The 72,089-nt window shown below is 30.6% G+C and overlaps 4 protein-coding genes across 11 annotated transcripts; 2 read left to right on the top strand and 2 right to left on the bottom strand.

Annotated features, from left to right (window-relative positions):
• Positions 1–20,110: 20,110 nt before the first annotated feature.
• On the bottom strand, positions 20,111–24,052 carry LOC107421283 (uncharacterized). Of its 3 annotated transcripts, none has more exons than XR_003056264.3 (5): positions 23,479–24,052; positions 22,883–23,194; positions 21,994–22,172; positions 21,742–21,817; positions 20,111–20,792 (listed from the first exon to the last, which is right to left on the bottom strand). XR_003056264.3 is itself a non-coding variant. In XM_016030501.4 (5 exons), the coding sequence occupies exons 2-4, from the start codon at positions 23,551–23,553 to the stop codon at positions 21,996–21,998; spliced, it is 564 nt and encodes a 187-aa protein (XP_015885987.3). In that variant the 5' UTR covers positions 23,554–23,681; positions 23,785–24,052; the 3' UTR covers positions 20,111–21,817; positions 21,994–21,995. The 3 variants fall into 3 exon arrangements, 2 of the variants coding, with proteins under 2 accessions (XP_015885987.3, XP_048332468.2); XM_016030501.4 differs by having other exon boundaries at positions 20,111–21,817; positions 23,479–23,681; positions 23,785–24,052; XM_048476511.2 differs by having other exon boundaries at positions 20,111–21,817.
• A 23,484-nt stretch (positions 24,053–47,536) lies between these two features.
• LOC107421285 (PHD finger protein Alfin1) lies at positions 47,537–49,792 on the bottom strand. Its single transcript, XM_016030502.4, has 3 exons — positions 49,171–49,792; positions 48,700–48,767; positions 47,537–48,541 (listed from the first exon to the last, which is right to left on the bottom strand). Exons 1-3 carry the CDS (start codon positions 49,175–49,177, stop codon positions 48,302–48,304), a joined length of 315 nt encoding a protein of 104 aa, XP_015885988.3. The 5' UTR covers positions 49,178–49,792; the 3' UTR covers positions 47,537–48,301.
• Positions 49,793–49,953: 161 nt separating this feature from the next.
• Positions 49,954–54,285, top strand: LOC107421278 (uncharacterized). Of its 6 annotated transcripts, XM_048475469.2 has the most exons (8): positions 49,954–50,119; positions 50,380–50,620; positions 50,717–51,164; positions 51,554–51,645; positions 51,724–51,766; positions 51,880–51,936; positions 53,292–53,828; positions 53,935–54,285. In XM_048475469.2, the coding sequence occupies exons 3-8, from the start codon at positions 51,018–51,020 to the stop codon at positions 54,064–54,066; spliced, it is 1,008 nt and encodes a 335-aa protein (XP_048331426.2). In that variant the 5' UTR covers positions 49,954–50,119; positions 50,380–50,620; positions 50,717–51,017; the 3' UTR covers positions 54,067–54,285. The 6 variants fall into 6 exon arrangements, with proteins under 6 accessions (XP_048331426.2, XP_015885974.3, XP_048331427.2 ...); XM_016030488.4 differs by lacking the exon at positions 50,380–50,620 and having other exon boundaries at positions 51,026–51,164; XM_048475470.2 differs by lacking the exon at positions 50,380–50,620 and having other exon boundaries at positions 51,015–51,164.
• An 8,626-nt stretch (positions 54,286–62,911) lies between these two features.
• On the top strand, positions 62,912–64,591 carry LOC107421281 (transcription factor bHLH30). Its single transcript, XM_048475134.2, has 2 exons — positions 62,912–63,743; positions 63,857–64,591. The coding sequence occupies exons 1-2, from the start codon at positions 63,501–63,503 to the stop codon at positions 64,355–64,357; spliced, it is 744 nt and encodes a 247-aa protein (XP_048331091.2). The 5' UTR covers positions 62,912–63,500; the 3' UTR covers positions 64,358–64,591.
• Positions 64,592–72,089: the final 7,498 nt, after the last annotated feature.

Genomic DNA, 72,089 nt, shown 5'->3' with positions numbered 1-72,089 from the left:
ATATACTTTTTTAGGGAAGTGTTTGTACATAATTATCGTTTGATAGATGCTGTTACATGTGGGGTAAATAAAATATTAATTGGATATATAAACTATTTTATGTGGACGATCGCTTTCCGTACGTAGTAGCAATGCCGCCAGCAATTCACCGCGATCATTACCCCTACTAGTCTACTTTGTTCCCCACCACCCTCTTCTCAATTTATCGCGACAAGTGAGCAATTTATCGATTAGCACGATATTTTTTTTTTTTAATTACTTTGTACTGTTTATATTTTTGTTTGCAATTTTTTGTGTAGGCACATCGATGGCAATGTCCAGTGGGTTTAGTTCCATAAAGCGAGTCTTTCCCGTAGGATTGAAATTAACCTTATTGATAAAAAAAAAAAAAAAAAAATCGCTTTAAAGTTTAGTAAAAATTAATCACAACAAGCAAGTTTGAATAAATATCGTTTAAACCTCCAAGATTTGAAAAATAATCTTATTTTGATTTTCGATAGCTATATAGATTGTTAAAATATTTTATCACATTTTATTAAAAAAAAAAATCTAATAAAACTGTCCGAGAACTTTGTGGAGCTCATATGATTAAAAATAATAATAATAATAATAATAATAGAGCTTACGAGAGTAGCCATATATTTTAAAAAGGTTGACCTGATTAAATATAAATATAAAAATATTTTTTGTCAACAATAAAATAAGTCTTATAAAAATATAAGTTTTTTAAAATATACAAAATAAATATTACAAAGCTGTTATAGATTGACTTTCCAATTGATTGACTCAAAATGCTTGTAGACATCTAAATAAATAAAAGAATTAGAAAAGTTTATTATTTTTTACTAAGGTTTTTTTTTTTTTTTAGTATTTTTTATCTAGTTGATTTGTATGAAAAGCTTGTTGTACTCTTATATATTAAAGAGTCTTATTATTTATCATTATTAATAATTATTATTAATTTATATAGTAAATTTTAATTTAAAAATTAATTTTTTTATTTTTATATTAAAATATTTAATAAATTTTTTAATAGTAACTATTTAAATTATCGTATAATATATAAATTTCACTTATAAGCATTTATCAATGATCATATCAAAATAATAATCAAAACATATTCTAGCATTTATTTATATAATAATAGATATTAGAAAAATGGCAATGGCCTACATAGAAAAGCTAATAAATAATATTTACAATAATAATTTAATGTTAATTGATATATAGGGATAAAATATATTTGTCATAAGTTAGTTTAGACAAAAAAAAAAGGTATTAGTTTTTAGTTATAATTACTTTCATAATAATGTTATAAATATCAAAATATTTACTAAATTTATTTATCAAATAATATATATTAAAATATTATTGATTAACATATTCATATAACTTAAATATCTATTCAGAAAACCATACAAAAACCAACGCTTCGAAAGTGTCTGCTAATATTCAGAAAAAGCCGACAGTTTTAATAAAAAAAGCATCACTAAATATTTATAGAAAACCAACACTTTTCAATGAAAAGAGTCATTAAATATTGAAGAATATCCGAAGTTTTTGCATATAAGTGTCACTAAAAATATAGAAAAACCGGGGAAAAGCCAACGCTTTTTAGAAAAGCATCAGCTATTGTTTGAGCTTTTAGCGACGCTTTCTTCTAAAAGAGGTTAAATGTTTATATAATACCCCACGCTTTTAAAAAGCGTCGTAAAAAGTTTACATAACAGTCGATGCTTTCCAATAAACATCACTAAAAGTGTAAGGCCTTTTGTTTTACTTTTTAGTGATGTTTTTTTAAAAGCGTCGCTAAATGTTTACACAAAAGCCGATGTTTTTGGGAAATCATCCCTAAAACGCCAACAAAAATATAAAAGACGACGCTTTTTCTAAAAGAGTCGCTAAAAGTATAAAATAAAAGTTGATGCTTTTGTTAAAAGAGTCGCTAAAAACTTAATCAAAGTCTACATTTTTGCTTAAAAATGTTGGTTTTTCTCACCTTTAGGGACGTTTTTGCATAAAAATGTCACCTTTTATTTATTTATTTATTTATTTATTTTTGGTTGAATTGATGTTTTAATTTTATCAAAACTGGATTAAAAGCTCGCTTCATCCAAAATAATTAAAATACAACAAAATTAAAATAAATATTTGCATAACAAAATAATATTTCAAATAAATTCAATATTAACTCATGTAATATTTTGATAATTTGGTCAACTATTTTATATGTACAAACAAAAGTAATTAAACTTCCATGCATACATACTCATTGAGATAAAAGGTATGAGATTATAATTGATACCCATTCAGCTCTAAATTGGTTGACATCCTCTTGTTGATCAAGTTACATCCTTATACTACACATGGAAAAATTATGTTAAAAAATTATTAACACATAGAAAATAAATAAAAATTAATTATTATAAAGTAATTTAGTAAATCAAAATGTTAAAATTATCATTGTTCTTAAGTTTTGACAAGGTACATTTCTCCTAAGAATGGAAAACACATAATAAAAAAGGAACAAAAAATTAATTAAAACAATAATAACAAATGTAATTATTTAAACGTAATGAATCTACTTACCAATTTATTTAGTAGATGGTATGTTTTTTGTCCGTATTCCCTCGCAATCATTATGAGCATAACCATTCTCACAATCATCCTCCTTATCATTTTCAACCACACTTGGCAACTGTATCACAAATGGCAATTGTAGTACCGCCAAGAACATCTTCTTCAACAAAAGTACCATGTTGTAGTGGAGTTAAAACTACAGACCATCTCAAATCAAGTTAATCATCAACATAAATACTTGTTGAAGTTGTGAAACTATAATAAAATTGTCAGATTTGTATCCTATTTTATTTAAATTAACATATGTAAACTCTATCTCTTCAACTTTCACACCACTAGTATCAACCCAATTACACTTTAATATGGGGATTCAAAACACAAAGTAATTGACATCACAGATTTCTCTTATTACCCCATAGTATGTCATCTCAGCTAAAATAGGATTATTATCCTTAGCACTAGCAAAATGCTCACGTTTGGTAATTACTTTCACACCACTATTCTAGGTGACCCACTTATTATCCATATTATAGTGTTGAATCGAGCCCCTCTAATCTCATATCCTTCATGCTTCGTTTGTAATATCCCGTATCAAAAATACACATATTTTAACAAGTTTGACCAAGTGAACAATATATAGTCCAAGTTGACTTTTTCAATGATCAATATTTTTTGTTTGATTGAGGTACCATTATGTAGATCTCGTCGATATGAGTTCATAGACTGAAGGCACACCAAATGTTGAGTTACGAATAAAAAGTTATGGTTCTGTAAAATTTGAAATAATAGTTTTATATCAGTGTCTAAACCAGTTTCAGATTTTCATCTGTTAGTGACCTAAAGCTTTATATAAATGTGGGAAAGCATGTCCAGTAGGAAACAAGTTCCAAAACACCCATTTTGTCACCCAAACCCAAGAAATTTCTCTTCAAACCCAAGGACCCGAACTAGGTCATTTCGAACCCGTTTTACGCCTAATTAGGTTATCGCCGTTTTACCCGATTTCGACAACACTCCTTATGTATGCACTAGACACCCTCCTTACCCACCTTGAGACGACCTTGCCGGCCAAATTTCAGGCCAAACTGATGGCGGACATGCTGGGATCAGCTGTTTGAAGTCGGCGGCTGTTGTTTGATGTTTTCTGACCATTTGGCCATTTTTCGGCAGTTTCATTTGCATGGTTATTTTACCCAAATTCCTCACCATTTGAGAGATACAACAACAGGAAATTCGATCGAAGATTCAACCGAGTTTTTCAGCCATTGGAGGAATCTTTGGATCGAGGTGAGCATACTGGTAGGCTCCTTGTCTCTTGGGCTTTCCATGGATATAAAGTTTGTGAATTTTATGGTCGTTTGATAATTTATCTATTTTTGGGTCAATTAGTTAATTTTTGGATAAATTCAGACTGTGTTTAGACAAAATTGGTCAAATTGGTTAAAATTGGAGTTGGATTAATGAAGTTGGATATTATTAGGACCCATTTGGAGATTCAATTTCAAAAGATTAGGCTTCGGGTGAAAATCTCCAATTTTGAATACTGGATCCTAAGGGTACACAGTATAATTGGACTGTTCGGTGTCCAATTTATGTAATTTTATAGTATTATAAATTATTTGAAGACATTTGGGTCATACAAGTATCTTTGGTTTAGTTATTTGGAGCATGAAGAATATTTTATTATATTACAAACAATCGAGTTGAGCTTGGAGGCAATCCTATAGAGGAGTAGGAGTGAGCATCTGTAGTGCTGTGAGTGGTTATATCATTTTTAAATGTTTTAGGTATATAATATAATATATATGTGGTTTAAATATTTTATGTATATATCGTTTGATTGAAATTTTGTTTTATGCATATATAAATATCTGCTTTCACATATATGTATTATCATTTTATGTGAATTTTGACAATATTTTAAATGATTTTCAGTTCTAATAAGTTCATAAATGGACTGGTGGTATTTAAATATCATGGAAATCAAATTGAGATTTCAAATCATTTTGGAAATTATTTGGTTGAGAAAGCAGATTGAAAATCACATGATTTTAAGCATGTTCAAATATTTTAAAATTTTATATGCTTAAAATTGGTTCATGGTGAATATATTTCACTGTGATATTTCTGGTTTTAGCATGAACTGCTGTTTTGAAATTTTTGGAATATTTAAATAAGCGGTGGAATTTAAATATTAAATTATAATTTATGATACAGTATCGTTTGGAAAAGTATATATATGATCTTACAAGATTGTTTTAAGAATACTGTGTTGGTTATTTTTAATTGATGTACCATATAGTACTAGAGTTTCAGTTTAGTATTATATTACAGCGTGCTCGGTTTGCCATGGTACCGTGAGGTTGGTTTCATCCAACGGTTTATTATTGCCATGGACCATGAGGTCAAAGTTATCCAATAGTTTATTATTACCACGGTGCTATGAGGTTGGTTTCATCCAACAGTTTATTATTGCCATGGACCATGAGGTCGGGTTTATCTGATGGTTTATTATTGCCAAGGTACCGTGAGGTTGGATTCAACCCACATGATATTTATTGCCATAGACCGTGAGGTTGAGTACGTCCCAACAGTTTACTATTTCCACCATATCTTTTGGATATTAAGAATTGTGAGGTGGGTGTATCCTATGGTTTACAGTTGGTACATCGAATGTTACATTGCATGTATTTTAAGTGCATTATTGGTTTTCAAATATTGTGATTTAATTACTGCATGTTTATAAATATTTTATGGAACTGTGTTTATAATAATTTATTCTCAATTTTTTTTCATCTTGATCAAGTTATTTTATAATATTATATTGATCATTCATGTTACACTTTTGACCATCAGTTTTATGATATTAAATTGGGATACAAGTTCGGATTTTTTGAAATGATTTTTAAACGGGAAACTTTTCAAACAAGTGAAATGAGAGGTCTGGAGAGAAAAATTTTTATGCAAATAAATTGATATTTTTCTATTATACTATTCCACTCATTGAGATCTCTTTATCTCACATTTTATTTGTTTTAAATTCATTTCCCTAGGCTTAAGCAGCTAGTAGCAGTCTATCTCGTGCACAGTTTATTACTTTGTTCCTTCCACGACAGCAACCGTATTTATCCTTTCTTTATTTATCATTATCTTCTGAACTTATGTGTTTTTTATTTGTACTCTGAGACTTCATTGACACTCTTAGAATGCTCTGATTTAGATATTGGACTCAGTAGAGCTCCTACTATATATATATGTGTAGTTATGGCCTGTGGTACAATAGGCCGGTTGTGGACTTGTGCTGTTGTAGATTTATTTTATATTCTTATATCAAGGTATTATTGATATTGCTGGTGTTCGTTGTCCACGTTTTAATATGAGATTCTATTGGATATTCTCAAGGATTGTCCAGTGGAACTTACTAAGCGGGACCACCCAGGAGATCCTAGGAGGGTTCCCGGGATAGGTTCCATCATCGTTACTACCCATTGCAGACCATGTGCTATCCATTTCAATGTTTCTGAAACTGTGTGATTTGGTTGACTAAGCTCTTGTTCAATATAGTCAATGGAAAAAAAGTATAAAAAATATTTATTCACTAAAACTAAAGCTAGAACAATGATATTGAATGTTTATTTTTTTCATACTTTATCACGTAACCAATACATAAATGTACATTTATATTTATCTTGAAGCCATTTTGCTTTTTTTTTTTTTGCTTGATTTTTTTTTTTTTTTTTTGCTTGACTTCAAGGCTTCCAAATGAAGTTAACAAAGAAAGGTTTTCTTATTTAATAAATATATATAAAATATCAACTAATCTATACTTTAACATGTATATACGTACGCATCTATGGACTTCTCCCAAAGTTGTTGATCAATTGATTGACTTTTCCACCTTCAATGGGGGCACCAACATCATCGTCATCATTTAACTTTTGATATCTACCAATGGGGCTTCCAATTGCATCTAACCCTCTTTGAAATTCACTAAAAAACTCAATCGTTTTTTCACAAATATAGCTCTCGGCAATACAACCTTCTAGGTAATAAATAAACCTTATGAGAGTAATCATATACTTAAGAAGGTTGACTTGACAACGTGATTAAGTATAAATATAAAAATACTTTTTATCAATGATAAAATAAGTCTTAAAAAAAATATATTTTTTTAAAATAAACAAAATAAATATACATATTAATATTAGACAAAATTATTGTAGATTGAATTTTCAAATGGTTGTTAAATATTTATGTATTTTTCTTTTTTAAATTACAAATCATTTCAACTCATACTCAAAATGCTTGTAGACACCTAAATAAATAAATAAATGAAAATTGGAAAAGTTTATTATTTTTTACTAAGTTTTTTTTTTTTTTATTTGGGTAGTATCTTTTATTGAGTTGATTGGTATGAAAAGTCTATTTATTCTTATATATCGAAAGAGTGTTTATTCTTATATATCGAAAGAGTTTTATTATTTATCATTGTTGATTATCACTATTAATTTATATAGTAAATTTTAATTTAGAAAATTAATTTTATTATTATTTTTTATATTAAAACACTAAATGAATATTTTAATAATAACAATTTAAATTATCATATGATATATAAATTTCACTAATAAGCAGTTATCAATGGTCATACTAAAATGATAATCAAAACATATTCTAGCATTTATTTGTATAACAATAGATATTAGAAAAATGGCGATGGCCAACATAGAAAAGCTAATAAATGATATTTATGATAATAATTTATATATTTGTCATAAGTTAGTTTAGAAAAAAAAAAGTATTATAATTACTTTTACAATAATAAAATATTGTCAAAAGTCACATAAAATGATAATACATATATGTAAAAGCAAATATTTATTTATGTATAAAATAACATTTCAATCAAATGGTATATACGTATAATATTCAAACCCCATATATATTATACTATATATCCAAAAAATTTTAAAATGATATAACCATTCATAATACTGTAGATGTTAACTCCTGCTACCTTCTAGGACTGCCTCCAGACTCAATACGAGTGTCTCGGTCCAAAAGTGTCACAGGTGGTTGGAAAATTTGTCATAATACTCGGCCAAACACTATGTTGATGTATCTCTCAAACGACGAGGAATCTTGGCAAATGAGCACGGAAATGAGTTCAAAGGATCTAAAAATGGGGGGAGGGGCATATGGGTCAGCTTGGAATGGCCAAATGGCTAGAAAAGTCCAAACAATCACCGCCAGCTTCAAACAATCGATCCCGGTGCTTCAGTCGGTGATTTGGCTTGAAATTTGGCCGGCGTGGTCGTCTCTAGGTGGGTAACAAGGGTGCCTAGAGCTAGATGGTGGCTGGAATTGGTAAAACGATGATGACCCGGTTGAGCATTAAAAGGGTTCGTGGCAGCGTAGCTCGGCCATGTGGGTTTGGAGAGAAATTTCTGGGGTTTGGGGGACAAAGTGGGTATTCCAGGGTTTGTTTCCTATTGGACATGCTTCCTAAGGTTTATATAGAGCTTTGGATCACTAACAGACAAAAACTTGAGACTAGTTTGGACAATGATATAAAACTTATATTTAAACCTTCTCAGATCCATAACTTTTTATCCGTAACTCAGAATTTGATATGCTGTCAGTCTATGAACTCGTATCAACAAGCCCTACACAATGATGCATCAGTCAAAACAAAAATCTTAATCATAGAATAAGTCAATTTGGGACCCATATACAGTTCACTTAGTCAAGCATTGTCAAACTTGTACAATAGAGGTATATTGGTATGAGTTGTTACAATCATATTATGTATTATCATTTATTATTATATGCAAGAATATTGAATGGCAAAGAAAAGAGTTTATGTTTTGTTTAAAAGTAGACAACTAGGGATATATAATTCTTGACCTGAATGTCATCAGCAAGTGCAAAGATTTAAAATAATTTATATCAAACATATAATACAACTGAAGAAGCTTAAATTGCTTATGTTGAGTATGTAGAATGAATGATAAGGAATTGTAATAAGGCAAATCCAATACAAAATACCACCGCACATATAAGTGTTCACTTGAACAACAAGTGGAAGAATGGTTTTATATTAGGTTATTTATTTGAATTATTATCACTGGGTGTATTTACTTTTTTGTTATATAAGCATATTATCCTTGTAAAATCCAATATATATTATGTATCTTGCACTTGTTAAAACTAAAACTACATGTGAAATATATACATGTATGAAGTAGAGATGGATATTCTTATATCATCAACAAATTCTTAATTCAATATAATGTTAACTTCTTTTTTTTATGATTTTTAATTAATTGTTATTTGTGATTTACTATATCATAATTTTATTTTAATTGGTTTTTAAAACAATATATTAACGTAATTTATGGGTGTAAGAAAAATTACAATTGTTTTATAATAAAAATATATAATATTTATAACTCTAGTTATAAATACCATTGAATTATTTTTATTTTTAGTTAATTGTTATTTATAAGATATTATGTTATAATTTATTTTAATTTATTTCTAAAATTATATATTAATATAATTTGTGGGTGTAAAAAAATATTAAAATTTTGTATGTAAATATAAATTTATAAATTTACAACTTTAATTATATATATATATATATATATATATTTTGTAAATATAAATATATCATTCAAATTTTTCACTTTTAAAAATAATTATTTTAAATAATTACAAAATAGTCTAATCCAGTTCAATCCTCTACCAAACATGAGACAACTAATCCATCATTCAAGCTATGCCAAACACAGGACTGCATTATTCTATCATGTCCAATCCTATCCGATGTAGACTTGTCCTGTCCAATCTAGTCATGTCCGAACCTATCCTATGTACCAATTTCACCCTTTAATTTTACATAATCTTTTATAAAAGGGTGTAAATTTTTTTTGACAGATAATGCCTTTATTTACAAAATTTGACAAATCTATTAAAATTTAACAGTCTGTTAAATATAAATCACAAAGTCCATTAAACATAAATCACATGCTGCTCACGTTCCACAGTTTACTGCTTTTTTTTTTTTTTTGTCATTACTAAACTAGATTCGAATTTTAAAAAAAAAAAAAAAAAAAAAAAAAAACACATGTTTTGCTGCAACTGGACAACGTCGATGGATACTTACACCTGTCAAGTCTAACGATGACCATTTTTTCCGACGACTTTACTCCGATCACACCTCCCTACACCAATGGCATCAATCTCTTCATATTTCAAAAATGTATCCAATTGTTCATATCCGCCGGCTAAATTCTTCTACAGCAAACTCACGTGCTGCCTAAAGTATCCTAGTCAAGACCATTTTTGTTTGGTCATCAATCCAGTGTACTATCCTAACCAGCTAATTTTAATTCAAATTTGTTATTCATACTGGCTTTTCTGCTGCAATTTAGAAGAAAAAGGAAATCCAAAACACAAGTATAAAATGATTTTTTAAATTGCTCAATATTTTTGGTTTCTCAAAAAATGCACAAAACTAATGGAAAAAAGTGAATAAATTTGAACTATTAGTAAACAAGGACAAATTATACCAAATAACTATATCTATCTATAATATATTTAATCAAACCTAGATTTCCTTTATCTTATATTTAATTTATCTTCTTTTTTTTTTTTCTTTTGACTTTGTTTAATAATCTAATCCATGACAAATCTTCTTTACCCGTTAATCCAACCTGAGAGAAAAGAAGTATATGGGAGGTGATGATTTTAGACCTATTATCATCTAGGGTTGATGAGGTTGAAGAAGATGACTGCCTAAACCACTTGAAGTTTCAACGCTAGAGTTGTCACTGCTAGGATAAAGGTCAAGGTTAATACAGTGCATTTTAATTTTTTGGGTTTGATAATTAATTTTCTCTCACAAAATAATTAAAGATATTGTAAAAAAAAAAGATCTAAAAAACCTTTTTCTTTTTTTAATTACGTGAGTATCACATAATCACTAATTCATGTATGTGTTAATTTTTAATAGAAATGGATAGATTTATCATTTCTTGGAAGTATGGAATATCATCTATCAAAATATTTTTTAGAGCCCCTTAGAGCATTCTTAAGGGGTTCTTTATCCATTATGTACTTTTTATTTTGAAGAGCTAATCTTTAAAAACAAGTTTCAATCCACTCTATAATCTGATTTTTTTAAATATGGAGTGAATTTGGCTTTCCAAATTTGAAAAGTTACAAACACTGTTTATATTTAATATTATAGTGATATAATTTAACGCTTATCAAATTCCAAAATCACTATATTATATTAATATATTTTAATTACATTTATTACTTCTTCCTATTGGCTTGACTACTCAAATAGTTGAGTATATTTGAAAAATCTTCCAGATGCATTTGCTATCTTTGGTTCTAGAAATTTCTGTATATTTTTTTTCCTTCTCATCCAACATATATGTTAGTTTATTAACGTTAAAAAAACTGGTTTCTCACATTTATTTTTGCTATTTGCTATTTTTATTCCTAAAAATCATCCAAATCCATGACAATCTCTTACTCCAAGCTCTATAAATAGGAGCTTAATTTCCCATTTGAAAAACATACAGCAATAGAAAATCAATTATTCTCTTTTCTTCTCTCCAAATACTCCTTTCAAATCCTCCATTTTTTTTATTATTATTATAAAAATTATTTTACTACTACCAAATATATTTTAGTGTGTGTATATATATATATATATATTGAGCATTACAGGTGTTCTAGGAGCTCGTGAGAATTCTAAAGGATCGTTGTATCTTAGGAGATGAACGTTAGACAACCAAGTGCAAAAGGGGGCATATCTTCTCTAAGAATAGCGCATTTGCGTGCCTTGATCCAACTAAATAGGTCATTCTAAGCTCTGAATAATTGTTTATTATTTTATTATTGTTGTTTGGTGCTTGGTACTTGTAATTATGATTCGGTTTTATTACTTGTTTTATTTTTAAACATTCTTAGAGAAGATATTCTATTATGATTTTTGTTTTCATAGCATTTTATTTTACTATGGCCTCTGTTGATTCTATTTCTTGTAGACCTAAAAACTTTTCTGGTCAAAATTTCAAATGTTGGCAACAACAAATGAAATTTTGGTTCACTACTTTGAGTCTTCATTATGTTATTCTTAAGTCTTCAAATGCAAAAGAAAATGTTTCTAAAACTATTGGTTCTTCTAAATCTGTTATATCTTTAGATTCTGATAAGGATTCTAGTAAGGATTCTTAAACTGTTTCTACTACTAATGATTTTGATGAAAAAGATATGCTATGGCATGATATAATTTTGAGTGCTTTGTCTGAAGATATGTATTGTATTTTTTATTCTACCAAATATGCTTTTGAATTGTGAGATGCTTTAAAAACAGAAATATGGGGCTAAGAAACTTGGTTTTAAAAGATATTATGCTGAAAATTGACTTGATTTTCATATGGTTGACGGTAAATCGATTTCTGATCAAATTCATGATTTTATATTATTTTTGGTATGAAAATGAAAGGTATTACTTTAAAAAATACTTTACTTGTTGCTTCTTTGATTAAAAAATTGCCTCCTTCTTGGTCTAGTTTTCAACGAATTCTGAAACAAAAACTTAAAAAATTTGCTTTTTGATAAATTGCTTGTTTGGCTTAGGATAGAAAACAAACACTGTGAGATTTTAAAATCTTCTAAAAATGACTTTCAAGCCAAACCCTATATTGTTGAAAATTTGCATAAACCAAAAACCAAAAGTTTTAAGAAAATTAGTTCTAACAAAAACCAAAATGCCAACAATTCTGATAAAAAGATAAACCTATTATTCAGAAAAAGAAGGGCTCTTTTTGGGTTTGTGGTAAAACAAATCATAAAGCCAAAGATTGTTTTTTTTTTTTTTTTCAAAAAGGGAGTTACACAAAATAGTATACCCATGGATCTTTTGGCACAAAACCATAAGCAAATGTCCTGGCGACAATTTCTTCTGCTCATGCTAACATGTATTTTATTTCTAGCCCACAAACAAATTTTATTTTTGAATCAAATAATTGATGGATTGATTCAGGGGCTAATGTTCTGATAGAATTATTTTTTTCATATATGGAATCAAACACAAAAACTATAAGCATAGGAAATGGGGCTTGAATAATAGGCGAAGGACGAGTGAAATTAAACTTTTCTTTTGGCAACTCTATTGTTTTAGATGGTGTTCAGCATGTCCCAGATATTAGGAAAAATTTGGTCAGTACTTCTTTATCGATTCAAAATAGTTACAAAGTTGTATTTGAGTCAAATAGAGTTGTACTTATGAATAATGGTTGTTTTATTGGCAAAGGTTATCTGTATGATGGTTTGTTTAAACTTAATATTATTAATTATCATATCCATGATTTGTCTACTTCTTATACTACCGTTACGAATATTGAATGTTCTAATTTTTGGCATGGTATGCTTAGGCATGTTAATTTCAATTCTATTAAGAGAATAATGAATTTAGATCTTATTCCAAAATCTTATTTTATTTCTGAAAAATGTGATGTTTATGTTCAAGCAAAATAGCCTAGAAAATCTTTTAAATTTGTCAAAAAAGAAACTACTTTGTTACAATTAATTTATAATGATATGTGTGATTGCAACAATATTTTGACTCGTGGTGGTAAACATTATTTTATTACTTTTATTAATGATTTTTCTAAATTTTGTTACATTTATTTAATTCATTCTAAAAGTGAATTATTTGATATGTTCAAGGTTTATAAGGCTAAAGTAGGAAATCAGCTTGAAAAGAAAATAAAGATTTTGAGATCTGACAAAGGTGAGTGAGTATACTTCTAATGAGATAAATGAGTTTTGTGAATCACATGACATTGTTCATCAGGTAACTACACCTTATTCACCACAATCAAATGGGTGTAGTTGAAATGAAAAATAGAACACGACTTGATATGGTAAATTCTATGCTTATTAGTTCTGGTTTGCATAATAATCTATGGGATAAAACTTTATATTCAGCATGTTTAATACTTAATAGAATTCCCTATAAAAATTTTGATAACATTCCTTTTGAGCTTTGGAAAAATAGGAAACCTAATTTGAAATTTCGCAAAGTGTGGGGGTGTTTTGCAAAGGTAGGTATTCATGTAAACAAAAAGAGAAAATTGGATTCTAAAACCATCGACTGTGTTTTTATTAGTTATTCCTTAAATAGTATTACTTATAGATTTTTGACATTAAAATCTGATATTTCTGATTTTTCTGTAAATACTATTATAAAATCTCGTGATGCTACTTTCTTTGAAAATATTTTTCCAATGAAAGATAAAATTTCAAAACAAATGAGTGAAAACTCAACTTCTAATTTTATTCCTTTCGAAGATCAAATTGCACTTAGAAGGAGTAAAAGAAATAAAGTTGAGAAAAATTTTGAAAATAATTTTTTAACCTTTTTGATAAAAAATGACCCTAAACCTTTAATGAAGCCATGAGTTCTCTACATGCTCATTTTTAGAAAGAGAGTATTAATAGTGAGATGAATTCAATAATGAGTAATAATATATAGATTTTAACTGACCTTCCTCCTGATTGTAAAACAATTGGGTGCAAATGGATTTTTAGAAAAAAAATTGAGAACTGATGGCTCCATTGAAAAATTTAAAGCTAGACTTGTTGCAAAAAGTTTTAAACAAAAAGAAGGTATTGATTTCTTTGATACTTATTCTCCTGTTACTAAAATCACTACTATTAAAGATTTAATTGCTTTGGCTGCCATTTATAAATTAGAAATTCACCAAATGGATAGGAAAATTGCCTTTTTGAATGGTGAATTAGACGAAGAGATTTACATGGACCAGCTTGAAGGTTTTATTAGTCCGGGTCAAGAAAAGAAAGTTTGTAAATTAGTTAAACTCTTTATGGTTTAAAACAAGCACTAAAGCAATGGTATGAAAAGTTTGATAGTGCAATTCTTTCTAATGGTTTTGTTATTAATGATGCTGATAAATGTGTTTATATTAAATTGTTAGAAAATACATGTGTAATTCTTTGTTAACATATAGATGATATTCTTATTTTCGGTACAAGTTTGATGTCATTAATAGTACAAATTGTTTTTGTTTAAGAATTTTGATATGAAGGATCTTGACATTGCTAATGTTATTTTAGGTATGAAACTAATAAAGTGTGATGCATGTATTACTTTGACACAAGGACATTATATTGAAAATTTATTAAAAAAGTTTAACTTTAGTTTAACTTTTCTGATGTGATGCCTATGTCTACACCTTTTGATCCCAATTCAAAGTTAACAAAAAATAAAGGTGAAGCAGTATTGCAACTTTTATATTATCAAATTATTGGTTTCTTTATGTATTTATCTAACTACACTAGACCTGATATATCTTATGTTGTTAATAGATTAAGCAAGTATACTAGTAATCCTAGTATTAATCATTGGATTGCTATAGAAAGGATCACTAAATATCTTAAAGGTATAATTGATTATGGTATTAACTATACTGGTTTTCCTGCAGTCTTGGAAGGTATTTGTGATTCTAACTGGATTTCAGATTTAGGTGAAACTAAAGCCACCAGTGATTATGTTTTTACTTTGGATCGTGGTGCAATAGCATGGAAGTCAACAAAGCAGACTATAATTTTTAGGTCAACCATGGAAGCTAAATTCATTGCTCTAGATCTTGCCAGTAATGAAGCTGAATGATTGAGAAGTTTTTTGGCAAACATACCAATTCTGCCTCATCCAACTTCTGCTGTACCTTTGCATTGTGATAGTCAAGTGACTATTGCAAAGGCAAATAATAATGAGAAGAGGAGACATATAATTATTAGAATTAAAACTATTAAATAATAACTAACACATGGTGTTATCTTTCTTGATTTTGTCAGATCTAAAAAGAATATTGCGAACCCACTTACAAATGGCTTAGTGCGCGGGTGAGTTATTGAATCATCGAGGGAATGGGGCTGAATACCTTTGTGATTGAAGATCCCATGAAGAAGGCTCAATGGGTAAGAATGAAACAGGAGTGTGATTTATGAAGTACTATTTTATAATTGAGGAGAATTTCCTAGTTCCATTCTTATGGTGATAGTGCTTAGAAATTATGATGGTATAGAAAGAGTATAACTCTGAATGAAACTAAGGCATGTGCATTTGCAGGGAGTTTATCACAGACTTCCCTTGGAAGTTTCACCTAAGTGAGTATCGTATTGTGGTCGCTACCGTGGGAAATCAGGGTACTTCCTAAAAATACGCATCATACAAGATACATGTGTATGGCTGTTTAAGCGCAAACCATAATAGAACTCAAGAAGAATTACCTATAATATGTGTATTGTAGTGAAAATTTGGTTCAAATAGCCTAGTTCAAGACTTAGTTTACTATGGTTCTTTCAAAAGAAAACTTATAAATACTAAGTGTTGGTTCAAACCCAGAAGGTACCTACACCCAGTGCGCAGTAAAAAATGCTCAATAATATATTTATTTTTTAAAGTTATATTTTTATAATTTTTAAATCATGTGGGGGATTATTATAATTGATTTAAAAAAAATTATTAATATTATTTTATATGAAGAAGAATTTTACTGAAAGACTAAGTCTACTTATTTTTTAACATTGTAATTCAGTTTTTCAATTGAATTGGACTTTTGTTAGTATTTTAGCTCTTACAGAATAGTATTTTTTTAATGTATATATATTTAGTTATTTAGTAAAAGTCAGTTTCCTATTTTAATGTATATGCTAGTTTATTAATGTTAAGAAAATTGGTTTCTAACGTTTATTTTTGTTATTAAGTTACATTTTTATTTATAAAAATCATCCAAATCCATAATAATCTCTTACTCCAAGTTCTATTAATAAAAAGGTTTTTTTTCCCATTTGAAAAACACAGTAATAGAAAGTCAATTATTCTTTCCTTTTCTCTCTAAATACTCCTCTCAAATCCTCCTTATTTTCTTATTATTATTATAAAAATTATGTTACTACTACCAAATATACATGTGATCTAGGAGTTCCTGGGAATTCTTAGCTGCACATAAGATTTTTGAAGGATCGTTGTATCTTAGGAGAGGAACACTAGACAACCCACTATAAAAGGAGGCATATCTTCTTGAAGGACAGCACATTTGTGTGCCTCGATCCAACTAAACAACCCATCTTAAATTTTGAATAATGATTTATTATTTTATTATTGTTGTTTGGTGTTTGGTACTTGTAATTATGATTCAGGTTTACTACTTGTTTTATTTTCCAATACTATATATTCATGCTCATAGTTTTTTATTTCTAAAAATCTTGGATTTTCATAGCCATGGAAATCTACATCTAGATTCTAATGAGACCCCCCAGTTTTCAACCCAACCTTCCAACTCTGATGATCAATATTCTTTGTTCAATACTCCAAATTTTAGTGTGTACTCCATCAAAATCCAATTCTAAAAAATCATGAGGTGGTAACTTTACAGTGGAAAAAGATCTTCTCATTGTGTTAGCATAGCTCAATGTCAGTTTGGATGCAATACAAGGAAATGAATAGAAGCACAAGTCTTATTGGATACGGGTGCAAGAATATTTTCACAAGCACAGGACCTTTGCTTTAAAGTGTACACAAATTTCTTTATTAAACCATTGGTCAACAATTCAGTTGGTTACAAATAAATTTTGTGGATGCTATGCCTAGATAGAATCTAGACATCATAGTAGTGTCAATGGGTAAGATAAGATATTTATGGTTTACATATTAAAAATATTTATTATTATTTTGTTGCATAAATATTGCTTAAGTTCTTTTTTTTCTTTTACTTTTTTCAGATGCTAATGCAAAACTACTTTACCAGAATTGAATAAAGGTAAATCTCCATTCTAGTTTGAACATTGTTGGAACATATTAAGATACCAACCAAAATGGTTGGAGGATTGCCCAAAAAAAAAAAAAAAAAGAAAAATAAATCCAAAATCTCTTCCCCTACTGCCTCCTTTTGTCCAACTCCAAAGACTACTCGATTGATTCATGAATATGATAACATTCAAAATCCTAGCTCTATGAATATAGAAAGACCACTGGGAAGGAACTCTATAAAAGAAAGGGAAAAAAAGGAATAGCAAAGACTTTGGAAATGATTCTTCAAGTTCACACATAAATATCTTACAAGATATAAAGGAAGAGAAGAAACAATGCAATGAGAAGAAGTTAGATATGTTTGAAAAAATATATAACCAAGAAACAAGAAAGGTTTGTTTATGAGCAAGAAAAGCTTAAATTGGAAAAAAATGAAGGAGGATGAAAGGATAATGATGATGGATACAAGTGGAATGTCTAAAATGCAAGCAAATTTTATCTACGTTGTCAAAGTGAAATTATTATGAGAAAATATAAAACCAATCCTTGAGTTTGTTTTTCTTAAGCAATTGTTAGTTAAAGTTACATATTATAAGTCTCATGTATTTTTCATATCTTACATGTAACTGTAATTGATTATTGTTTAATCATTTTTTTTTTTTGTATTTGTACTTCATATGAATGTTATTGTGCATCCTTTTGTGCTAAACATTGTTCTCTATATGAATGCTATGCATTAATCTATTTGTGCTAAATGTATTTTCGATATTCTATTTTTTTATTATAAATTCAATTGGAAATGGAAGTGACAGAGTTTGAAGCAATATAAGACAGCATAAAATAGGTAACTGGCAATGAAATTAGGAGTGAAATATTAGTGAGAGTGAAATAGATGACACTGAAATTTGTAGTACCATAGTTTAATTCCAAAGAACAAATAGAATTAACTCTTACAAGTATGCAGACCATAACATAGAAAGACAATAAATGAATGTATGGCCTCATTTTGTAGGCCCATGGAAAGTACATGGATGATTCACTATGTTGTTTAGCCTCAAATTTGATAAGTCTATAAATGTACTTTGTGGTATATTCATGTAAAAACTAACTTTATTACAAAGTTAAGAACATTTCTTTAGAATTTTGCATGAGACAATTTCAACATCTTGTGGGTTATGATAATACGTCCTATGGCCACTGGTGATTGGCCTTCTATAGTTAGGTATAAAATGCTCAATCATCTCTGCCAAACCAACTGAGTACATACCTTAATCCTTTGCAAAAAAACTCCACAATCTTTGGAGGAAAATTTTTTGTTCTTTGTTCAATAAAACTCGGACTGACTTTACTCTTCTTTTGTTGATTCTAGCTCCTCAAATAATACTTTGGATGTATATATTCGAACATAAAGGGATCACAAAGATTAAGATAACAAAGGAAAAAAAGATTTCCATATAAATGAAACATAAAGCCTCAGTAAGTCATATACATTTTAGTTTTTTATGACAGAACTTATTAACAAAAATTGTCATTTACAACCTTTAAATAGTTTTATAAGTTAATTTTTTATTTAATAAAATTTTTAGTCCTTATACATTTTGTTCAATTTCCTTCAATTGTAATTAGTATAGATTAGAAAAAAAAACAAAGAACTACTAATTAGTAAAGTAATGTACATCCAAATTAGCAAATGTCATGCATGTAAAGCATGATAATAACATTCCAAAAAGCGATGACATCTATCTTTTTAAATGTTCTTAACTCCGACAATAACAAAAATAGAGCTCAATCACCATAGATATGGAAAAGTAGAGTTAAATAGGACAGCTACAAGCAATCAAACAATGAGTTCAGTCAAACAAATGCGGAAAGAAGCTCAACAAACACATCAACTCTATATAATCTTTTAGAAGATGAATGCAAAAGCCTAAGAGAACAACAAACTCTAGCTTCTAATGACAATGTAAGTTTCATCTTATAAGCTTAAATAATTATAAGGTGAGCCATGTTTTTAGATATCATCCAAAATACAAATGAAAGTTACTGCTTCGTGTACAAAAAGTTTCAAGTATTCTATAAGTGAATTTGAACTTAAGCTCTATTCGCTCTTATGTAACTCCAAAGCATCATATCTAATGTCAATTAAAATTACATATTATGAGTTTCATGCAATTTCCATATGTGCTCAATAGGATCTTGTTGCAGTTAAAAATGAATATTTCTATCCCTAATCTAACAATGAAATTGAATAAAATTTCAAAGTTCTATTGTAGGCTCATGTAAATTAGATATAATTGGAGTGGCATCAAGTGCATCATAATTATAATCCAAATATTTATCATGTTGTTCATCTTCAACAATCATATTATGTAGTATGATGCAAGCTGTCATGATATCCTTTAGAGTTCCATGATGCCAAAAATGAGTTGGCCCATGAACAATTGCAAATCACAATTGCAACACTTCAAAAGCTCATTCCACATCCTTTTTTGCCGACTCTTGAACTGTTGCAAATTGTTTGTGTTTGTTATCTTTTAAAAATGGAATTGTTTTCACAAATGTTGATCATGGAGGATATATACCACCTGCAAGGTAGTTGCCCATTGCATAATCATGACCATTAATGAAGTAATTAGCTAGAGAAGCACGTTCTTCAGCAAGATCTGTAAATAAGAAAAACCTCTCTAGAACATTTATATCATTATGTGATCCTAGTAGCCGAAAAATGCATGCCATATAGACCATGAGAAGCTGTAGCTTTAAGAATTATAGTTGGTTTATGAACATGCCCAACATACATACCTTTTCGTGGTGCTAAACAATTTTTCCAATTCTAGTGCATACAGTCAATGCTCCCTAACATTCCAGGAAATCCACACCCTTTATTTTCTTTTAGCAATCCAGCAATGTCATCTTTGTTTGGTGATCTGATATACCTCTCTGAGAAAATTGAAATGATTGCCTTAACAAATCTTTTTAAGCTTGTAATTGTAGTGCTTTCACCAATTCTTACATATTCATCAACAAATCTGATGTAACTCTATAGGCAAGCATCCTTATGGTAATAATGATCTTTTGGAAAGAAGACAAACCAAGGATTTCAATAGCATCGCTTTTTTGGACAAGGTATGTATCACAGGTTTCCACGGCATATAGAATGCAAATAAAAAGGAATTGACTCATTGGAAACCTCTTTCGAAAAGAACTTGGAGAATACACCGAATTTCTTCCAAAATAATCATGACAAGCTTGTAGTGACCTTGAATTCTATCACGCCATATGTATGCATGACCTAGAATTGAATCTTGATGTTGTACAGTCCTTCCTTTAGTAAGCAACTCACCTATCAAAGCTATTGCCATCTCTTACTCATCATCAGAGTCATCAAGAATTAGTTTGAATAATTTATTAGATGATATATTTGAAAATAATATGATTGAAATATAGTAAATGAACTTGACCTTAACAAACAAACAAAAAAAAGAAGCAAATGAACCTGATGTTAAATTGAAAGAAGAAATGGCACCAATCTGACTAGTTTAGTAAAAACCATATATGATTGAAATAAAGCCAATGAACTTGACCTTTTCCAAAAAAAAGTAAATAGACTCGATAAAATTGAAAGAAGATTTGGCTAGATCTATGAAGAAAAATGAAGAGAAATAACAAAATAATTAAGAGGAAATTTAGGTAAAAAAAAAAAAAAGAAAAAAAAAGCAAAATAAATATAACAATAAATGTTTATTAAAAAAAAATGTAATATAAAGAGCATCATTGGAAGATGTTTTAAAATTCAACTCTTTATCTTTAAAGATACTCTTTATTATACAAAATATGCTCTTATTTTTAAAAGTCCCTTAGAGATCACTAATAAAAAAAGGCCTTTCAGTGACCACTGATTTTGGTTGCAGAAAGCTATATATTGGTCGTTAAAAGATTTTAGCAATCTAAAAAACATGGTCACTGCATGGTCACTTAAACATTGTAATTAATTGTTTTTAGTTATCAACAAATATTTGGTCGTTAAAACTGAAAAATTTTAGTGATCAGATTTTATTGTTTTGATGACCAAATTTTAGTCTCTGAATATCTCTAAGAAAGTAACATTTTAAGCAAGTTTGGTAATATAAAACTATATAAGTGACCAATTTGATAACTATGTTATTTATTGCAGCAAAAGACAACTCAAAAGAAAAAAAAAACACAGCAACAGAATTCTTATCCTTAGCTGAAGCACGAAAACCCAAAGAGAAAAACTTTTCAGGCTCTGATTTTGCATATTAGACAATTGAGAAAACTACCAAAGATAGTATAGAGGATGCAAGTAGAAAATTTGGTAGCTGCTTTAACTGGAAGTACCGCAAGAAACCCACTCCCCTGGCATTCAAAAGAAAATTCCCATCAATGAGTAGCACATCCTGCATTTGTGCTATGATACGACAGGAAAGGTATGTCCCTTACTTATCAAAAAAGAAGAAGAAGAAAGAGAGTGGAGGAAAAAGGAAAAACAAGAATGACTTCTTAACAACCAAATGTAGTTAAAGAAAGAATACCATTAATAACTCTGAATATAATTATACAACAAAGGTACTCTTGCTTTGCACCATGGCCTCATTTCTTTTGGAGGATGTCCAAGACAGATATTACAGTATCCATATGCTTGAAAAGCAACAAATGGAGCAAAAATACATATAGAACGCAGAGCTCCACCACAAATAACCTGCATTGCCAACTGCCATAGAGCATAAAGATTATTAAGAAACCATATTGCCTGGTGAGAATACGAAAATAACAAACTGCTTCACACAATATATTATACATCTTTCAGCTTCTCTCTTTATTTTTTTATTTTTTAATTATTCTTTTGGGGCATAGACAACTATATGAACAGGTGGGAATAACCCTCAGAAGAGTTGTTATTAAATCCTATAAAGCTATTAAGGTCTATGCTATAAAGGCTTGGGAGAGGCATGCAGTTACATATTAAGGGGGAGAGACTTCTAATCTTAACATTCCTTTAACTTTTAAGATATGAGAAGTAGCCAAAAAAAGGGCTAAATATTTCAAATTGGATACATACAAAAATACCAGTACTAGAGAAGTCCTATCAACAACTATGTTATTCATTGCTAACAACTTATAATTTTCAGCTAATATGCATGTATTTAATGATAAAAAAACAAGGTTGGCACATATATGTACGACACTTAAATAGACATTTTAAGTGCATTAAATGGACTGGTTGCACTTTTCTTTTTAAATGATTGAATGTCATGTGTTTGATTTATTCTTTCTTAGCTTAGTGTTGTTGGAATACATAAACCTTTTTTTCTGTATTTATGCATTCTTCTAAGAATCCAATACAAGTATAATACTAATACTTCAAACCAAATGAAGAGTCCAAGCACACAGGTCAAGATCCAAGAGAAGTAGAATATATACCTTTCCAAGCTTTGCAAGTGATGATGGGAGTGAAGCCCATGAAACACTTCCCTCTGTCAGTTTTTTATTATTTAAAGGAACTTTGACCAAGTTTCCAGGGATTCCAGAATTGACTAGGTCACCAGATGATTTCTTTCCAACAGATATTCTTTGCTTATTGGACCTGTCTTGATCATCCATGCTTCCATTTGCAGTAACTTTCTTCCAAGATATCTGAACCTTATTCTCCTCTTTAGATGGCTTAGCAGATATCTGGATCTTGTTTTCTTCTTTAGATGGTAACCTCTCACTTGATGTACTTTTTCTAGGAGTCTGCAAAATGCATGTTTATTTAGATAATAACTATAACTCTTTGACTACAATAACAGAAAGGGAAAAAGAATTAGCAATAAGCAATTGCAGTGAAACGATGATTAAGTTGCTAGCCCATATTTCCGGAAATGCAATCCTAGACCCGTTATTAGAACAAAAAGTTTAAAAACAAGATAACCCATAAAAAGGAACCGAAATCAATTCAAACAAGCCCTACAGACTGTGAAAATATAACAACAATAATTCAGAAAAAATCTCTACAAATCAGAAGTGCTAGAACTTACAGAAGCGCGAAGATCAGGCTTGGGATCATGTTTGGCGGTCCTCAATTTCGATGTTTCTTTACTCTTGACATCCATATTTCATTCCCAGCTCTTCCTCAAAGCCTTAGCCCCCATCTCGATCCCCTGAAACAAATTCCTAATTGGGTTTGCAGTTGCTTTCTTCGAACCGGGACTAGCCGAGAGAACAGAACTCCCAATCTCCTCTAAGAATGAGATCGTCATGTTCATCAGGGAGAGAAACATAGGTGGCATGAGAGGAATCTGAAACCTTGAGGTAAAAACCTTGGGTTGGGAAAAGCTCACCACCTGCAAGTGCTGGAACGATGCTCACAACTTGCAATAGAGAAGACCTACGCTCGCCTGCAACTTTGACATCAGTGTTCATGTGCTGTAGAAGCTTCAGAAGGACACCCTGGACAAGATTCGCCATTGTTTGACACCTTCAGCAGGCATCAGTCTACACACCATGTTGGAAGCACTGCAGAGTCTCAAAAAGGGATAGGGCAAAATGTTGTTTCGACGTAAGGGAAGGAGGGGAAGGGTGGGAAATTTCCCACAAAACCAAAATGAAATTTTGATTTATTTGGCAAAACCCAAATTAAAAGTAAAAATTTTATATTTTATATGATAATAAATTAATATAATTTTTTTATATATAATATTGACATTCAACAAATATATTAATTGACTTTGTTAATTTATTGATATAGTATTAATGCTACAGAAGTGGTTAATCCAATTAATTAAATACAAATTTTAACCAGTATTTTTTTATATATAAAATTATTATTAAATATATAGTATGGAATAAACCCAATGCTATGGTTTCGGATCTATTGGTCTTCGATTTCTGTTACTACCACAGAGCTTTAAAAAATCTCACAAAATAAATTTCACTAAATAGATCAAACCACAAGCTTTTTGGATTGAACTAATTAGAATTCGGATCACCAATTCTAATATGTATATATTTGTGATTAAATATATATTACTAATATATGTGTCTGTATATATATACGTGTATTGGCTATAATAATGACATGTTAAGTACTATTTTAAAAGGATTTTAATTTTTAATCATATATTAAGTAAGACCACTTGAATAAGTTCACTCTTTCATAAAAGAAAAATGCATTATATTTTAAGGTAAAATATTCCCTCCCTTTCTCTCTTTCTATATATATAGTTTTTCATTATATAGGTTAGAGAAATCAAATTAAAATATTTATATAAGAAGATAATGACTATGCCATCAACTATATAAACCTGAAATTTATATAGTTTGCTCTCCTGACAAATATCTTATTTTATAATAAAAATTATAATAATATGAAAAATACTATTTATAATCAATGATGACCATCATTAGGAATGTTCGTTATAAGCTGGAAAAAATAAAAAAATAAAAAACCAATTAAACCAATACCAATTGAAAATTGAAAAAACTGAATGCCATCAATTGTTTAGCTAAACCGATCAAAATGTAGGCGGTTATTGTCCGTATTGATTTTTCAAAGCCAATAATTAACTGAACCAATAAAAAAAATAATAGAATAACCAAAATTGACAACCAATAGTTGGATGCTTTTCAAAATGCCAAAATTGATTTTCTATCGAATAATCTACTAATTAAAATTTTCTATTAAAAAACTAAACCGTTTAAATGTGATTGTTAAATTTACTCTTATACATCATTAGTGACATATTGACATGAAAACTTAATAGTCTACCATTAAAAGTTCACTTTCCTATAATATAAGAAAAATAATAAATATAATCAATTAATGTTTGCCAACTCAGCACAGGTCCCACTAATTACTAGTGATGGCATATAGTGTATCTTTATCTGTATGGGTATATTATGACGACATCATTTTTTTTTCTTTTATAAACTAAGAAAGGGGACATTTTAATATTAAATGTAGTTGAATTTAAGCATTTAAGAAAATGATTAAAGACTAAGCTACATGGTTAATTGGTAACTTATAGCTCCCACATATCAAATATGGCTTCTATTACAAAGTGGAGGAGAGTTCCTATTTATCAAAGTTCTATATAATATTGTTTATATTTGTAGCTATATTTAAAGTATAAATAAATCTATGTATGTATATATGTACGATAATATATACATGTCCACACATACATATATATATATATGAATTCAAATAAACAAGTACCAATTACAAATATGTGTATATATATATATGTAGAAAGAGAGAAATAGTTATATTTTTTTATATTATATTCTAAATAATAAAAGAAAAATCTCAAATGATCAATTTTTTATCACTAAAAGGTATTATCTTTTATTTTTAGTGTATTTTTTAATTATTTATGCTATCACTTGGTTGCTCATGTTTAGTCGTCAAAGGTGTACTATATCATCATTTTTTTTTAATTTCAAAAAATTTCAACTATTAACCTTTTGTTCACTCATGCAATATTTTAACAATAAAAGCTTTAAGATTGCCTAAGGTGTTATATTCATATTCTATCCAAAAAAAAAAAAAGTCTTATATTAATATTTTTGTTACATTATTTTAATTACCACAACTATATATAACAATTATGTGCTCACCAAAAATTGCATCTCATAAACAATTTATTTATGCTCTTTTTAAGCAATCAACCCATTATTAGTATTAGTGACTAATCTATTGGCCACTAATACAAAATTTTAGGTGAGCAAAGAATGGTCACCAATCTCATTCATTTATATTTATTTTCATTTTCAATTACTTAGACTAGTAATAACCAAACTATTGCTTAGTGGGAAGAAGAATTTCAATGACCAAATATGTATTGATCACTAAAAATCTTCTTCCTGCTCTCACATTGAGTAACCAAAATTTAATTGGTTACTAAATCTAAGATTTAGTGACCAATCCTTGGTTGCCAAAAATGGTACCTTACCATTTTTCCAATATGAGATACCAAAATTTTTAACGACCATCATATGAACACTAATGTTCACCTTTAATGACCAAAAAATTTTGGTTGCAAAAAATTCGATCACTAATTCTTATTTTTTTTGTAGTGGACGTTCTAATAAGATATTATGTGAAACTAAAAGATACTAAAATGCATTTTGACCCTATTTCAATGTGCAAAAAGTGAAGAAGAAAAAGAGAAAAAGAAATACTATAAACCTAGGTCGGCTTGCTCCTAAACCCGTATTATATTAGCCCGGATCACAATTAAGTTTAGATTCTAATGATCACCTTAACCCTTAATCAACTTGTGATTAAAAACCTTGGTATATGACGAAGATGTCACAATAGGTGATGGATGTCCTATTGATAAGTCAAACTAAGACACTTGATTTCTATTAAATGTTTTAGGTGTTCAAAGAGAATAAAGAGAATTTTTTCTCACAAATAAATTTTGGAATAATAACTAAGCTGATTTCTCATTGAAAAATAAGTTATTAAATAGACTAAAATCACAAAACAAAAATCATAAATAATTAGGTCAAAAACCGGCCACCATAGTGGTTTCCTTAATGTGGCCGAATTTCACCTCCTTTCCTATCCTAATTTAGATTAATTAATTCCTTTATCTTGAATTTGGAATTAATTAATTTACAATTGAAATAATAAACTATCTACCTTCCTAAAGTGATTTGTCCAGAAAATAAATAAATAAATAAAAATCAAAATAAAAGACTACTTTTCTAAAACAAAAGTCAAATTACAAATTAGGAAACTAGGTGACTAGTTTTCAAACTAAGCTGTCTTTGACCAATCACCAGCTAGTTTAGGCTCCAAATCAGCTTCAATATGACATGTAGGATGCCAAATAGGATTAATATTCATTCCCATATGTTACCTCTTGATTGGACTAAGTCAAACTTGCTTGATCAACTAAAGAAGTCAAAGTGAGCACTAAAACAAGCATTTTCGGCCAACATGAAGCTTCATGCGCAAATGTGCTATTTGAATGCTTTTACTTCTATCTTGGCATGATTTCATGGTCCCTTAGAGTGCTCAATCACATTCATAAACCAAAAAATTCACTCCTTGCTATCCGGAGTCCAAAGAAGCACCAAAACAGCTTACCGGATCCATTTCGGCCTTCATAACTTGGATGCATAAGACGGGCTTCGGAACTTCTGGTATTGTCATGCCCTCTTGAGATTGAATCACTCTTTAGATGAATCTAACTAGATTGTCCTTGAATTTCCTAGCTTATGCCTTAGTAATTGGTCTCATCCTTATTTGTACAGGATCAGCATCCTAGAAGTTAGTTGGTTGTACAAGTACAGGCGAATTCTCATCATTCCCCTCCTCTTAAAAAGGATTTGCCCTCAAATCAAAGTCATCACCTGTAGAAAAATAAGATAAATCAGCAACATTAAATGTAGCACTCACATTATACTCATCTGGTAAGTCAAGCTTATAGGTGTTTTCATTAACTCTCTCTAAAACTTGAAAAGGTTCATCCCTTCGCGGCATAAGCTTTGACTTTCACTGCTCTGGAAATCTTTCTTTTCTTAAGTGTAACCAAATCCAATCTCGAGGTTCAAATACAACCTTTATTCAGCCTTGGTTAGCATTCTTGGCATATTGTTCTGTCTTCCTCTCTAAGTTTGCTTTTATCTTTTCATGAATTTGCTTAACAAAATCAGCTTTTTGCTTTGCATCTAGATTAGCACATTCACTTAGAGGCAAAGAAATTAAATCTAATGGAGTCAAAAGATTAAAACCATAAACAATTTCAAATGGAGAATGTATGGAGGCAAACATTCCTCCCATGTTCTTGAATTTCTACTTATTAATGCTCTCAACAATGCAGACAAAGTTCTATTTACTACTTCAATTTGTCCATCAGTTTGTGGATGATAGGTAGTTGAAAAAAAAAAGTTTAGTCCCTAACTTAGCCGAAAAAGTTTTCTAAAAGTAACTTAAGAACTTAGCATTTCTATCCGAAACAATTGTTCTAGGCATTCCATATAACCTTACTACTTCCCTAAAAAATAGATTAGCTACATTAAATGCATCACCAGTTTTATTACATGCCATAAAATGTGCCATCTTAGAAAACCGATCCACAACAACAAAAATTGACACCAAAATGACCCATTAAACCCCCACCATGACCTTTCCTAACTAGTAATTCTCTAACACTATAATTCCCTCAAAGATATAAAATTTGTTATAACCATGTTTAGCATAATTTCTAAATATTTTACCAAAGTCACTATGATGCTCATAAAGTTCTTTCAATTGTTCAAAACCAAGTAATTTAGCATCTAAGGTTGAAAATAATACATACCTGTGGGATAATGCATTGGCAATTACATTTTCCTTCAATTTCTTGTAGTGGATAATACAAGGAAAAGTTTCAATGAATTCAATTCACTTCCCATGCCTTTGGTTGAGCTTCCCTTATGATACGAACCTAGTTCAACTTTTTCCCAAACCGTATTATATTAGCCCGGATCACGATTAAGTTCAGATTCCTATGGAAATCTCAACCCCTAATCAACTTGTGACTAGAAACCTTGGTATAGAATGAAGATTCCACAATAGATGATGAATGTCCTATTGATAAGTCAAAACTAAAACACTCACTCTTTAATGGTGTTTTAGGTGGTCAAAAGGAACAAAGAGAATTATTTCTCACAAGTTATTTTCTGAATAATATCAAAAGTATATTCTCATTGAAAAATAAGCCCTTAAATAGGCTAAAGTCACAAAACAATAAACCATAACTTGCTAGGTAAAATTCGGCCCAAAGGAATTAGGAAACAAGCTCGGCCGAATTTACAATGCTTTCCTAAACTAATTTGGATTAATTAATTCCTTTATTTTGAATTAGGAATTAATTAATTTACAACTGAAATATAAGAAATTTTCTAAGTTGATTTGTCCAGCAAATAAATAAATAAAAACCAAATAAAAGACTAATTTCCTAAAACAAAAGTCAAATTACAAATTAGGAAACTAGTTGACTATCGTTCAAACTAAACTGTCATTGACCAATCAATGACTAATTTAAGCTCCAACTCAGCTCCCATATGCCATGTAGGATTCCAAATAAGATTAATATTGGTTCTCATACGTTACCCTTGATTGGAATAAGTCAAACTTGCTTGATAATCAAATGTAGTCAAAGCCAGCGGCAAAACATGACATTTTCGGCCAAATATTGGCGTTGTGCGAAAAAGCTAGTTTTAGGTCCTTTTGCTTCTGCCTTGACATGATTCCATGGCCTCTTGATGATATCAATTGAATTCAAAAAGTGTTGAACTATTCCTTGCTGCCCAGAGTCCACAGATGCACTAAAACATCTACCCGGGTCCAACTCGACCTCCACCACTTGGATACATAAAATACGTTTTGGATTTTCGGGTATGGATAAATCCTTTTGAGAATTGCTATATGAATCCAGCTAGGTTATCTTTAAATCTCTTAGCTTGTGGTCTAGTGACTGGTTCGGCCTTCATCTGTATTGGATAACCTTTCCTTCCTAAGAATATTTAATACTTGCCTAAAATGCCCTACATGTTCATCAATACTTCGGCTATACCCTAAAATATTATCAAAATATACAATCACAAATTTACCAATAAATGGATGCATGACATGATTCATTAATCTCATGGAGGTGCTAGGTGCACTAGGTAATCCAAAAGGCATCACTAACCATTCATACAATCCATATGTAGTCTTAAATGCGGTTTTCCATTCATCACCCTTTTTCATCCTAATTTGATGATATCCACTCCTAAGATCTTTTTGAAAACATGCAAGCACCATGCAATTCATCAAGCATATCATCTAATCTAGGAATTGGATGTCTATACTTAATGGTAATATTATTTATGGCTCTACAATCAACACACATGCGCCATGATCCATCTTTTTTTGGAATTACTCATACTTTCCCTAATACAACCTTTGTCTAACAACTCACTTACCTGTCTTTGTAGCTCTTTTGTCTCCTCGGGATTACTGCGATATGTAGGTCTATTAGGAATTGAAGCTCTCTTGCACAATATCAATTTGATGTTCAATCCTTCGAATATGTGGTAAACTAATAGGAATTTCATCCGGAAAGACATCTTCGAAATCCTATAAAAGAGAAGAGATAGAATTTGGCAAATCAAGTTCTTCAAGGTTAGCTTGATCATTTAAATAAGCATCTTTATATATCATGACCAACAAGGTGTTTCACTTAAAAATGCCTTTTTAATCACACTCAAGCTAAGATAACTTTTTTTCTTTTTCTTCTCTTTTCTTTCTTTTCCTTTCTCTCTCACGGACTTCATTTTTTTAACCTCACTCTCGGCTTTTCTTGGATTTTCCTCGCTCTTGGCTTTATCGTTGTTTTTTCCCTCACAATTGAGTTTAGAATACTTACCTTGGACATCAAGCTCGGCCTTGACCTCATGGATAGGTGGTGAAGTCGTGGGTCCTATACTAGCCTTTTCTTTAAGTCTTTCGGCCTCCTTCCTTTACTTTATTTGAAGTTGGTCTCTAAACACTTCCTTTGGAGTTAATGACTCCAGCTTAACCTTTTTTCCTTTAGATTTAAAAGCAATAGAATTCTCTCTCCCATAATGTATGGCATTCTTATCAAATTGTCATGGCATCCCCAACAAAATATGACCAGCATGCATGAAAACAACATCACACAATACAACATGCACATATTTATCAATGTTGAATTTTACTTTGGCTTGTTTGTTTACTTTCGTCTCACCACTATCATTAAGCCATTGTAATCTATATGGTTCGGGATGTTTAATAGTTGTTAACCCTAACTTTTCAACCACAACATTATTAATTACCTTTGCACAACTTCCACTATCAACTATCATACTACATATGTTACCTTGAATTTCACATCGGGTGTGGAAGATGTTCTCTTTTTGAATTTAATCCTCATCTTTGTGTATGGTTAGAACCGTTCTTGCTACCAAGCTCAATTTAGCCTTTGAAGCTTTGAGTGTTTTGGATTCTTCTTGTTCTTCATCTCCATGTTCTTTATCATCAAATTTGGCTTTAGCTTCACTTTCTTCACTTTCGGATTCCAAGTCTCTATTACCTTTCAACACCATAATTCTCTTATTCGGGCATTAACTAACAATGTGTCCTCGTCCTTGACACTTAAAACACACAATGTCACGAGTTCTAGAAGGTTTAGGATCAGATTTACCTTCAATTCTTGGTGCTTGGACATATTTACTTTTGACTTCTCGTTTTGACCGATTTGAACTTTCTTTCCCAAGTTTTGATTTTTATCTTGAATCAAAGGTGGGATTGTTTCTCCAAGCACTTGGATTATCCCTTCTACTATTGGGAACACCTCCTAACCATGAGCTTGCACCCTTCCTCTTGAATTAATTCTCAAGTTTGATAGCCACATGCAACATCTCTTCCAATTCCACATATTGTTGTAATTCCACTTGATTGGCTATCTCTAGATTCAATCCACCTAGAAAACGTGCTATGGTTGCTTTTCTATCTTCATTTATGCTCAATCTCATCATGAGCATCTCCATCTCCTTGTAGCAATCCTCCACAGTCCTATTTCCTTAAGTTAAAGATTTGAGTCTTTGATGCAGCAACCTATGATAGTGTGTCAGCACAAATCTCTTCATCATAGCTCCTTTCATTTGTCACCAAGTAATAATCAATTCATCACCAACTCTTCTTCAAGTACCACCATTGAAGTGCATAATGTCCAAACTCCAAAGCTGTCAATTAACCTTCTTAGCCTTCAAATAGTTGTGACAATCGAAGATCATCTCCAAACACTCTTCCCATTCTAAGTAGGCTTCCGGATCACTTTTTCCCATGAACAGTGGTATGTTAACCTTAATATTTCCAAGGTCATCATCATCCTCTATTCCTTACCTTCCAGGGGTTGGCCTTCCTTGGAGTGCAAAAATATCTTCGATCTCCTCTTCAAGGTTATCACTAAAATTACCATTCCCGAATTCTTCTCTATGTCTTCCACGGCCTCCTCGACCTCGACCTCGGCCTCCATGAAATTTTTACCTTAGATTTGGCCCACCTTGTGATGTTTCTAACCTATCCATCCTTTGATCTAGATGATTAAAGTGAGCATTCATCTGCTGTAATTGTTCTAAGATTACCATCATGTCGGTAGGGTCACCTCCACTTCCAGTTTCCTTAGAATCCCCTTTGAATCCCACAGATTCCTTTTCAAGATTCCTTAATCAATCACCTCCTCTTCTCATCCTTGAATCTGTCATATTAGTATAAATAATGCAAAAATCCTCGCCAAAACCACTCCCTCATGTGTTTCACTCAAATAAGGTCTCGATACTCGTGTTTGCATACTAATTTTGGCTTTTAACCCTCTTTTAAACTCACACGCTCTTGCCTTTTTCCACTCAAAGTTCTAATTGAAACACATTTAAACAATAGCTAGATCACAAGTGTACCTTAATTCAAGCTTATCAATAAATACCAAGCAAAAATAAGCAAATACTAGCAGATTGATAAAACCTAGTCTCGGCCTTTCAAAGCGAAAACAAGGTAAATCAACAAGCAAATTTTTGGAATGAATTAAAAGCTGACCAGAATGTTAATAAACCAATAATTCAAGGATAAAATTTAGAAAAGAGATTCAAACAATGAACAAGAAACCATTCGAACAGATATGGAATAGTTTTTTGTTGTTGTTCTTGTAATTTAAGTCTTTGTATAAAATCCTTTAGCGAATTTTAATCCAACAATTTTAGCACTAAAAATTCAGCAACCAAAATTGAATTTCCAGCAACTCCAAATACTACAAATTCAATTTTTCCAACTCAAACAAATTCAAATTCTACACTTTCAACCAAAACCGACCTTTTTCAATTTTTTTTTTATTCGGATTTTGCCTTTTCTCTCTTTTTTTTTTTTGTTCTTTTTTTTTATCACAAATAGATTAACTAGTACCATAAAAAACATAAACCACAATTTAAAATCAAACCCGTGACTACAAATTACAAATTTGAAAATTTGTTGTATGTTGCCGCAAATCCTTTTTTCCTTTTTTTTTTTTTTTAATATATGAATGCAAATAATTAAGATCAAAACAGCAAAGAAAAAGCAACAATAATCTAAATTACTAAGAACATAGATGAAAACAACCAACAAACAAGGAAGCAAAATTTTGGCTAAAACAAAGAACCTAATTCGGCTATGAATGATATATCTATATCTATATATATATATATTTTATATGATGAGCATGTAGGATAGATGCAACCTTAACCTAATGTAAAAATTGTGAAATAACACAAAAGCAAATAAAAATCTTATGGAAACCTCAACTCCTAACTAACTTATGACTAGAAACTTTGGTATAGAATAAAGACGCCATAATAGGTGATGGATGTCCTATTCATAAGTCAAAACTAAAACACACTCTCTAATGGTGTTTTAAGTGTTCAAATAACACAAAGAGAATTCTTTCTCACAAGTTATTTTCTGAATAATATCAAAGGTGTATTCTCATTGAAAAATAAGCCCTTAAATAGAATAAAGTCACAAAACAATAAACTCTAACTTGCTAGGTAAAATTCAGCCCAAAGGAATAAGGAAACAAGTTTGGCCGAATTTACAATGCTTTTCAAAACTAATTTGGATTAATTAATTCCCTTATTTTGAATTAGGAATTAATTAATTTACAACTAAAATAATAAAATAATAACTTTCCTAATTTGATTTTTCCAGCAAATAAATAAATAAAAACCAAACAAAATACTAATTTCCTAAAACAAAGTCAAATTACAAATTAGGAAACTAGTTGACTATCATTCAAAGTAAGCTATCTTTGACCAATCAATGACTAATTTAAGCCACAAATCAGCTCCCATATGCCATGTAGGATGCCAAATAGGATTAATATTGGTTCCCATACGTTACCCTTAATTGGAATAAGTCAAACTTGCGATCATCAAATGTAGTCAAAGCCAGTGGCAAAACATGACATTTTCAGCCAAATATTGGTGTTGTGCGCACAAGTTGGTTTTAGGTGTTTTTTATTCTAACTTGACATGATTCCATGGCCTCTTAGTGATATCAATTGAGTTCAAAAAGTGTTGAACCATTCCATGCTACCCGAAGTTCACAGATGCACTAAAATAGTTACCTGGGTCCAACTCGGCCTACACCACTTGGATGCATAAAATGGGTCTTAGATTTTTGGATACTTTTGAGAATTAATAACTCCCTATATGAATCCAACTAGGTTGTCTTTAAATCTTTTGGTTTGTGCTCTAGTGATTGGCCTAGCCTTCACCCGTATTGGATCAGCACCCCAGCGAGTAGTCGGCTGTACGGGCACGAGTCGATTCCCATAACCTTGGCCTTTAATGTGCTTCAATGATTCATGATCCATATGAATCATGAATTCCTACGACATCAAATAATGTTGCTATGTCTCCAAAGCTCTTACTAAAGCATACATCTCTTTGTCATATGTCAGGTAATTCTAGACAGCTCCATTTAACTTCTCACTAAAGTAAGCTATAAGTCTTCCTTTTTGCATTAAAACAGCTCCAATATCTACATCCGAAGTATCACATTCAATTTCAAAAGTTTTAAAAAAATTAAGCAAACTAATAAAGGGGCGTTAGTTAATTTTTCTTTCAATAAATTAAAAGATTTCTCTTGTGCTTCCCTTCATTTGAATCCAATATTCTTCTTTAAAACTTCAGTCAAAGGTGCTGCAATGGTGCTAAAATCCTTGACAATTCTTCAGTAGAAACTAGCTAAACCATGAAAGCTTCTCACTTAGGTAATAAAGGTAGGTCAGGCACTCTTGAATTGCTTGGACCTTGGATTGGTCAACTTTAATTTCTGTAGCACTTATAACAAATCCTAGGAAAACAAGTTCATCTTGACAAAAATCACACTTTTTGATATTTGCAAATAATCTTTCTTTTCTAAGCACTCCTAAAGCTAACCTAAGATGTCCTACATAATTATCTAAATTTTTACTATATACAAGAATATCATCAAAGTAAACACCCATAAATTTTCCAATGAATGGACGCATGACATGATTCATTAACCTCATAAAGTGCTGAGTGCATTAGTTAAACCAAAAGGTATTACTAACCACTCACATAATCCATATTTAGTTTTAATTCATTACTCTCTTTCATCCTAATTTGATTATACCCACTTCTAAGATCAATTTTAGAAAACATACATGCACCATATAATTAATCTAGCATATCATCTAATCTAGGAATTGGATGCCTATAATTAATGGTTAAATTATTTATGGCTTTACAATCTACACACATGCGACATGATCCATGTTTCTTACATACTAATAAAACAGGGACAGCACATGGACTCATGCTTTCACAAATATAACCTTTTTCAAACAATTCACTTACCCGGCTTTGTAACTCCTTTGTCTCCTCGAGATTTCTTCTATATGTAGGCCTATTAGGAAATGCAGCTCTAGAAATAAAATCAATTTGATGTTCAGTCCCTCGAATAGTTGGTAAACCACTAGGAATTTTCTTTGGAAAGACATCATTAAATTCCTGCAAAAGAGAAAAAATAGAACTTGGCAATTCAAGCTCTTCAAGGTTAGCTTGATGATTTAAATAAGCATCTTTATAAATTATAACCAGCATAGGTTTCTTACTCAGAATTTCTTTATTACTATCACCTAAGCTACGATAAAAGTTTTTCTTTTTCTTCTCTTTCCTCTCTTTTTCTTTACTACTCTTGGTTTTCTCTCTCACCCTCATGCTCTTGGCTTTTTCTCTCATTTTCTCTCTTTTGGCTTCCTCTCTTTCTTTTCCCTTAAATTCAATTTTAAATTACTAACCTTGGGTGTGTGGTTCGATCTTGCCCTCTTTGACAATTGGTGAAGCTGTTGGTGCCACGCTTGTTTTCTCCTTTAATTGTTCGGCCTCCCTCTTTTGTTGAATTTGTAATTAGTCTCTAAATGCCTATTTTGAAGTTAATGGTTCAAGCTTAATTTTTTTACCTTTGAATTAAAATACAATGGCATTCTCTCAACCATAATTTATGGTGTCTTTGTCAAATTACTATGGTCTTCCCAATATAATATGAACAGCATGCATAGGTACAACATCACACACAACATCCACATATTTATCAATGCTAAACTTAACTTTGGCTTGTTTGTTTACTTTCATCTCACCACTATCATTAAGCCATTATAATCTATAAGGTTTGGGATATTTAATAGTCGTTCATCCTAATTTCTCAACCATAACATTGCTAATTACATTAGCACAACTTTTACTATCAATTATCATACTATAAATATTACCTTGAATTTCACATTGGGTATGGAAGATGTTTTCTCTTTGGACTTGATCCTCATCTTTATACACGGTTAGACCCCACATTGCCATTAAACTCAATTCAGCCTTTAAAGCTTTGAGAGTCTCAGCTTCTTCATGTTCTTCATTTTCAAATTCTTTATCAACGAATTCGGCGTCTTCCTTAGATTCTTTACTTTCGGACTCCAACACTCTATTGCCTTTCAGCACTATTATTCTTCGATTTAGACATTGATTGGCAATATGTCCTCGACCCTAGCACTTAAAATAAACAATGTCATGAGTTCTAGAAGCTTTAGAATCAAGCTTACCACTCAATTTAGATACTGGTGGGTGTTCGACCAGATTGTCCTTCCTTTGTCAGTTGGAGCTCTCTTCACCATGTTTCAGTTTTGGCTTTGTGTCATATGTGGGATTTTTTCTCCAAACATTTGAATTAGGCCTCCTGCTGCTGGAAACTCCTCCAAACTGTGAGCTTTTACCCCTCTTCTTGAATTGGTTCTCAATTTTAATAGCCACATGAAGCATCTCTTCCAATTCTATATATTGTTGTAACTCCACTTGGTTGGCTATTTCTTGATTTAAACCTCCTAAAAACTGTGCCATGGTTTGCTCATGATCCTCATTCATGTTTAATCTTATCATGAGCATCTCCATCTCTTTATAGTAGTCTTCCACGGTCCTACTTCTTTGTGATAATGATTGAAGCCTTTGATGTAGCAACCTATGCTAATGAGTTGGCAAAATCTCTTTCTTATGGATCCATTAATTTATCGCCAAGTAATAATTAATTTATCACCAACTCTCCTTTGGGTACCTTGCTCATTAGTTCACCATTACAGTGCATAATGTCCAAATTTCAAAGCAGCCAATTTAACCTTTTTTGCCTTAGAGTAGTTATGGCAATCGAATATCATCTCCATATGCTCTTCCCACTCTAGATAAGCCTCCGATTCACTTTTTCCAATAAAAGGTGGTATATTAACCTTAATGTTTTCAAGATCATCATCTTCCTCCCTAGTTTCCTCCCATGGGTTTGCCTTCCTTTGAGTGCAAAAATATCTTTAAACTCCTCCTCAAGAATATCTCCAAAGTTACCTCTTCGAATTCCTCCCTAACACATCCATGGCCTCCTCAACCTTTTTGGTGTTCATGTCTTGGATTCAACCCACTTTAAGAATTCTCAATTCTATCCATTCTTTGATCTAGGTGATCAAAGCGAGCATTCATCCTTTGAAGTTGTTCCAAAACTGTCATCATGTCGGTAGGTTCACCTCCACTACCCGTAGCACTAGAATCCCCCTTGAATCCCATGGATTCCTCTTCAATATTTCTTAATGAATCACCTCCTCTTATTAACCTTAAATCTGTCATGTTAGGGAAAATAATGCAAAAAATCCTTATCAAAATCACTCCCTCATGTGTTTCACTCAAACAAGGTCTCGACACTCATGTTTGCACATTAGTTTCGACTTTTAACCCTCGTTTAAACTCACACTCTCTTGCCTTCTTCCACTCAAAGAATTATCTCAAAGTTCTAATTAAAACACACTCAAAATAGCAACTAGATCACAAGTATGCTCTAATTAAACTTATCAACAAAGCAACAACTAAAACAAGCAAATACCGAGTGAATAGATAAAACCTAGTCTTGGCCTAATCAACCAAAAACAAGGTAAATCAACAAGCAATTTTCGGAATCCTTTACCAATTAAGAAACCAATAATTAAAGGATAAAATTTAGAAAAAGAGATTCAAACAATGAACAGGAAACAATTCGAACAAAATATGGAAAAATTGTTGGTTGTAGTTCTTGTAATTTAAGTTTTTGTTTCAAATCCTTTACCAATTTTAATCCAAACAATTTTAGCACTCAAAATTCAAAATCCAGCAACCAAATATTGAACAAATAATCAACAACGCAGCAATTACAATTGTGTTTCCCGAAAGCAAACAATCCCTAATAATGATCTACCAAAACCAGCCTTTTTACAGTAATTTTTTTTTTTTTTAATCTTTGGCTTTTCTTCCTTTTTTTTTTTAACACTCACATATTATAAACACCAACTCCAGTTGCAAGAAACAACACCAAAATAGCAATTCCAATGCCAAAATCTCACCAAACCCGATCCACACTTCAAACAAGAACAAATTGCATAATTTTTAGGTTTTTTTATGCAGTATGCTTTCAAATCTCCTTTTTTTTCTTTTTCTTTTTTTGAATATATGAATACAACTAATTAAGATTAAAAAAGCAAAGAAAAATCAACAATTAACCAAATTACTAAGAACTAATATGCAAAACAACCAACAAACTAGGAAGCAAAAATTAGCTAACCAAAGAAACAAATTCGGCAATGTAGAAATTTTTATTTTTATTTTTTTGTAATGGAGAATGTGAAGAAGATAGAAGCAACCTTAACATAATGCTAAAATTGCAGATTAACACAAAACAAAATTAAACAAATAATATAGATCAAACCTAAACAAAATTCAGCTCTAATACAGAATGATATGAGCCTAGGTCGACTTGCTCCTAAGCCTGTATTATACTAGTCCAGATAACAATTAAGTTCAAGTTTTAATGGTCATCTTAACCCCTAATTAACTTGTGATTAGAAATCTTGTTAAATGATAAAGATGCCACAATATGTGATGGATGTCCTATTGATAAGTTAAAGTAAGACACTTGATTTCTATTAAGTGTTTTAGGTGTTCAAAGAAAACAAAGATAATTTTTTCTCGCAAATAAATTTTTGAATAATAACTAAGGTACTTTCTCATTGAAAAATAAATCTTTAAATAGGCTAAAGTCAAAAAACAAAAACATTAAATAATTAGGTCAAAAACTGACCACCATAGTGGTTTCCTTAATGTGGCTGAATTCCACCTCCTTTCCTGTCCTAATTTAGATTAATTAATTAATTTAGAATTAATTAATTTACAATTGAAATAATAAATTATCTACCTTTCTAAAGTGATTTTTCCAGCAAATAAATAAATAAAAATCAAAATAAAAGATTAATTTCCTAAAATAAAAGTCAAATTACAAATTAGGAAACTAGTTGACTAGTTTTCAAACTAAGCTATCTTTGACTAACCACCAGCTAATTTAGGGTTCAAATCAACTCCAATATGACATGTAGGATTCCAAATATGAAAGCAAGCAGTTTCGGCCAACATGAAGTTTCATGCCCAAATGTGCTGTTTGAATGCTTTTGCTTCTATCTTGGTATGATTTTATGGTCTCTTGGAGTGCTCAATCATGTTCATAAACGAAGAAATTCACTCCTTGCTGTCTAGGGTCCAAAGAAGTACCAAAACAACTTACCGGGTCCATTTTGACCTTCATAACTTGGATGTATAAGACAGGCTTTGGATCTTCTGGTATTGTTATACCCTCTTGAGATTGAATCACTCCTTGGATGAAGCTAACCAAATTGTCCTTGAATTTCCTAGCTTATGCCTTAGTGATTGGTCTCGTCTTCATTTGTACAAGATCATCACCCAAGCGGGTAGTCGATTGTACAGGTACGTGCGAATTTTCATGAAGAAACCTTTTGTATTTTATATTTTATTTTTGCCTTTTTGATCATCAAAATCTGCAAATAAAGAAAAGAAGAAGATGAGGGAGAGGGGCAACAAGAAGAAAAAAGGATCATTCTGTAAATTTTATTTTTCCTGTAGTTTTTTAACATTTTGGTTAACAAAAAAAAAAAGGCCAAAATTTATTATAACTATGTTTGAAGGAAAAAAAAAATGTATATTATATATTATATTGCACTTTTTTTGGTGTATATTTAATAAAAATTCCAGCTTTAAATTTTAAAGATGTTCTTTAGCCTTTTATAATTAAATCTAATGAAAATTAACTAATTGTGATATTTTTGAACTCTTTCAGATTTCTGAATATAATTTGAAATAAAGGTAAATCATAGGGATCTTGTGAAATTAACTTTATTTCATATACAATAACTTTTAATATTTATATGAACTATTTTATTACCATTTATATCTTAACTATTTTTTTTTTTACTTTTTTTACTATGTTAAATATCTTTTATATAAAAAATCTATGTTGTAAATTAAATATTTAAGTATGTTTGGTTGGAAGAATGGTTGTTCTTAAACAAATAAAAATTTATAATTTTTAGAAATAAAAAAAGGGAAATAGGATAGTTGTTCCTACTATTTAGTTTCTTAAAAATAAAAAAGAAGTGTGGAAGTAAAAAACAAAACAAAACAAAAATTATTCATTGAAATTCGAGATTATTTAAAAAGAATAATAATTTTTTATTTCAAAAAATTATAATTCCATAAATAAATCCAATTTCCAACTTAAATAAAGGAATATTACAATTTCATTCTATATTACCATTTAATTCATAAATTAAATAGGTTGTGTTTTCATAATTTTTTCTAACATTTCCATATACATGGAGTTCGATAACATCAATACATTGGCAATTCCACCAACACCTACATTTTCATTATGTGGATAGAGCAAGGGTCCTTGGACTAGATTTCCCAAGAGCTTGCTGGTTTTAGTTTATTTTTCGAGGAGCTTTTGGGACGCTACACAAGACTACTGCTTTGTGTCTTTGGTTCAGACATTGATGATGGATCATGGGTACTTGGGCCAAATATCCCTAGAGTCCGCTGGTTTTAGCTTTTTTTTTTTAGGGAATTTGCCCCAGTACCCTTTTCAAAGAGGACTTAATGAAATATACCCTCTCCCTTTCAAAATTTTTTTATCTACCCTCTTATACCTATTTTATCCTTGATAAAAATTAAAAATGACTTAGGTGTTTTTTTTTTTTTCCCATTCGAGAAGTCCACACCACAAACCCAAATCCCTACTACAATCCCAAATCCTTGCCCCTTTCTTCCTTCTTCCCACAGACAGGGATAATTATTAGAAATGGTTTGCCCGTAACTTGGCATCAGGAGGTGCTGCTGGTGCTTCTTCCCTTCTCTTTGTCTATTCATTGGCCTATGCTCATACCCATTTAGCTAATGATGCTAAGGCTGCAAAGAAAGGAGGAGAAAGACAATTCAATGATTTGGTTGATGGCTTATTATCAATGGTGCAGGTTTTGCATATCCTACCCAATTGACACTGTTCGCAGAAGAATGATGATGACCTCTGGTGAAGCAGTGAAGTACAATTATCTCAAATTTTGAAGAACGAGGGTTCCAAGTCTCTCTTCAAGGGTGCCGGTGCTAACATTCTCCATGCAGTTGCAGGTGCTGGTGTTCTTGTTGGTTATGATAATTTACAGCTGATTATGTTTTGGAAGAAGTATGGATCTAGTGGTGCTTAAAAACATATGTTCTATCCTTTTAGTGTTAGATGGTGATGAAAATCTGAGTTCTTAGAACTTTTTTTGGCAAATTTTTCATTAAATAATTATCTGTTTAGTGGGATTTAATCCCAAATCCAAATTTATTTCTGAATCAGGCATTCAATCCATCAGAGGATTAATTAGATGGTAGAAATTGCCACTATCATTGTTTTTGAGTTTTCAATTGCATGATTACCGATGGGTTGTCGGTAATTACAGATGGAACTGTTTGTAATGAATGTTAGTTGTAAATTAAGTTGCTGGAAAAATTACGAACGGTTCCATCGGTAATTATCGAAATCCTATCGTTAATTCCAATTTGACCACTTTTTCAAAGCAAATCACCACAATTCAATTCGACAACTTCAATAGTGTATGTTTCCACCTAGGACATTAATCTAACTTTATTAATGATCCTCAATTAAAGAATCCAAAAAAAAGATCAGAAAAAATGGGAAAATTTCAAAAAAAGATTATTAACAGTGGTGCATCCGTAATTACCGATGTCAACGGTTTCATCGGTAATTACTGAAACCCCGTTGGTAATCACTATTTGCATATTTTTTGTATCTGAAAAGTTTGATAATGTGTGTTTCCAACAAGAACATGCTAAATCTAACTTTATTTTTCAATGAAAACATTGGTAATTACCGAAGCCCCATCGATAATTAAAAATTTGACATGTTTTTCAAAGCAAATCAAAATAATTCAATCCGACGACTTCGATAATGTGTGTTTCCACCAAGAAAATGCTAAAATCTAACTTTATTAGTGATCCTTAACTAAAGAATCCACAAAAATATAGGGGAAAAGCGTGAAAATTTCAAATAAAGATGATTACCGATGATAGTGCATTGCTAATTACTGATGCCAACAGTTTCATCGATAATTACTGAAACCCTGTTGGTAATTATAAATTTGACATATTTTTCAAACCAAATCAAAACAATTCAATTTGAAAACTTTGAACATGTGTGTTTCCACCTAATCCATGCTAAATCTAATTTTATTAATGATCCTCAACTAAAGAATCCAAAAAAGTATCGGAAAAAAGTGGAAAAATTTCCAACTTTTTTTTATCTTTTTTTTTTTTTTGGATTCTAAAGTTGAAGATTATTAATAAATTTAGATTTAGCATGTTCTTGGTGGAAACATACATTATCAAGGTTTTCGTGTTGAAAACATATGCAAATGGAAATTACCAACTTAGTTTCGCTAATTACCGATGAAAACGTCGGCATCGGTAATTACCAATGCACCACCAGCATCTTTTTTTTTTTTTAATTTTTCCACTTTTTCCAATCTTTTTTTGGATTCTTTAGTTGACGATCATTAATAAAGTTAGATTTAGCATGTCCTAGGTGGAAACACACACTATCAAAGATGTCAGATTGAATTGTGGTGATTTGCTTTGAAAAAGTGGTCAAATTGGAATTACCAATAGAACCGTTGGTGATTTTTCCAGGAACCAAGTGTACAACTAATATTGATTACCAACGACCTATCGGTAATCATTTTTGGTTGAAATTTTCTAACTTTTTCCAAACTTTTTAAGGATTGTATTGTTGAGGATCATTAATGAAGTTAGTTTTTGCATGTTCTTGGTGGAAACATACATTATCAAAGTTGTCAGATTGGAAAAAATATGCAAAATGAAATTATCGATGGGGTTTCGGTAATTACCGATGAAATCGTTGGCATCAGTAATTACCGATGCACCATCGGTAATCATCTTTTTTTGAAAATTTTCCACTTTTTTCCTTTTTTTTTTTTGTGGATTCTTTAGTTGAGAATCACTAATAAAATTAGATTTAGCATTTTCTTGGTGAAAATACACATTATCGAAGTTGTTAGATTGAATTATTTTGATTTTCTTTGAAAAATATGTCAAATTTCTAATTACTGATGGGACTTCGGTAATTACCGATATTTTCGTTGGTAATTTTTCTAGTAAGGATAATAGCTCCTATTATGGATTACCGACGGTCTTATCAGTAATTACCGATGATCTGTCGGTAATCATTTTTATTTGAAATTCTCAAACTTTTTTTTATCTTTTTTTTGGATTTTAAACTTGAGGATTATTAATAAAGCTAGATTTAGCATGTTCTTAGTAGAAACACACATTATTGAAGTTGTTGGATTAAAAAAATATGCAACTTGAAATTACCGTTGGGGTTTCGATAATTACCGAGGAAACCGTTGACATCGGTAATTATTGATGCACCATTGGTAATCATCTTCATTTGAAAGTTCCCCATTTTTTCCAATCTTTTTTTGGAATCTTTAGTGAAGGATCATTACAAAATTGAGATTTAACATGTTTTTGGTGGAAACATACATTATTGAAGCTGTCAAATGGAATTGTGGTGGTTTCCTTTGAAACAATGGACAAATGTATTGGTTTTGCAATCCTCTTGTGTCTGTCCAATATAAAAGCCATATAGGGATCATCACCAAACACTTCTTTGAATCTTTTAAAAAATCACGTGTCAGCTTCATCCATCTCCCCGGGGCCTATTCCATAAGCAAGTGGATAAATTTGACTATTCCCATCCAAACATGATGCAATATATAACAAACCTCTATATCTATTCTTTAGTGTAGTTTCATCGATAGCTATGACTCTCCGCATATGATGAAACCCTTTGACACTAGCCCCAAATGCCATGAAAAAAATATAAAAATTTGTTTTGATCGTCAGTTTCAATTCGAGTAAATGTGCTCGGATTCTTGCTTTTTAAAATGTAACTCCATACAGGGAGTTTTGCATATGATTCTTCAGGCGTACCCCACAAACCTGATAGTGCAGCTTCTTTACTGGCCAATGCTTTATTGTAGCTTATGTTTACTCCGTAATTAGAGCGAATGTCATGCACAATATCACGGGGTTTGTATTGCCTTAAACTCCCATCAAACTTTGGCTGGATAATGTCTCCAAACTGAACTTGTTACTTGATGATGATCCATTTTCATGATATTTAAAGAGCAAATAAGGACATGTTGGAAGACCCTAATCATGAAGGTGTCTATATTCTCACCATGTATCTTGGTAGCACGCAATCACCACTTGCAATTGTCATTTACACATACAACCTCATATCTGACCCTATTTGATTTCTTGACTTTGAATTCAAAATTTCTCCTCAGTGCATATAGATGAAGCTTCTTTTGTAGCTTATTCTTACTTGAAAAGAGTTGGTTCATTCGAATGATTTCATGGTCATTGATAGATACAAAGGTATGGTTAGCCCTATATGCAGCAATAGATGATGTAAATTCTCGACGAATGTGCATATGGTTATCGGTATCATCATTCACATTACCAATTGGACTATTACCATGAGGAGAAGCACCATGTTGACGATCACCAGGCGATAGTCCCGAATGTTGGGTCCAACATATGTCACACAACCCATCTTCACTAAGATTAGTGTTGCCCTCAATCTCATTTTGTTCCTCATTTTCATAAACATGGCTACGATATTCATTCAAATCATGAATGTCAAAGCACTCATTGTCATGATCTTGTTCTACAGTTTTCACATCATTTTCACAAATTTGATATCCGAAGAGTCGTGGGAGAGTTTCAGGGACATGATGTTCGAATGCTTAGGACAACATGTCAACATCGGGAAACATATAGCTGTCTCGGAAACTTGACATGGTGGGGCAACAATCATCAATCTTGAACTTGAAGGTATGCTATTCAAAACACATCCAGTAATATTATTAATGTTTGGGACTTTGGATAACACATCAACAATAAGTGGAGATCTATCTTAAGGTCTGTGTGAAGTATACTCTTCTATAAAACATTATAGGTCATCATCAGTTTTCACAACATATGGCTCGCATGACAAATACACATGGTATATAAACTTAAAGGTCAATTGATGTTGTATAGAATCTATGTTGAAAGCATTGTAGACAACATCTTCAAGTTCAGCCAAAGTAGAATTCCTTTCAATACGTATAATCTTTGTTCTTTGATGTTGGTACATCCACGTACCTTCATAACATAAATTCCATATTCCATCATAAAAAAGTAGAACATAAATTTGTGACATTGATCTCAAAAGAGTTACTAATTGCAAACAGAATAATTATTTCTTGTCATGAGCTTCAATTAATTGGCGGGGTCTTAAGAATTATAATACTTACTCTACTTGATTCTTATGTGGAAGGATTAATTATCATCCTGAAGCAAAATAAAAGAAAAATTATGAATGCATTTTCGATAATGCATATAGGAAAATGCCAAATAAATATGTTAAAATGTTTATATATTGACACCTAATAAAATAGCTAATAACACCTAACAACCATAGTGGATAAATTAGAATAAGATATTAGGTTTATGATACAGGGTGAAAATATAATTTAACAATAGTCAAAATGGATGCAATTTCAACAATGATTAAAAGTATAAACCAGCATAGAAGTTGGAATTAATGATAGAATCAAAACATGAAAAATATATGAAAACAAAAGTAGGGAAATATATGTATTTATATATACATACCAATCTTCATTTACTCTACTCCACGATTGTAATAGCCCAGACCATCTGCATGCGATATTGTCCTCTTGGGCCTGAAAAATCCTCTTACAACTCAGCCTTTAAGGTTTTAAAAGGCCTCGTAAGGGAAAGATATCTACACCCACTTATAAGGAGTGTTTCGTTCCCCTTTCCATCCGATGTGGGACTTCACAATCCTCCCCCCTTGGGGTCCAACGTCCTCGCTGGCACATCAATTCGGGTACTGACTCTGATACCAACTATAACAGCCCAGACCACCCACATGCGATATTGTCTTTTTTGGGCCTGGAGAATCCTTTTACAACCCAGTTCTCAAGGTTTTAAAAGGCCTCGCAAGGGAAAGGTATCCACACCACTTATACGGAGTGTTTCGTTCTCCTTTCCAACCGATGTGGAACTTTACAATAATCGTACATTTTAATTATCGATGAAACCTGAAGTCTATGGGCTCCACAATAAAGCTTTTCAGAGTCTTTTTGTTATCTAGTTGTTGGCAGACCAATAACAGAGATGAAGTGAGAAAATAGTGGTTTTGTGGAATGGTTGCTAACTAAAAGCTACGTAACCATGAAAAGAGAAAAAGAGAGGGAGACACAGAGGATGAAATTGAATGTGGTAGATGGGAGAGGAAGAAAGAGGGATAGAAGTTAATGGGGGTAGATTTTCAATAGTCAGAGAGAGAAACGGTAGATAGGTGAAATGTGCATTGTTCTTTAATTCATTTAATGCTTCATCTTATACATTTTTTGGAATTTAACAAAATAATAAAAATAAGGCACTATTAGAAATAATGTTCAAACAGATTCAAAATCGATAACCAGAATTTTAAGAAAATGCACAAGCTAGCTAATTAGACTAGAACTCAAATCAAATTAAACTTGAATATTTATTATTAAGCCAACTAAACTTCTCCATGCATGACACAATAGCAGCTAACCATCCAATATTTCATAGTAAAGGTAAGATTCAAATGCCCAAAAATGAAATATTAAATAATAAAATAAAATTAAGACAAAAACGGAAAAGTGCAATCTTTCTAACTGAAGATAGATGAAACTAAATAAATGGTAACAATTGCAGACCACAAAGTCTTGACTCAATGTCTCAAAAGGCCAATAAATATTTATTTTTTCACACTACGAAGAGCTCTGGGTCAACAATCTTTATTAAAGTTACAGAGATGAGATCTGTTGGAAGCAAAGTTTGGAATTCAGCATTATAATTAAATAAGAGAAAGAATACAATAGAATATATAGCTTTCTTTTGAGACATTGAGCTTTCCTTTAAAAAGGTAACTTTCACATATAAAAGGTTGTATAAAAGTCAAAGTTGCTCAAACATACATCATGTGCTACAGGTAGTTAATGCTTTGAAAACAAAATCAAAATGTTTACAAAGTGAATGTAAATGAGCATCTATAATGTGTGTTTCCAATAAACCAACAAAGCTCAAATATACAAAAATATGCAAAAGATAGCATATGATTACTCTCACAATATAAGAAGTTTTTAGTATGAATTGGGCACTCAATTCAACTATTACAAGTGAAACATTACCGGAAAAGGGTAACTTGCTCTAAAATAAATATTTGTTTAACAATTGCATCGGCAATTTTTTATTTTTTCTTTTCACCTAGAATGAGTAAACTAAGCTACAGTAGAAACCAAAGTGCGAACCAAGGTAGAAAGCAACAGCAAGCAACCATGAATCACTATGAACTGCAACTAGTGACAACCAATCCTTCTTTTGCATCCCATCTCTAGTGTGATTTATACCTAAGGTTGGTTCTGGAAACTCAGGAGACAACTCCTCAACAGGTAGATTAACTTCCCATGTCTCATTTAGAAGTCCATAGAGATACAAATTCTCCTTCTTTATAAGCACAAGAAATAAGAGAATACTCAATTAATCATACAAACTTTTAACTCTATGAAAGAACATTCTATACCCTACAAATAACATAGCATCACTACTTGCAGCAATATGTCCGTGCTTCAGAGTAAAGCTTACCATAAAAATACATAGCATACCTTTCCAATTCCAACAATAATTACATGAGGTGCAAATGCTATTCCAACCGAGCTATTCATCCAATCATCTATCAAGAAGCAATTTAACAAAAGAAAATTTGAAAAAGATATCCACAGACTTTAAAATATATGCAGACACAAATATCCATAAAATTAGCACATAAAGCCACCTTTCTTCCTCTGCATGCAATTTTGTTTCACAGTCTCTAAACATGTTAGAATATATTTGTGCTAAATCAGTCATGCTTCATGGGACATCTTTCATATCTAACAAAGTTCCACCAAAAAGAATTTTAAAACACTAATTAAACAAGCACGAGTTGGTAACAAACATCCAAAGAAATAAAGTAAATGAAAGTTACAACTTAAAAATTAAACCTATATATTGCATATAAATCACCAAAAATCATGAAGAAAAAGATAGAAGAGCAATGGTGAAGTCGAAAAGCTAACAAAATTTGCAAAGTTTACCAAGCATAGCTAATGTTGTTTCCTCCCAGTCCTAGGAGGCCGCCCCCTACTCCGTTTCTGAGAAGATGTGGTTAAACTCTGTGTGAGGTAAGGAGGAGCAGACATGGGTGACAATCCCAAAGAAACAGGTCCATCAGGACCATATTTTTAGGCCTCCCCCTTTTCTTCTTGAAATCTAGGGTTTTGACAAGGGGAAAAAATTGTAGAGAGATGGTGGAAAAGAAAAAATAAAAAAAGAAAAAAGAAAAGGAAGTGAGGAAAATACAAAAGAAATGAAGAAAAAACAAAAAAAAGAAAAAAAGAAGTAAAACGGTGATGAAGGAGAAGAGAAGAACTGGGTTTTGACAGGAGAAAAGAAATTATAGAGAAGTGGTGGAAAAGAAAGGAAAAAACAAAACAAAAGAAAAAGAAAAAAAAAAGTAAAATATTGATGAAGGTGAAGAGAAGAGCTGTGGGTTTTGACAGAGACAAGATATTGCAGGTGCTGGAAAAGAAAGGAAACAAAAAATTAAATAAAAAACAAAAAGAAGTGAGAAAAAAACAAAAAAAAAGGAAAAAAATAAATAAAGAAGTAAACGTTGATGAAGGAGAAGAGTTATTGCTTAAGTATACTTTGAAGGAGCAGATTTTGTAGGAGCTTTTTGACAGTGAAAAAGAGACCAAAAAAAACTAAAAACAAAAAAAAAAATTAATTTTGACATAAAAATATTTTTAAAATATTAAAAAATAAAAAAAATAAAATAAAAAATTTGATAAAATAAAGGTATAAATAGTTAAAACCCTTAACATACGGGCAGTGGCCAAATCCCCTTTTTTTCGTGGAGCTTTTGGGACACAGCACAAAACCTACTTTTCGTTTTTGGTTTTTAGTTTTCCCTTGCATCTTGACTAGTGAACTCTCTCATTCTGCTTGAACCCACATCCCTTCTTCCTCTCCCTTTAATGATATGTAAGTACCCCATACCCGACATTCAAATTTTTTTTTTTTTTCTTAAATGTGTTTTAGTTCTTATTCGATTGATCATTTGAGATTTGTTTTAAAGTTGTATTTTATTTGCTGAGCAAGTCTGAGAAGAACACTAAAAAGTCTTGATTACATAGTTTTTTTATACGTTTTGTATGTCGGTAAGATAGTTTGATGGATGGTAGAAAAAACTTGACCCATTTACGTTTTACATGTATTTTTTTTTTTTTCCTTTCTTTTCTAAGTAACCAAACGCGGCGTGAATTTGGGATACACTTGGAACCCTGTTGTAGAGTTTCCTACTATTGTGCAGCGCAAGTGTGATCGTTTGGATGAAGCAAAAGTGTAACTTGTGGGTTTTCATGGGTTATGTTTTGGCTCGCTAGTCGCTCCTATAAACGCCTATTACACTTCTCCATGGACTGCAAAATCACCCTTATTTTGACAATCTTTAATTTATAATTCAACTTTCCCTTATACATATAGGTAGAAAAAGTAATCAATGCTGGCAAATGTCAAAAGTTGAATTATCATTTCCAATTTTATGCTTTGTATATCTCAGCTTCAAATTTTTTTCTCCAGCTTTCGGAGCCGACATTAGGAATTTGCGGATCTTCAAAGCTTTTATTATCAATTAGAGAAATTTTAAGCCATACCACCTAGATAACTTATGGGTTGAATGAAGGATAACAACTCATACTTGATGAGCAATATTAACATTTATTCTTAAGCTCAGACTAGTACTGATATAAAGAAAGTAATAGTTGAGAGAACAATGAGATGGTTGCTTCAGTCGTATAATTTACATTCTTCGGTGGTCTGTGGCTTGAATATATGTTGAGTACTTTGTTTCTGGATATAGAATCTTAAAATTTTAAAGACCATGAAAAGGAAACATCTTGCAAATGGGAAAAATAATGCTAACAAGGAAGGTGGAGAGAAGGTTTCTGCAAATCAAGTGGGAGGGGATGTCAAGCCAGCGGATGTAATATGGGTGAAGATCCATAAAGACTCATGGTGGCCTGCACAGGTATGTGCAGAGCTATGTTTTTATATCTTAACACTACCAGATTCTTTTTTATTAAATAAAATAATTGCAGTGTCATCTTGATATATGTAGTTGGCCCTTTTGGGGGGTTGATGGTAACTTAACATTATATCAGAGCGTAATTTCTCTCTGGTTTTTAGTTAAGATCTTGCTAACCCACATTTGTGTTAAAAACTTATGCTGCTCGTTTAAGGCTCAATTTGTTCCTTATTATTGGATGAGCCTAAATGTAATTTCTCCTATTGTGATCTAAATATAAATAGTTGGATCTACTTCCTAATAGCTTAAACATTTAGAATGGATGATAATTTGATATTTTTAATTTTGAGTTAAAATGGAAGAATTTTGAGTTTTCACTTATTATTTGGTAGGTTGTTGATGAGAATTCCATAAGTGCATGCAATAAGCCATGTAGTAGGGCAGCAGGGCAAGTTCTTGTTAGGCTTTATGGAAGTTATACGTAGTAAGTGCTTTTTTCTGCCTCAATGTTTGTGTATCCTTTTGGTTTATGATGATGGGATAACTTGTATCTCCCATGCAGTTTGTATGTAGATCCTATTAAATCTCTTTCTGAGTTTAATATAGTAAGTTTTCCTATGCACCTACATTCTCTTTGACGTTTCCTTCTATTCCATAATATCTATTCACTAGATTTTTCACAGCTATATTCTATGCCTAACATACTGAACTATGTCAGATACTCAAGCAGAATGATGGTTGTTATAGAGCAATATTTCTGAAAGCTTTGGAGCAGGTAACTTATCTTTATTCAGCTACACATTAGAAGTTACTGGATGGTATAATTGCTCCTCATACTTAGTAAAGTTATGTTGCATGCTTGTAATTAATGTTCTTAACATTTGGATTTGCCGTAGGATGTTCCTTGCTCCAATGATGGTAAATGAAAAAGGCAAGGGTCCAAATCTAACGGTTAGCATCTTACAATCTTTCACCGTGTACGGTGTGATATGTATTTGTTGGACAAACAGATTCATTAGCTAGGAGCTAAAACCTTATTAACTATGATATATATTTTGAGATCTTTTACGACTGAATGTTAGGAGAGATTTTATATTGACAAACATTAGAGAGGGAAATGATCTATCATTCAAGGTTTTCCATATTACAAATTTGACCAATAGTAAATATAGTGCCATAATGAAACCCCGTTCAAACGGTTATAAGTCATGTTTGTATATTGTTGCCCATTATGTAAAGTTACTTAAAGAGAATTGAATACAAAGGCCTGTTGGAGATCACTTTTGGTATAAATTTGGTTGGCATGCCGCCCCTCATGTTGTAAATTTGATTTTATTAGCATTGCTCTTTGTTGCCTTTTCTCTTCTTTAAAATAGATTGACGTGCTTATCTAGTAGGAGATCAGCAACAATCTATCTACTATTTATTGCTTATAAACCTCTGCAGATATGCAGTTTCTGCCGAAACTTATAGTTTAAGAATGCGCTGAGACGAAGAATCCAGCTTTCCAACAATATATTTAGCTAACTATTTCCATATATATTAGCCAAAGGAAAATTTAAACCTATTTCTCTCAACTCGATATTCTTGTATCGGTTGAGTACTTTATATTTTGGGGCTGCTTCATGATGCAAGTCCGACCATTGTACAGTCAAGGAAATGGAAGTAGATGCATCAGATTTTGTAAGTTTTGATTGTTAAACTTGCTCTATGTGTTGAAAACTGCTTGTGTTTGTTTTGTTCTTTGGAAGATTATAAAATGTACACACCTGGTTGCATACACGTTTCCTTCTAGAACAGTAATGGGTTAATTCTGTTAGGATAATTACTTGCATGCAAGTTTCCTTCTAGAACAGTAATGGGCTAATTCTGGTATGATAATTATCACACTGCTTAGTATTCCAAAGGCAATTATTTTTTCAGAAAGGATAAAAACATATAGCAAAAACTGTTTAAAAGATAATCTTGTTCAATTTTTTGAGTTGTTATTTTTTCAGAAAGGATAAAAACATATAGCAAAAACTGTTTAAAAGATAATCTTGTTCAATTTTTTGAGTTGTTCTTTATGCTTTCTTTGTTCACTGGATTGTGCTGTTGTCTGGTTTTACATTCGTATATATTTTATGGAAGGTAAATTCCCATTCAAGAAGACGAACAAATACTGTTATACCTCAAACAGAGGTGAAGGAAAAAAAAATACTTTTAAGAAAGGCTAAAGAAGAGAACAACAAAGCTTCCAAGAAAGGTGGCGTGAAACTAGATAGTGAAAATGCGAAAAAGGAAATGAATGCCAAGATCGAGACAGCTAAATCCTCTAAGCAGGGTGGGGTGCCGAAAAAGCACCAAGTGAGAACCTCAGATGCTCAAGCAAAAGGAAGAAACAGAGCTTCTAAGCTTGATGGGGTGCAGAAGAAACGTAAGTTAGATGATTTAGGGGTTACAGAAAAATCAACTAGCAAAACCTCTGGGAAAACTTTGGTTAAAAACAGTAAGCAAGATGAGGTGCATAAAAATGTCGAGCAAAATAGTTCAAGAACTGTTAAAAGTAGAAGGCAGAAAAATATTCAAGATGATGTGCTGAAAGAGCCCAAGTCGAATGACTCGAGCATTGTGGACAATTTGAGAAAGAGAACTGCAAAGCATGGCAAGGTGCCTAAGAAACATAGGGTAAATAGCTCTAGCTGTATGATATGTATATATAATATATTTCTATATTTATCTTTTTATCAGTTTTGCTTTTCTTGTAAAGCAACCTCACTACTTCTTTCTGTAGGAAGAAACGTCATTTGCAGAGTCTCAAGAGCGAAGTGCACGAAGATTGAAAGTGATGCAAAATCTTGGCCTCGTTGCTCCTTTTGGATCTCCATTTGTTAAAAATGGGCATGTTGCTCCTTCTTCGGCCTAATCTTATGTAGCTACATTATGTTGTGCATTTTAAATTTCAAAGTTTGTACAATGTAATTTTAACTTCAGTCTGTGCTGAATATTTTCCTGTCTGGTGCTGGCATTGATATAAAAGTTCCTTGGTTAATGCAAAGGTTCTACATTGTATAACCATCTAAACAAAACAAGGTTTGTATTGTACTCTTAAATAGTGGTTATATGCATTTTCTTTACAATTTAAGTGCTCGTTTGCTGTTTTCAGTTTTTTTCTTGAAGTTTTAACTTAGATTGTGTGTAATTGACTTTTGCTTTAAATAATGGTTAGCCTTCTCGCCTGAATTAAATAAACTTAAGCCTTTCAAACCGTTAAGTCATATTCATTTTACTAATTATTTTTTACTATATACAAATTCATATCATAATATTTTATCATTTATAATTATTTTTAGTGTACTCCCATCTTGAGGTTTATCTACATGCACTACACTCTAAATAGCTCATTTGCTGACTTCTATGCTTATGATTTGTCAGTTTTTTAAAAGAAGTTTATACTCAATTGTTTAGTTTAAACTTCAATTGTTTATGATTGATTTTTGTTTCAAATAATAGTAAGGCTTGTCACCTGGCTAGGCTTGGAAAAATAAAAAATAAAACTTAAGGCTATTTCAAACGGTTAAATTATTTTCATTTTACTAAATTTTGTTGTAGATTTTAAAAAAAAAAAAAAATGGAACTTGCAATTTAAACCTCTTATGAAATGAAGTGCGAAGTACAATATTTGATTTGTATCTTCTCATTTTACTTGCAACCCTTATATAGGTTTAGTTTTAGTACATAAATTACAAATTAATAAGTACAATCAAAGCTTTAAAGACTATTCTTATAACCTTTCAAAATAAATGGTGGTAATCCACCTATATCGTATTTATTTATAACACTCCCTGAATATCCATCATTTAAGAATTATTACTTCATTAAAACTTTGCTAGAAAAAATTTAATGGCAAAAAACCATAGCATAGCAAAATAAAAATGGGACAATATAATTGATCCTTATAATGGTGTTGGACATGCTAAATCTATCTTATTAAAATCTTATTTGAAAATCTATTAAGACAAAACTCGAACAAAATAAAAAGAGTAATAACACATTTATTGTGCACTTTGGTATGTCTTTCTCTCTTGCTTGCCCTGATGAAATACTTCATTTCTAAGATTGATCACTTATTCTTATTATCCCAATCCTATGTAAAAGCGTTTTGAATATCATCATAGACAAAACTTTAGGGAACAAATCTGCAAGATTCTCCCTAGATCTTATCTGTTGAATATCAACTTCAGTTTCTTGTTGAAACTCTTGAGCGAAGAACAATTTATATAGAATATGTCTGGTTCCATGACCTTTGATATATCCACCTTTTTACTTGGGCAATGCATGTAACATTATCTTCATATACGATGGATGAAATGTTTGTAATGGGTGATAGCCCATCAGAACTTCGTTTATTGCAGTTTTACCCAAAAAAAAAAAAAACTTCGTTTATTGCAGTACGACTCTCAACCATACACATTCACTTCGTGAAGTGTGAGAAATCTTAGAATAATTGGAAGATGTTGCAACTACATTTTTTCTTAGTAGATCGCATAGAACTTGTGATGTTATCTCTAGCATTATTCTTAAAAAATCTACACGGGGCTAAATATAAATTATTATTTGTGATTCATTCAAATTCAAATTTTTTAAAGTTGATTAAAAAACTTTTTCTTATATAATAATTGACATGTATGTCTTTATAGAGTTACCTAATATGTAGGTTGTGTTTTATTATTAATGATGTCAAATAACATTTTTTATCAATTAATAACAATTTTGTGTTAATTAATTCAGTTATGAGTATTACTACTGCACATAAGAAAGGGCAAATCTCATTCTTTACTAAGAAAAATAAATTATATGAATATCGATACTAATACATCCTAAATTATATGAATATTGATACTAATACATTCTAAATTATATACGATTTAACATATTGTATTTTAAATTTTTTGTTTTGGCATTCCTTTGAACTTCACTTTTTTGGCACCATTACAAGCTTCTACTTTTCCTGTTACCGTTTATACCCTTCTTCTGTTTTTTCTATTAACTTTTTAATATAATTGTCATATCATGGGGTAAAAAATGAAGGTGCAAAACGCTGAAATTTCCCCTCCCAAAAAAAAAATTATTAGTGGAAAAACAATAAAACTTGTTCTTTTATTAAAGAGAATATCATTTTAATAATTTAGTAAAGTTTTAAAGGATTGCAAACGTAAGTGTTGAAAAAAAAACAATATGTACATATTATAGAGATTTCAAAAAGAAAAATCATAAAGATTTATAAAAAAAGGCAAGAAAGTATTTATAAAATCTAAAAGAAAATTTTGAAAGGATATTTCTATAAAATATGTTATTTTATTTATTATATGTATTCTTCTATATTTATATTTATTATTCTTAAAAATACTTTTAAGAGTTTCTAACGTGTATTTTTTATATAAAATTTTACTTTTCCAAAAAATAAATTGATTTTTCTTTAATGCTTGTTCAAAATTTTTATTTGTATTTATGTTTTCGTAAGATATGGTGTATTATATATATATATAAATTTTTTTTTCAAAGTTTTATAACTATATTTTTTTTTAAAAGAATGTTTTTATCCTAACAAGTTTAGTTAATGAGGATTATTTCAATTTTATTTGGATATTAAAAGGGAAAAACATGTTTATTTTATTTTACGTTTGTTTTCAACTTGATGATATTCGGGTATCGGGTATCAGGTAAAATTTTCTTTTCTTTTTTTTTTTCTTTTTCTTGTAGCCCTAAAAGCTATTAGGGTTTAATATTAAGTGTTTATGATTTTAATTTAGGATTTTGATACCCATTTAAAATTGTTAATGACCTTGTATCTTTGAAAGTTTTAAAATTTTGAACAAGTTTTGAAACACAAAAAAGAAGTTCCTAAATCTTTGAAATTAATCAAGACTGGTTTTTCTGATATTTTTTATATTATAGGGATTATATGAGATGTTTTGGAATTATAAAAGTAATGACTAAGGCTAAATTAAATAATTTTTTGCTAGAACTCTAATCTGAAATTTATATGGGAATTAATACAGAATGACTATTTGAATTTATTTAAAATATTTTAAAAAAATTTAGTACTAAACTTTTTATGGATGAAAATAGACATACTTATGAATATGTAAAAATTGATTTGGGTTGATTTGGATATGTTTTCAATTTATTATGAAAATTTTAATTTAGACTTTTTTACTTTTTTTTGTACAACAGTAGTATGGTCCATTTTTAAAATTTTAAAACAAATACAAATGAAATTATTTTGACTTGAACATTTTTATGTATTATCCTCTGTATATCTAAAATTGGTAGAAAATTTTATCTTTCAAATTTTTTATATTTTTCTAAGTTATCTATATTTAATTGTCTGAATTTATTTTCTAGTCAATTTAGCAAATAATAAAATTCAATTTAAAATACTTTCAAGTCTTTATTAGACCTAATAATTTTTATATAGCATTTATAGTAAAATTTTACTTCTTTTGGACTTTTATTTTATTTTTAATGAATTTTTATTTAGACTGAACTTCCTATGAAGTATTGATTTTCAATTTCCGTTACTAAATTCAATTTGACCATATTTTCAATCTTTGTTTGACTTTTAAAATTTTATAAGAGTATATATAAGTATCTAGTATTAGTCTATAAAATTTCAAATGAATACAAAATTTTATAAAAAAGAAACAGATTGAACATTAAGTAAAAGTTTCTAAAAATCTAATAGTTTTAGTATACTTTATTAATTTTTCAATAAGTTTTGAATGGTTTTTTATTATTATTTTTCCTATGAAATTTTTACAATGATTACTTATGCATGTGTATAGTATCATTGTAATTTTTTTGATTTAAATGATATCATTTGAATAAAGAATTGAATTCTTGTTTAGGGACTGTTTATGAATTAATAGATTTTTATTTACTTTTTAGTGATTTGACCTTATTGTAGGCTTATAATTTTAAAATTTGAGAATTAGGCTATGATAATCTTATGATATACAAAACAACTCTTATTCATTTGGTTTGAATTTAAGAATTTGATTTTAGAATTTATACTAAAATAATTGTAGTGTATTATTGTTTTGTTTATACTTATAGAGACTATTAATGTTGTTTATAGGTTGCTTATCTTTTATGGATTTTTGCTGATTAAGGTAAGTTACTAAGCTTTTTCCTTAAACCATTACAAATATGTAGTTTTAACATGTTATTTATTTATTTTAAGTTTTTTTTTTATAATTTTATGTTTTATGAATATATATTGCACAAATAACTTGTTAGATTATTGATATTAAATGTTAAATGGATTTTATATTTTTTTATGCTCTAATTGTTGATAATTAGTAGACATTTATTTGATGTATTATGATATGTTTTTGGATATTGAAATGAATCATATAAGGATTTTTTCCTATTTTTTACTTTCAGGTTTAAATGTGTTATCTTATGTCGAATGACCTCCTGATGATTATAGTAGGCCTACAACTCTTAGCTTTGGGTATGAGTATTTATTTTTATTAAAATTTATATTTTCTCACTTCTTACATGCCTTGATATGGATTATCGAATGGGTCAAATTATGTTATTTCAAGTCCTACTAAATAATTAATAATTAGGGTTTTTTTTTTAAATCTCATAAATTTTATATGAAAATTTTGTTTATATTGTTTAATATTATTTTAAAATTTTTATCATGTTATCATTTTAAATATTTTTATATTTATCAAAAATTTAGTAGTTTGTTAAATTTTATACTCATTATTTATTGTTATAGTTTTAACTATACCATAATTTTAAAGTAGTTGGATTTGTTATATGTGATCAGTATTTTAGTTGTTATATATTTTATATTAATTAGTACGGAAGATCTTATTATATGTTAAAGTTTATTTTGTTGATATGTTAAAGTTTATTTTGTTAATTTTGTGAAGATATTTTTAAATATTATCTATGAATGATATTTTGGATAATTTAAAATTATCAAATTTTAAAGATATAAACTTGGATGTGAGTTTTTGTTATGATATTTATTTTATTTTTATAAAATTTAAATAATAATTTATATATTATAAAGATTCTAAATAAATAAATAAAAACGTAATGTCCCATAAAAAAGCAATAACGTATTTATAATTTTTTTTGAAAAGTTGGAACATTATTATTATTAAATATATTATTTTATTTATTACATGCATTAATATTTATATTTATAATTTTTCAAAACAAGACTGGTTCAAAACTTCGAAAATCGAAAATTGTTGTAAATCAGAGAAGCGTCTATTAATGATAATGATAGTGATAATTGGGAAATTATTTATTTATTTATTTATTTTGTTGAATATATACAGATATATATATATATATATATATATCGATTGTTTCATATTGAGCACAGTGAGAGAGACGGGAGACAATAGGGCGTTTGGGTAGGTGGGAAACAATCATGACAATTGCAGTGTGGAAATGTCACCTTCAGCAAACTGTGCGTTTCACAGGCTACAAGTAGGGAATTCCGTCAGTAGCTGCTGCTACAGAAGACCTTCTGCACTGTGTGGCTGCTTTTGCTGTCGGATGTACTGCCGCTATTGGATGTTGATCTTTCCTCCGTCTCCACCTGATCAATATATCCATGAAGGGATTCACCGAAAAAACTTTATCTGTGTGGGGGCCCACCCAACATCTTCACATGATCTCATTTAACTTTTATTTCAATTTTACATTTTTTTTTGGCATATATATATATATATATTATAACATATTAATTCATGGAGTACACTGATTTTAGCTCATCAAAAAAATATAACTATACAGTTGTTTGTATAAATGCATAATTATTACGTTGTTATAGCATTTTCAATAATTAATAAAATTTTAATATATCATTTTTAAAATTTTATCTTGGTATGGATAAATAGTAAATATAAATATTTTAATAATAAATGTTAAAAAATAACAATACCTAATATGATAGTGAAATAATAATTAGTCCAATAAATAGATATAAGGCCCCAATACTATGTTATCATGGGATCCATTACAAAATTTAGCATCCTTACGGAAACACCCAATGGTAAAATAATACTACACTTTTGTAGCCAATTGCAAAATGCTACTGAAAGATGCTTTTATATTGGAAGTATATATAATGCTCTTGATTATGTTCATACATGAAACATGAGAATACCAAAATCATGAACTTCATTGTTTCCGAATAGAGTATAGAATCATGATTTGTTCAGAATGTGTGCGAACTAATTTTCTTGAATTTTGTTAGATTTATTTAATTGGACTAAATCTATCTTTCAAAATTAAATGGAAAATGTTGGTCTCATAATTGTTAATATAATATTGAGAAATTTTTTTGTGCACAATGTGTAGCAAGTGGAATCTTTGCTGGTGCCATATGTAACATACATCCTAATCATTTATAAAAATCCAAATCAGCTTGCTAACTCCGTTAACCCTCTATTATACTTTTTATTTTATTTTATTTTTTATTTGTTTTTCTCCTTTTCCACCTTCTCTTCGCGCTATTTTTTCTTCCTAGAAAAATAGAAACCCTCTGTCCATTGAGTTCCATTCCCAAACCAGTGCTACCCCATCAACACCTCCCAATTTTTGAAACTCATCGAGATTCTTCTCCCTCACAAGATGAACTAGACTTGTTCAATCGATTCCAAAGAAGCCCCTTTCTAGGCTTGTTTGATCAATTTCAACGAAGCCCCTTTCTCTTGAATTGACGGATGAATGTTGTTATGGTGGAACAAATGGTATGACCGCCTTGCCGACAACCACATTAGTACCAGAGAACAAGAAGGGATTTTGGTCATGGTTAACTTCTGTACAGTCACTCTTCCCTGTCATGCTTGATTCATCCACTTGTAGACAACAATTCTGTTTCAAAAACAACCCATCTGCTGGAACTTGGTCTCCTACAATTCTGTTCCAAGAACAACCCATCTGCTGGAACAACACTTACAAGAATCCTCCTACAAAAGGGTTTCTGTATCATGTATGGGAACCTTTCCAAAATAGAACCATAATCATCCTTTTGGTATGTGGTGCACTTCTCATTGGTTTGGTAATGGGGGTTTCTGGGAAGAAAATATGGGGTGAAGAGAATGTGGAAGAGGAGCAAAAAGAAATAAAAAATAAAATAAAATAAAAAGGATAACAGAGGGTTAATGGGGTTAGCAAGTTGACGTGATTTTTTATAAATGACTAGGATGTATGATACACATACACATGATAATTTTTTTTTTTTATTGGTTATGTGCATCAGCAAGGATTCCACTTTGATACACGTTATGCATAGAAAAATTTCTCATGTAATATTATGGCATGGGCATGTGAAACAAAATGTAATAGTATGGTGTGTGTTTATATATATATATATATATATAATATACATATATAATTTTTTTCTCTTCCTAATTTTTCGATAAATTTGTTATATGAAAATGAAGCATTTGATATAAAATAAAGTATATTATTTTATTTTTGATAATAATAAAGTATATTACTTGTTATTTTTAGTGTAACTATAGTTTTATTTTTTCTTACAAATATGATAAATTAATATTAATATACCAACATAAATAATATTCACCCCAATACCAAAGTAAAATTTAAGGCTATGTAAGCTAACTTGGATTTTCTCGCAACCAGTCATTCATTTAAATTAATTGAATATGGCAATTATTAATATATGAATTCAAATTCTATCTCTTTGTCCATAAGCAATGTAAAACCTTGTGAAATATTATATTTCATATGTTTTCACAGGTTCTATTTTGTGAAGCCAAATTTGAAGTTCAAATACTTTGAAAAAAATAAATGACTTTAATATTCTTATATGCAAAATCTGTTGTAAATGATTGTGCAAGAAAAGAAATTAACCCCTGCTGGAAGAATGGAAGTTGGTAAAGATAAAAAGAAAAAATAAATAAAAAAGAAAAAGCTAGAATTCCATTCTTTGTGAAAATCAATCCCTTCAAAGACCCATATGTTCAACTAAAGCAATTTCTCATATTATCCAAGGAAAAAAAAAAAAAAAAAAAAGAGCAAGTTCTCTTAATTTACCCATTTTACCTTATCTTCTATGTAACGTCTTGTAATAAAATAGAAATAAAAAGGGTCTTGTAGTATTTACAGAGGAACAAAAATTTTGGACTCTTCAAAAAAAAAAAAAAAAAAAAAAGAAAGAATCTAAAAGAAAGTTTGAATTTCACAGTTGTGGTGAACACTGGCATAATTTTTTTTTTTTTTTAAACTTTAAAAAAAATAAATAATATATATTTATATATATAAATACAAACGTTAAAGCATTGTCCAGGGATTGGTTGATGCACAATGGCGAAGTAAAGCATGCAAATGGAAATGTGAAAGCGATGCATGGGAAGGAGAGCTACAAGGCAAAGGGATGTTGTCGGCTAATGATGGGTTTGTCCCACTCTCACCCTTTTCTTTACAATTCTCTTTTTTTGAAAATAAATAAATAAATAAAAAAGGCCGTTTGGCGCCGCCGTAAGCAAGTCCAGAGTGCCCCTACTTTGTGCCTCTCTGTAAATGGTTGAGACACGTTACGCATTTTGGCCCATCGAACACCCTCAAAACCCCCTGTTTTCTTTTTCTTTTATGCACTTAGGCATATATGTATATATTCACTTGGTCAGTACCCCCAGTCCCTGGTGTGGAGTTAATCGCTTCTCTTATTGTCATTAATTTCCACTTTCGAGCTTCTTCCATCATAAAAGGGCCCCAAAAAAAAAGAAAAAAGACCCGTCCATTAACTTGTCAAAATAAACAATTAGAATTGGCTTTGGACGCCAGCTAGTTTTACAATGCCCTTTGCCATATAGTTAAGGTTTTTTATTTATTTTTTATTTTTTTATTTTTTGTCCTTTTTGCTTATTATTTTTAAATGGTTTTATTCTTGTGTTTGAAGCTTCCATTTCCATACCCGCCTCGGTCAGAGAGGTTCTCTAACTCTCTCACTTAGTCTCGTTTCTCTTTTATCACTGCAGTCAAACTCTTACTTTCGCTTTACTTTCTCTCAATTTTCCGTTCACATCTTCTCTGCTTCATCTTTTTCCCCCCCTGCTACCTCCGTACTTTTAGAAAATGTGTTCCACCCAACTCCAAACATAAACTTAATTTATATATAAATATATATATATATATATATATATATATATATTTACAAGTGATTTTCTTCTTCCTCACCGCTTTTTAATCTTTTATTCTTTTTCTCTTGGTTTATTTATGTAACAATTTCTTGCTTTTTTATTTTATTTTTCTTATTTTAAGGATATATATATATATATATATATATAGAGGATGCTTCCTTTTCAGAAATTCTACGGGTTTGAGAGCTGGTCAGGTGGACTTGTTCAACAACCAGATTCAGTGGCCGACTTCATGGACGGCGGTGATTCTCTCCTCAGCTCAGCGTCGACCAAAGTGGAGGCCGCAAGATCAGTGGAAGCATGTAAGAGCCACAAGGAAGCTGAAAGGAGACGCAGACAGCGAATCAATGCCCATCTCTCTACCCTCCGCGCTCTCCTCCCTAACACTACTAAGGTCTATATATCTTTCTCTCTTTCTCTTTTTCTTTCTCTATGTTATTGATGCGCTCGGCTGGGGCAACGAGGAGGGCGTTTTCGGTAATTTCAGAACTGCTTTGTGATCTGCAGACTGATAAGGCGTCGTTGCTGGCGGAGGTGGTGCATCACGTGAAGGAGCTGAGGAAACAGGCCGCTGACGTGGCACTTCACGATAGGTATCTAATATGCGGTAAAGAAACTACTGGAACTGAGCTGGAGCCAAAGCCGTGGCCGTTCCCGGGCGAGTCGGACGAGGCGACTCTGAGTTACTGCGACGCGGGATTTGTAAAAGCGACTTTGTGTTGCGAGGATAGGCCGGGTTTGAATGGAGACTTAATGCGGGCAATCCGTTCGGTTCGGGCCACGATGGTGCGGGCCGAGATGACGACTGTAGGTGGGCGAGCCAAGAATGTGGTAGTGTTAGAATGGGCCAGTGGTAGTGGGCAGGACGAGGTTCGGACCCTGAAACGGGCTTTGAAGGCTGTAGTGGAGAATCGGGTGTCGGGTTCTGGGCTAGGACAGATGGTTTCGGGGAATAAGCGGCCTCGGGTTTATGAGTCATTTAGCGAAGGTGAGGATGAACTAATTTAACGATTATTTAAATGTTTTTGTTTCTTTTAACTGTCTTTGATGTAGGGTCAGGTGGTACATAAGAGAAACATGAAAGAGAAGTTAGGGGACGGTACGTTATGTAAAAATGTACTGAGGTTTTGTATATGTGGATGAAATGATATACTTTCTGGAAAAAAAGGTGCAGATGTGCTACAAAATGCCCAAAAGGTTTAAGGCTTTTCAAATGCCACACTTCTGTGGATTTTTTTGTTTTTGGTTTTTGTTTTCATTTCTAAAATTTGAATTTTTGGTATTAAAACACCATGGATATGAGCATGACCCTACTTGGCAACGTTTGGAAATAATCCTTATCCATGAATGACCAAGCCATGCAACAACCACCAAAAGTTCCATATAAAAAATACTACTAAATATTTAGTGACAAATCCAGGAAATTTTTTTTATAGGGGAATTATCTAGTAATAAAGTCATTACACTATATAAAAGATTTCAAGTTCAAAATTTCCTATCCGATATTAAATATAAAATGCAAATTAGGCTCAAATTTCCTATCCAATATTAAATATAAAATGCAAACTAGGCTATTCATAATATAAAATAAAATCAATATTTGTCTTTGATTCTTTTTTTTTTTTTTTCATGTTAAATTTTCATTTTAACAAATATTTTCAATGAAAATTCACAACAAATTTGTATGAAAACATTACAAACAACAAATTCTTAGAGCTTGTAAACAAGCAAAGAACCATACAAGATTAATTCCAATATAATCATTGTTTGTTAAATACTAAAACACTAATCCAAAACAGTTTCTTTTTCTATCATAATTTCCAAATTAAGCAAAGAAGTATATTTCAAATCAAGCCAATTCAAGTAAAGAAAAGAAGAAAAAATTGTAGAAAATCAAGAGAGGTTTCGGCAAGAAGAAAAGAAGAGAAAGTGATTTAGTGAAGAAGAGAAGGATAAAGGAGAAGAGAAAAATTATAAGTGGCAGAGGTGTGCAGGCTTCAATGAAAAAGGGAAGAAGAAATGAAAGCAAGAGTTGTGTTGGTGGCGTTGGGGGTTTAAATGGATGGGTTAGAAAAGACGGGGCAACTTGGTAGTTTCAAAGGGTTGGACAATGTTGTATGTACCCTTGCATGAGTAGGTTCAATTCCACATATGCCCCTCCCAATCTTGATTTTTCAAAATTGTCCTCCCAATTGAAAGTACTATATTTTAAAACTAATATATATATAAATATATATACACATGAGGTCTTATGTGGTGCAGACGTCCGCATTTTGTTATGGTGCAGATCTTCTCAAAAATAAAATTTTTGAAAAAACTGTCGTTAATATTTTATAAAAGATGACGATTTTTTCAAAATCATTTTTAATACTATATATAAAGATAATGGTTTTTTCAAAAACCATTGTATTTGAAAAAAATCCTTACCATAACAAAATGCGGATATCCACATCATAAAATTTTTAATATATATACACACATATACCATTTAAAGTTCCATTGTTTACAAAATGAAAAACTTTTTAGTATACTACAAAATAAATTGGCAACACCAATGCGTACACAAACACATATGTACAAACTAAATTATTCATAATATAAAATAAAACCAACATTTGGCTTTGATTTTTTTTTTTTTGGCGTTTGATTTTCGTTTTAATAAATATTTTCAACAAAAATTCACAACAAATTTAATCGAAAACATTACAAACAATAAATTCTCAACTTGTTAAGAACTGAATAATCATACAAGATTAATTCCACCATAATCATTACATGTTAAACACTAAAACACCAAAATCAAAACTGTTTCTCTTCATATAAGAATTTCCAAATTAAGTAGTGAAGTATATTCCAAACCAAGCCAATTCAAGTAAATAAAAGAGGAAAAAATTTGTAGAAAATCAAGAGTGGGTTTCGGCATGAAGAGAAGGAGAAGGAGAAGGAGAAGAGAAAAATTGGAAGTGGTGGAGGTATGAAGGCTCCAATGAAGAAGAGAAGGAGAAGATGAAATGAAAGCTTGGCGGTGTTGGAGGTTTAAATAGGCAAGAAGAGATGGGGCAACTTGGGAATATCCGAGGGTTGGGAATGCATAATACCTTGCATGAATAGGTTCAATTTTACATGTAAATTTTAATTTTTCAAAATTGTCTTCCCCAATTAAAAGTACTATATTTTAAAGCCATATTCCCTAATATATATATATATATATATATATGTATATATACATACACACACACACACATATACCCCTTAAATTTCGATTGTTTACAAATTAAAACAATTTTTGGTATACTTATTCAAAATAAATTGGCAATATGCATTTTTTCCTTAAATGAAAATTATTTTGTAACCCTAAATATTAATTAAAAAAAAATTCACCATCGTTTTCCAAAGGAAATTTGAATAAGAGAAATATGAATACAAGCAAAGTGTCACCAAGTTAGTTAACAAAAAAATTATAGGACCACTTTTGGGCTTAAGTGAAAAAAGCCTGCAGAAAAAAAGTTTTGATGCAAAATTTAAAGGGAAATTTGACCTAATACCCACCAAAATAAGAGGCTAATGATATTTACCAATTCTTTCTCAAGTATTTTTTTTTATTTTTTTATTTTCAATCTACCTACTTTCTTTTTATTATTTGAATTATACCTCTAACCCATACACCACTCTCTTTTACTAATAACCCATCCACCACATTTCACGTTCAATTTCTTTGTCTCTCTTTTTTTCTCTCTTTACGACCTTACTGTAATTCTCAACCTCCCTTTCACAAACCAAAATCTCTATTATTCGATATAATACGAAAAAAAAATAAAAAAAAGAAAACCATCTTGTTATTCACTCACTTTAGAAGAGAAAAAAAAAAAATCTCTATTATTCACTCACTCTAGAGGAGGGGGGAAAAAAACAAAAAACTGTGTGGAGCTCGTCAACTTCAGTTTCACCAAACTAGTTATGATAGAGATAAAGAAGGTTGTAAAAGAGTTCATCAATGGAGGTCCAGAACTTGAATTGAGGCATTAAAATTCTCTTGCAAAATCTCCAAACACAAAGAAATTACAATCCATTCATAGGGCAATGACTTAGTAAATTTAACATAACCCAGTTTTACAAACTTTTATTTTCTATGTATTATTTTTTAGTGTAATTTTAATTAAAGAACTTTATTTGTTGTATTTAAGTTGATGTTGGTTATATGTGGCGGTGCGCATGGATTGGCTTGGTTCGGTTTTGGACCAAAATACAACCCAATCCATACTTATCGGTTTTACTAATATAGAATCCAAACTAAACCATTAAAGTGTTAAACCTAAACTAAACCAAACCATTTATGATCGGATTGGTTTGAATTGGTTAATCGGTTTGAAACTTATTAATTTATAAATATATAATACAAATAAAAAATTTTTCAAATATAAAATATAAATAATAAATATAAATATAATTTAGGAACAAATGTTGAAGCTGTCGTGAGTCTTGAAGCAGAAGAACAGATGCTGAAACTGCCGTGAATCTTAAAGCCATGAGTCTTGAAGCAAAGGAGCAGATGGTCGAATCGAAGCTTGGCGTGGTTAATGGTTATGGCGATGGATTGGTAGTAAACAACAACAGAGGTAAATATTTAGTTTAAGGTTACAACTCACAATTCGATTTGGGATTTGAGATATAAAAATATATATATATATATATATATATATATTAAAAATTAAAATATAAAAATGAGAAAAAAGTTAAAAATTGATATATAAAAATGAAAAAAAATATTAAAATTAATATATAAAAATGAAAAAAATAAAAAATATATAATTTTTTAATTATATAATATATTATTTGGATTGGATTGGATTTATATTTCCAATCCATAATCAATCAAATCCATACAATTTATAATATTTTGAACTCAATCCAATCCAATTGATGTAAAAATCCAATCCAAGCCTTTAAAAATGGATTGGATTGGGGGGATTGAACGGGTTGGATTGGATTTTGCCCACCCCTAGTTATACGATGATAATTATTTGTTTATTAGAATGGTTAATGAGTATTTTGAATTTAATTGATAAGACAATGATATAACTGATAATTGAGTTTAAATGGAGTTAGTGGGATGTGAAGGTTATTGATATACAAGAGGAAATTCGTTATTTTTCATCGTACTTAAGTTCCAGGAATATTATCGATGGTCGTTATCGTAATTACCGATAGATCATTATTAATTTGGGTTGTGTAATTTTATTTTATTTTTTGTTAATGGATTTTTTTCTTTTAATTTCATTTTCTTTTTCCTTCAATACAACTTCTATTATGGCTACACAATATAAATAATTGTGATATCACATGGAATATTATAAACAAAAATAAAAATAAAAAAATAAAAAATTATCACATGCACAAATTAGCGAATAAATTACCTAAAGCCTATTGATTATACCGATAGGTGCCATTGTTAATTTTATCAGAAAGTATATTATTTTCTATAAAAATTATCAACAGATATCATCGCGATTACCGATAGGGTATTAATAATTTGGACTTTAAAATTATTTTTTCAAACAAAGGTTAATTTATATATATAGCCACTCTATGGTGCAGACCTTAGTATTAATGACAGTTTTTGAAAAAATCATTATCAAAATGAGTATTGATGACGGTTTCTTCAAAAACCGTCATTTTTGAGGGGGTCCACACTGTAGAATTTCACTATGTATATATATATATATATATATTTATACACATATATATAGGGTGAGGCTACGGTGCTGACTGTCCGCATGCGGACTGCACCAAAGCTGACAATTTTCTTAAAAAAACATCGGTTTTGCTGTTACATACATAGAACAAAGCCGACACTTTTTTTTAAAATCGTCAGCTTTGGTGTGGGTCCACATACGGACGGACCGCACCATAGAACTACCATATATATATATATAGATTTGCATTTCCTTATGTTGCTCTTATCTATTTCTTACGCTGTGATTCAATATATTAATACAACTTCTACAGTGGCATTGAATAAATATATTAGCACAAATTCTATGGTATCATATATAATATAAAAATAATTATAATACCATACGGAGAATTATTAAAAAAATAAAGTAACATAAAAAAATTATCGAAATGCGTATTGGAAACACCAATATATGGCATTGATAATTTTTCTATAAAATGTTACTCTCTTAAAAATTTTCAGCAGAAACTATTGTAATTACTGACATAGTGTTGGTAATTTTGGTTACATAAAATATTTTTTTTAATGGATTAATTTATTTTTTCTTTTATTTTTAATTATTCCTTAAGTTATATTAAATAAATGTATAAGTACAAATTCTATGGTGTCACCCATAATATAAAAATAATTATAATAATATATGGAGTATTATTAAAAAAATAATATATACAAAACATTATCGAAATGTGTATCGGGAATATCGGAGATGCTATTCTTTGGAAAAATTACCTACAGAAGCTATCATGATTATCGATAAAGAGTTGATAATTTTGATTGCAATTGTTTTTTTATTAGTGGGCTAATTTGTTTTTTTTCTTTTATTTTTTTATCATTCCTTAAGTTGCATTGAATAAATGTATGAATACAAATTATATGGTATCACATAATATAAAAATAATTATAATACCACATGAAGTATAATACAAAAAATAGGATGCTATAATATATTTTCGGCCTGTATAACCAAACCCTACATCATCATATAAACTTTATTAATGTATTTGGATGGAAAAAATGGAAAACATAGAATCTAAATTGAAAAATTATTGTAATACAACTTCACAACATATTTCTTTCTAACCAATTAATGTCATTCTGCATGAATAAAAAAGCTTCACCACTACTTTTGTATTCAATATACTTCAAAACATATACCCCATAATCTCCCCTTTATTTTTTAAAACACACATAGGGTTAAGAGTGATACGAACCTAGAGTGACTTGCCTCTAAACCTGTAACAAAGATTGATTTAGACATTCTAATTACAAGTTATCAATGGAAGACTTTGACCCTTTATCTATATTTGAAGTAAGAACCTTGGTATGGTAAAGATACCATAATAGGGTGAGAAATAACCTATTGATAAGTCTGATGCGAACCCGCCCGAGCTCACACCACCGACAACTCGCTGGGGTACTGATCCGATATGGATGAAGACTGGACCGATCACTAGGGCTCAAGCTAAGAGGTTTAAGGACAATCTTGCTGTCTTTATCCAGAAAGTAATTCATTCTCAAAAGGGCTTGTCCATACCTGAAGATAAAAGACCTGTTTTAAGTATCCAAGTGGTGGAAGCTGATAAATCGGACACCCATACATCGGACATTTTATATCGGACACCCTTGCCTCGGACATCGGAGCGTTGCCTCGGACATCTGATCTCGGACTTCGGACATCGAATGTAATTTAGCTCGGACAGACATCAGTTAGCTCGGCCAGACATAACTTGGCTCGGACAGACATCAGTTAGCTCGGATAGGCCATAAGTTAGCTCGGACATCAGGCAGACATAAGTTAGCTCGGTTGAAGACATAATTCAGCCTAGATGTTAAAGTCAACTCGTTACCTAATTTGCGATTGACTTTATTTCTTTTTGGGTTTTTATTTATTTATTTTCTGGATAAATAACTTTAGGAAGATTTTTATTTTATTCTTTCCATTGTAAATTAATTAATTCCTAATTTAATATAAAGGAATTAATTAATCAAACTTAGATTAGGAAAGGAAGTATAGTTTCGGCCAACTAGGTTTCTTTATGTGCGTGGCCTGTTTTTCCTAGGGTTTTTAGGGTTTATCTTGTTTCTTTCAAAGCCTATTTAAAGGCTTATTCTGCAATAAGAATACAACTTTGATTTGATTAAGAAAATACTTGTGAGATTAATTATCTCTTTGTTCTTTGAGAACACCTAAAACACCATTAGAGAATTGGTTGTTTTAGTTTGATTTATCAATAGGTTTTCCATCCCCTATTGTGGCGTCTACATTATACTAAGATTTCTAACCACAGGTTGGTTAGGGGTTGAGGTCCATTCCATTAGAACTTGAACTTAATTGAGATCCGGGCTAATATAATAAGGGTTTAGGAGCAGGTCGTCCTAAGTTCGTATCAAAGTCAAATTTGAACTCCTCCAACAAAGCTTGAAAAGTTCGATCTAGTTCTTAGAAAAACAAGAGAATCAGTCTCATTTTGAATCAAAATTGTAATCTTCCTTTATTCATGACTTATGTGCCTTTAAATAGGCAAAATAAATTACAAAGCTAATTTAGGTTTAGGAAACCTAATTTGGCTCATAGTTTCCTAATTTGAATGGTCTTTAATTCATTGACCAGTCAATTCTAACAAAAATAGCAAAGTAATTTAAAAACCTAATAAAACTAAATTGAAAAAGTAAAATAGGCAACATGCCAAAATCAAATCAAGACATAAATAAAAATTATGTTTCCTAATTATAAAATTTGGCCAAGCTTAGTTGGATGCCTCCATGTGGCAAAAATGCCATGTAACCCCATGATGCCATATAACCATCCATGTCATCAAAACTTGTCACATCAGCATGTTGTAGGATTCCATGCGTTAAGCTCTCTTTCATGTTGACTTCCAACGTCCTAATCATATGGATCAATTTTCGTTCATCTTCAATAATGGACTTACTTATTTGAGATGTGAATACCTCTTGGATTAAACCATTTAGTGCTTATTTAACCCTATTTGCTCTAGCCCTGGT

The sequence above is a fragment of the Ziziphus jujuba genome, chromosome 5 (genome assembly GCF_031755915.1).
Source record: "Ziziphus jujuba cultivar Dongzao chromosome 5, ASM3175591v1".
NCBI lineage: Eukaryota > Viridiplantae > Streptophyta > Magnoliopsida > Rosales > Rhamnaceae > Ziziphus > Ziziphus jujuba.
The sequence above is the reverse complement of the archived record's forward strand: the minus strand, read 5'-3'. Positions and strand labels throughout refer to the sequence as shown.

Coding starts and splice junctions, on each gene's coding strand:
- LOC107421283 (XM_048476511.2), bottom strand. CDS start 23,553: ATGGATGTCAAGAGTAAAGAAACATCGAAATTGAGGACCGCCAAACAT. Junction 23,195..23,478: donor AGCCTGATCTTCGCGCTTCT/GTAAGTTCTAGC, acceptor TGCATTTTGCAG/ACTCCTAGAAAAAGTACATC. Junction 22,173..22,882: donor CACTTGCAAAGCTTGGAAAG/GTATATATTCTA, acceptor GCTCTATGGCAG/TTGGCAATGCAGGTTATTTG.
- LOC107421278 (XM_048475470.2), top strand. CDS start 51,018: ATGAAAAGGAAACATCTTGCAAATGGGAAAAATAATGCTAACAAGGAA. Junction 51,165..51,553: donor ACTCATGGTGGCCTGCACAG/GTATGTGCAGAG, acceptor ATTATTTGGTAG/GTTGTTGATGAGAATTCCAT. Junction 51,646..51,723: donor CTTTATGGAAGTTATACGTA/GTAAGTGCTTTT, acceptor TCTCCCATGCAG/TTTGTATGTAGATCCTATTA.
- LOC107421285 (XM_016030502.4), bottom strand. Junction 48,542..48,699: donor TTATTGTTGGAATTGGAAAG/GTATGCTATGTA, acceptor GTGCTTATAAAG/AAGGAGAATTTGTATCTCTA.
- LOC107421281 (XM_048475134.2), top strand. CDS start 63,501: ATGCTTCCTTTTCAGAAATTCTACGGGTTTGAGAGCTGGTCAGGTGGA. Junction 63,744..63,856: donor TCCTCCCTAACACTACTAAG/GTCTATATATCT, acceptor TGTGATCTGCAG/ACTGATAAGGCGTCGTTGCT.